The sequence below is a fragment of the Microplitis demolitor genome, chromosome 4 (assembly GCF_026212275.2).
Source record: "Microplitis demolitor isolate Queensland-Clemson2020A chromosome 4, iyMicDemo2.1a, whole genome shotgun sequence".
Taxonomy (NCBI): domain Eukaryota; kingdom Metazoa; phylum Arthropoda; class Insecta; order Hymenoptera; family Braconidae; genus Microplitis; species Microplitis demolitor.
The window spans coordinates 9,251,339-9,323,427 of record NC_068548.1 but is presented as its reverse complement, the minus strand read 5'-3'; the positions used below and the strand labels follow the sequence as shown (position 1 = coordinate 9,323,427).

General features: G+C 34.4%; 3 protein-coding genes across 4 annotated transcripts in view; 1 reads left to right on the top strand and 2 right to left on the bottom strand.

Moving 5' to 3' along the window:
* Nucleotides 1-585, top strand: part of LOC128667675 (uncharacterized) — a 684-nt gene extending 99 nt beyond the window's left edge. Inside the window, exon 1 of the mRNA XM_053738785.1 lies at nt 1-585. This exon is cut by the window's left edge and continues 99 nt beyond it. Coding sequence (XP_053594760.1) covers nt 1-585 — 585 coding nt within the window.
* Nucleotides 586-1,343: 758 nt separating this feature from the next.
* Nucleotides 1,344-2,220, bottom strand: LOC128667674 (uncharacterized). The gene is made up of 2 exons (XM_053738784.1): nt 2,053-2,220; nt 1,344-1,823 (listed from the first exon to the last, which is right to left on the bottom strand). The coding sequence occupies exons 1-2, from the start codon at nt 2,218-2,220 to the stop codon at nt 1,344-1,346; spliced, it is 648 nt and encodes a 215-aa protein (XP_053594759.1).
* A 34,215-nt stretch (nt 2,221-36,435) lies between these two features.
* LOC103574312 (uncharacterized) lies at nt 36,436-63,594 on the bottom strand. Of its 2 annotated transcripts, XR_549229.3 has the most exons (4): nt 54,467-54,678; nt 41,037-41,637; nt 37,029-38,985; nt 36,436-36,918 (listed from the first exon to the last, which is right to left on the bottom strand). XR_549229.3 is itself a non-coding variant. In XM_008553724.3 (3 exons), the coding sequence occupies exons 2-3, from the start codon at nt 41,457-41,459 to the stop codon at nt 37,915-37,917; spliced, it is 1,494 nt and encodes a 497-aa protein (XP_008551946.1). In that variant the 5' UTR covers nt 41,460-41,637; nt 63,453-63,594; the 3' UTR covers nt 36,436-37,914. The 2 variants fall into 2 exon arrangements, 1 of the variants encoding a protein (XP_008551946.1); XM_008553724.3 differs by lacking the exon at nt 54,467-54,678 and adding an exon at nt 63,453-63,594 and having other exon boundaries at nt 36,436-38,985.
* Nucleotides 63,595-72,089: the final 8,495 nt, after the last annotated feature.

The window sequence follows — 72,089 nt, the reverse complement described above, 5'->3', positions numbered from 1 at the left end:
CTTACTATCTTCGACAAAGACATGGTTATAATGGAAATGAAAACAACCCAGGTATATTTCGATAAACCTATTTACACTGGGTTCACGATTCTAGATTTATCAAAGACATTTATCTATGATTTCCACTATAACTATGTCAAACAGAACTTGACAAACCAACAATCTAAGTTGATGTACACAGACATTGACAGTTTAATTAACCATTTTACAGTACCAGACATCTACGAAATCATGAAACGTGATATTTCAAAATTTGATACGTCGGACTACCCCTCACAAAATTCGTACAATATCCCGCTTGCCAACCAAAAGGTCCCAGGTCTGATGAAAGATGAGAATAATGGGAAAATTATGACTCATTTCATCGGACTTAGGGCCAAATTATATGCATACAAAATTATGAATGATAACAACACTAAAAAACGAGCAAAGAGAATCAAAGCTCCGACGTTGCGAACTATCGCGTTTGATGATATCGAGAGATGTCTTCACGATCACATTAACTTGACGAAAAAACAGTACTTAATCAAAAGTTCAAAACATGACGTGACGACAGTAGCACAGCACAAAATAGCCTTAAGCTGAATAGATGACAAACGACAACTTTTGGACAACTCAACTGACACATTGCCATGGGGATTCACATCAAATGATGATGAAAATGTTATAGAAATTAAAAAAAGAAAATTTTTGTAAAAAAAAAAAAAAAAAAAAATGAAAAATTTTGTAAAAAATTAGTTTTTTAAGTATGTAAAAAAAGTATTTAAAAATTAGTTTTAAGGATATGTGTGTAAATAAAAATGAATAAAACATTTGTATACAAATGAAAAAAATTGTTTCTTTATTTTATACATATGAGTGTATTTTAGAAGTTTATTTACAAATCAGATTTTTCAATCCAGCTGTTGTAGGAGCTATCGAAGCCGAGCCACTTTACATACAATTTATTTTCGCGTTTTTTTAAAATTTTCTCTACTAGATATACATCTGGATATTTGACTTTGCTGAGTTCTTCTGTAAAAATTCACCTTCAATTGGCTTATCCTGATAGTCTACGAGCTCATACGTTGTTGGATTTGTTTTCTGCACAGTCTTAATTGTACAAATTTCAGTCGTCCAGTTGGTTGTGTAACCTTCCTAAAACACATGTTTGTACTCGCTGATTCAAACTTTATATCCGACTTTGAATTTATTTTTTTGTGCTTGTTGCTGAGCTTGACGAGGTTGTATATTTTTTCCAGCAGTTCTTTTTTTATAGCAGCAGTTACATCAGCAGGTTTTATTTTAATTGTCCGATGTTTGGTATTATTGTAAGTATTCAATGAGTCTTCTAGTATATCAATTCATTTATAGGTACCACGTGCAGAGAATTCACGCCACAATTTATTTTTAAGTGTCCTGTTAAATCGTTCACATATGGATGCCTTCAAGTTGCTGAATGTCGAGTACATGTTGATGTTTTTACGTTGCATAAGTTCTTGAAATTCTTTATTATAAAATTCTTTGCCTTGGTCAACGTGCAAATTTTTTGGAGCACGTCCTAGTTGAAATATAGATTTCATTGCACTAGTGACATCACTGCCACTTTTACTTTTAATCGGTGCAGCCCAAGCATACTTTGAAAAAATATCTATGACAGTTAGCAGATATTTGTTTCCTTTGTTTACTGTTGCATAAGGAATTATTTCAACTAAGTCAGCTTGCCAAGTTTCATCAAGTGCTCGTATGTCAACATGACGACGTTGATAATTTCTGCGTGCTGGTCTGTGCAACTCATACGCTATTACTGATTTCTTGTCCTCCATTGTCGACAAAAACTCTAGCTTCCAATTCTTTTATTTGCTGTGTATTTCTACTGATTAAGTATTTTTGTAACTTTATACGTTTTATTTTATTTTTTAGTTCTTGAATTTCTTTTTTTAATAACATCACAGCAGAGTCGAGTGTTACCACTTGAGAGTGTAAATGTGAAATGATCTCAGACTGATCATTCCTTATCCTATCATACATTAAAGACAGCTCGTGATATACAAGATCACGTGTAAATTTTACAGTTGCTGCATCGCTATTTTCAGCAGGTTTGCCAATGTGACACAGTCTCTTGCTCTCAACATCATACTGTCTGTCAACAGTTACTCGAAATCCTCGTCCGGGTGGTCCTGGTGGTCCACTGATTACAGCACCAGTTGGTAGTGAACGTCCAAATATATCGATACTCATTTTTTTTGCTCTTTTCACTTCGACAGTCAGCAAGTAATTGGCATAGATTTGACACAGCAAATGCTAATAAATAACCCCCGCTTCTCGTAGCTCTTCGATAATTGATATGATTTCATTGGTGTGACTTGGATTTCCAGCTGCTTGAGATGCCATGAGTAAACGCAGACGGCCAACTAGTTCATTTAGATCATCCCAGTAGACATACTTCATACGTGATTTTTTTTTTGCAACCATAAACTTCGGTAATCCTTTACCTCTTGATAAGTTTGCATTTTTATCGAGAAAATCAGCAATATAATTATTATACTTGATTTTCGAGTCTTCATAAAAACTACCATCTAGTTTATAATATTTTCTATGAGTATTTGTCATTTTAATAATTTCGAGATATTTATTTTTATCATTCTGCGTGACTTTTGAATCATCCGGCGATTTTTTAAATAATAATTCCAATAAACCAGGAGTCACAGAGTAATTTTCATTTTTTATGCTAATCTCATTATCGTCAAAAGTTATTTCAGAATCACCAATATGAAAATCATTAAAACGTCGACGAATACCATATCTCATATCAATATCTTTACTTCTTCTTGTTATGTCCAAATAATTTTTTTTTATTTTTTATTCTAATAATTATTTAAAAATAATTATTACAGAGCTCTTCTTTTCAAAAGCGCGCGAAAACGCAGCGTCAGCTTTTTCCACCTTTTTATGCGACAAAAAATAGTGGGAGGATAACTGCAATAAGGCGAACAAACAATTAATAAACTGTCGTCACCTTCCACCAATAACAATAATTAAAAATTCCCCATCAATCGCTAAATCAAAGTTTATAAAAAGCCTGAGCACCCATAGCTCATGGCTAGTCGGTTCTTCTAACTTACGGTCCGCGAATATTCGAACGTCGAACTTTCGTGCACTCTTATTGCAGGATTCCGCCCCAGGCGTTGAAAAGTCAATAAGAGGATCTTTAATATTTTTCTATTTAAACCTTATTGCAGGAATCCGCTTCGGCGTTGAATAATCAATAAGGCATTCTAAAATTGACATCTTTTTGCAGTCAATTATTGCAGGATTCCGCTTAGGCGTTGAAAAAGCAATAATCGACTTCTTATCTATTAAAAATCCTCACAGATTAATAGAAACTTCCGGTCCGATTGAAATAGTGACGCAAATCACGTGTATTTGCGATTCCATCTCGGTCTGAGTTATTTTGCGCATAAAATCACCTCTCGGGTGTGTAAAAAGGACGCATTAAATATAAAATACAAATCTTATAAAATATCCGAGAATAATCAATATTCTTAAAATATCAAATGTTAAAAATTTGTGTAAAGGATTCAGTGTACAAGTGAATTGTAGCTAAATCAGAAATAAAAAGCAGAAAAACCATAAGTTCAGCCTTCCGAGTTTCATTCGAGAGTAGCACATAAGTTTACATCCTACAACCCCAGCCGCGCCCATCCAACCAAATCCTACAGGAGGAAGCTGAGTGAGCTGCAACGTTCTGGAGGGATCTAACCTGCCGTGACTAGAAAGAAAGAAACATCGAAAGGTAGGTAAAAGATTTACATTCTATCCTTTCATGAGATAACTGGTTCAACACAAGATCACCGGTCTCTTCGGAGACGTTTGGGTTCTTACTTCGAAGTAAAAGATCCACCATAAATAATAAATTATAGGAAGATACCTCTTCCTCGTATTCTTTAATGTTGTCCGCAACCTCCAAATCGCTCGTCTAAATTTTTCTATCGCTACCAAAGGGAGAAATCCCGGATAATTAATTTAAATTTAAGCGGCGGACATAACATAAAGAACACTGGTGGCAGCGGTGGGATTCGAAGTAAAAATCCTTCTTGTTGAGCCACAGTTATAATTTCTCTACCATTTTTTTTGAGAAAAGGTAGATTTTTGTGGTTATTTTTCTCTTCTCGAAATTTTCACACCTTAAAATTTCGAGTTTCGTGGCATTTTCTTGAGAGTGCCACACCCTGCTTTCGTGGACTTGCCACACCTTAACAGGTAGCAATTCCACGTATTGGAAATTCAGCATTTTTCGCCTTCAATTCGAGTTGCGAAACGCCTGAGTTCACCGTCCGCGACTTCGCGACCAAATCGCAAAGTCAGCAATAAGTCGCACATCGACCTTACTGTACAGCTTTGAGCTGTTGAAAAATTTTTTTTATTAATTCTTTCTTTCTCTTTTTGACCAACTCAGCAATTTTGCTCAGAGTTCAGAGACGTCTAACATCCTTGTCTTACGCTTTACCTTAGGGTGTGGTCACCACCATTCCTCGTACCAGCGAAAACAGGAGGCGAAGAAATTTGACGCCTCCTCCAGCCGGTGGTCTAAGAGGCGAAATGGTCAATAATGATGAAAGACCCGTTATCCGGCTAGATGCCACTTTGCACGATGCAAACACTCCACCCTCTCAGTATGACATGGCCAAGGAGCTCTATCGAGAGCTCCCTAAATTTAACGGAGAAGGTCCAAATTGCGAACAAGATTTTAAGGAATTTGACGCAATTGTACGGAGTTGGTTACCTTGCATCATCCCGGAACATCAGGACATGTTCGTGGCAAAAATCGTAAAGAGAATTTCTGGTCGTGCTAGAGATCAAATCGAATACACTCCGATTCATAGCGTTGTGGAACTTCTCGAGATACTGGGAGAAAGGTATCGAGACGGCGATCCAGCTCTTGTTTGGCACAAACGTTTAGCTTCAGCTAGCCCGAGAGAAGGCGAAACCATCGAAGATTTCTTTTTCAGGTTGCGCAAAATGATCAGAGGCCTGGAGGCTGCGTTACCAGAGGAGAATCGGGAAGCTATTATGTCGCAACAAGAAAAGGTTGCATTCGATACCCTCTATTCCGCTTTGCCTGACCTCCCAAAATGTCTTGCGAGTTTAAAAGATCCAAAGACGCTCGAAGATCTTTATAAAACGGTAAAAGAGGAAAGAACTCGCGAATGTATACGACCAAGGCGTAAACGCGAATCTAACGACTATCAACGTCAGTTTCAGAGAGACAGAGGCTACGACCGAGACTATAACAGACGTTACTCGAAAGACGACTATCAGAGACCTCGCAAAGATTACGACGATTACGACGACCGTAGGGAAACCAGAGGACGAACGTTCTCTTACTCTAAAAAGCATTACAGACCGAGTAAATACGCTACAGACAGCGAAGACAGTGTGGACTCTGACGATAGCTCAGCGTCAGCTGACTACCGAACGTACACCTACACCTCAAGTAAAGGGGGACGTGGACGGACCTACGATGACGACTTGACGTCACGGACATTAAAGAAAAGTTCATCACGTTCGCGAACTGAAGAACCCTCTTCAGCGAAGAAAAAGGTTGTGACCTTCGACTCTGCAGACATTGACACAGAAATACTCGAACATCTAAAACTAGAGGCTCCTTGCTGTAATTGTCCTTTCTTTCCTCATCGCGAGGCAATTAAATCTGCCTCCTCAAAACACAACGATGAGCATTTAAACTCAACGGGCGCTCGACAGACCGAGGCGACTGCGAGTATGCCCCGAGAGTCTCGCCGACCCACGAACCCTCATCAGAAAACTCAGACGGTGAAGGAGTTCAGAATTCTTCAACGTCAGAAACCCTTACACTAGTCATCGGCAAGGGTCCACGAATCTGGATCACATCCCCAGACCTCTTTCAGGACGGATGCGAAGTTTTGTTGGATACAGGTTCTGACCTGAATCTCCTTTGCATCGATGCTCTGGAGGATGATACCATCTTTTACCCTGAAGATGGCGGTGTGGTGGGCGGCATAGCAACCAGTAGTATGCCAATAATTGGAACTGTAACCCTCAAGATCTTTGACGTAGATGTTTGCTTCCAGGTTGTACCTAGACCACCAGGTGGTTATCTGGGCATCCTTGGAAATGAATTTTTCATCAAAGAGCGAGCTTGCATTTCCTTTTATTGGAATACGCTGGTCCTCAAAAATCGACCTACTCGTTCCATCCCTTTTTCAATGGATAACGACCTTGATGTGAGATATATCCTGTCCCTAGGGACAGGGCCAAAAATTTTCGACTCATGTAATTCGCTTCATGGAGAATCACAATGCTTTCTTATAGATACAGGGGGGGATGTGTGTTTGATAAATTCTTCCGCTCTTAAACCCGAAATTAGAGTGGATCGTGGTAATACGATGCTACTCCGTGGTTTGAATGGACAGTCCATGGAAACAATTGGTACTGTAGAATTAAAGGTTTTGGGTTCAAAAATCCGATTTCATGTTTGTGATGGGAATTTACCCTTCCATGGTGTCGGAATTTTGGGCAACAACTTCCTGAAAAATGAACAAGCGGAGATTTCATACCATCATCAATCTCTGAACCTATCATCTCGACCTTCCCGACCTTTGCCTTTCAGTCTCGGAATAAAACCATCCCGTTCATACGTAATTCCACCCCGTATGCGGATGTCCGTGTCAGTACCTGTTGTAAATCCTGAGATCAAACAAGGCTACCTCCGTAAGATTCCTCTTAAAGAGGGACTCTTAATGGGCGAAGCCGTTGTCTCAGTTGATGACGATCAAGCGATGTGTATGGTCATCAATACCACATCAGATCCAGCAGAAATCGAAATTGAACCTCAAGTACTTGAAGAATTTGAATTTGATCATCCTGATCCATCTGACGAATTTTCCGACATAGCGGAAATTCCATCTGGAACAAATTCACTTTCTAAGCGAGATCGTATCCAAGCAATCTTTGATAAGATTCCTACCAAGCATCTCAGTTGCACGGAACGGAAACAAATTTTCCGACTTATTCAGAAAAATCATGACATATTTCACCTCCCTGGTGATCGCCTGGGACGTTCTAAAAAGTTCACCTGCAAAATCGAAACCACGAGTGACAAACCGGTCAGAATCAAGCAATATCGGTTTCCGCAAGAACACCGCGACGAGATCAAAAAGCAAGTGGATAACCTACTTAAGCAAGGAATTATTCGAAAATCAAAATCTCCGTATAATTCTCCTTTATGGATTGTCCCTAAGAAATCTGACGCACAAGGTAATAAAAAGTGGAGAATGGTTATCGATTTTCGAAATCTGAATAAGATAACCATTGGGGATGCTTACCCCCTCCCACTCATAATCGATATTTTAGACCAACTCGGCGGGGCCAAGTACTTCAGTGTATTTGACCTTGCCAGCGGGTTCCACCAAGTACCAATGGACCCCAGAGACGCTGAAAAAACGGCGTTTTCCACCCCTGACGGTCATTGGGAATATTGCTGTATGCCTTTTGGGCTTGAGTGTGCTCCAGCAATTTTTCAACGTATGATGGACTCCACATTGAGTGGTTTAAAAGGTACTGAACTATTTATCTATCTCGACGACTTCGTAAGTTATGCATCTTCGCTTGAAGAACATGAGGTACGAGTCCAAAGACTTTTCAACCGCCTCCGAGAGGCTGGGCTAACTCTTCAGCCCGAGAAATGCAAATTTCTCTGCCCCGAGGTGGAATATTTAGGTCACATTATCACTAAAGATGGTGTGAAACCTGACCCAAAGAAAATTTCGTCCCTTAAAAACGCTTCGCACCCCCGTAATCATACAGAAGCGCGAAAATTCATGGGATTAGCAAATTACTACCGACGATTCATTGAAAACTTCGCCGAGAAAGCCAAACCGATCACTGACCTTACCAGGAAAACTAAACCGTTCGTTTGGTCGGTTGATTCGCAAAGGGCTTTCGATGATATTAAAAACGCATTGTGCGAAAATTCATTCCTTGCCTATCCGAACTTCAATCGACCTTTTATATTGGCAACCAGCTCTTCTAATGTCGGTATTTCAGGCATCTTGAGCCAGGAACTGGAGAACGAAGATCGTACGCCTGGAAAATCCGACGAAAATATTGAGAAAATTGTCTCCTGTACGTCCCGAGTCTTGCAGGAAACCGAGACAAGATACACACACAACGAAAAAGAGTGTTTGGCAGTCTTGTACGCGGTGCAACAATTTCGGCCTTACCTCTATGGTAAGCCTTTCACCTTGTATACAAGCAGCCCTTGTATGTCTTGGTTGAAAGACAGCCAAACTGTCACCGAACGACAAATTAAATGGAGATCCAAACTAAGTGAATATAAATTTTCGGTTATAGTTCGACATAAAATCTCAGAACAATATGCCGAAGGGTTGTCCTACAATCCTGAAGGTAGATCTCCAGAGGAAATGGCTCCAACCCAAAATTCTGTCGAGGAAGCAGTGATGCTCCCACTCAGGAAAACTTCTTGTCCCGACGAAGAGGCCATAGCAGCTGTAAAACGAGGAAGAAAACCTGGAAGTAAAAACAAACCTCGGGTTAACGGTGCTCCACAACCTCGTGATACAATTGCATCCCGATTACGAATGAGACGGGCTACAGAACTGTCGCAAAACCGGAAAAAAGTAAACTATTGTGAAATAAGTACGACCGAACCTGACGTCTCAGAGAGTATCGAAGATGACGTTTTCGAGACAAACCAACCAGGACCATCTTCAGCACCTCAGGCTCCAGTCAACCCGGAAGTGGAGATTGGGCCAGAGCCCGGGCTAGAACTGGAAGAAACGGACGAAGAAGAAGAAGCAGTCCGACTCATGAATGAAGAATATCTGCTCAACGAATCGAAAAAAAATTCCAGCGATCAGGGGGATGAAAACACACCCGAAGCGATAAATCGACAGCAAATACGCGAAGATTTGAGAAAATCATTTGAACGCTTCAATAAGGCCCTGGAAAAACGAGGAATTAACGTTTCAGATGAAGAAGCGGATCGTACTGTTCGTCCAGAAGATTATTACAATCCACTGCCTGTAGTCAGCCCTCAAGTGGCCAAGGAAGTTAGAAAATATCTTGAACAGGGCTACCTATCAGACGAACACGGCGAATCTGAAGACTTGAATGAGTCTGACGAAGAAGGAGAAGAGGAATTCCTTCGTGAAAATCAAGATATAGAAGAAAATGAAGATTCCAGTGAAGTCAGCTGCTCTGAACCTGAATTTCAAGTAGAAATAACCCCTGCAACTCCGCAGACACCGCGAGCCAACGAAATTCGAGAGAAATACCTCACCGCAGGTAGAAGCCCGTCGACCCCTATGTGGAAGAACACGGTACTGAAAGCTGCGCAGGCAAATTGCAAGGAACTTGACTATGACGATCATACAAAAAGCTTTTATTGGAAGGACACCGGAAGTTCTAATGACAATACATCTCCAGTCATCGCGAGGCCTTCAACCTGCCAAACTCTGAACGTCGAAGATGTTCCTGCAGCCTCATCCAGTATGGCTCACGTGGAAACACCCAAACGCAAAATGACATCTACTAGTAAAAATCTAAGACAAGAAAACACCTTGTTGAACGAAAACCAGCACCTAAATTCACCAAATCGAAATTCTGCAAATGATCGAATAATCATAGCGGAGACATCTCCTCAATCAGGCCAATCAGATGCCAGCCAATCTGACGGAACCACAATGATTCAAGTGGAAGTACATCGAGAACAAGACGACGGAAATGCTCAGGTAAATGAATCTGACCCTCTCCACACGACTCCACCGAAAGTTGTTGACGAACAACTGGGGGTTGAGCCGGAGATGAATGTAGATTTACCTCCTAAACTTCCGAATCAAGCTCCGTGGTACGTATTTGATCCCCCTTCCTCCGATATCGCGGAGGATCTGAGTGATCAACGCTACTCACCACCGGAAGTTTCGTCTTCCTCGAGCTCTGAGTCTGATAGACCTCGGAAACTGCCGGTATATCGAATCAAGTTTAAGGACAGTCGAGATGGAATTACTTATGTGAGAGATCACATGGTACATTTCCTGTCCCTGGATTGTGAATTGGTGAAGCCAGTTTCTCGATTGTTAAGAGATCTCACTTTCATCAATCAAGAAGATCTGAAGACAGCCAAACCAAAGATGGGTGGTGTATTAATCACAAAATTGGGTCAGTGCTTTATCTTCACGGTCTTTGTCAAGAAAAATCATTTCGAGAAAATCGATTTAAATAATTTAATTGAAGGATTACGAAATTTAAGAGTGTCCATGTTCAAACATGAAATCTACACATTCCGCATGGCGAAACAGGGGGATGAATTCGATGATATAAACATTAAGCCTTATCTCATACAAGAATTAGGCGACTGTCCTATCGAGGTAACACTTTGCGATGGAAATATAGAAGTTCCTACTGAAGAGTTACGCGATAAAATCATTGAAGAGAATCACTGCAGCCCTATTGCGGGCCACAAAGGTGTCGTGAAAACTTATTGGCGAATTCGAGAGAGATTCTACTGGCCAGGCATGAAGGAAAGAATCTATAGGTTCATCCGGAAATGCGAGATCTGCCAGAAGAATAAACTCACCCGAATCAAAACAAAACAACCCATGATGATAACCGATACTCCCTTCGAACCCTTCGAGAAAATTTCTATTGACACCGTGGGACCACTTCCTATGACTAGGAGTGGGAATGTCCACATATTGACTATTCAGGATAATTTTTCGAAAGCCGTAACAGCAATTCCGATACCTGATATCCGATCGACAACAGTGGCAGAAGCCCTTGTAGATCGTTATATATGCTATTATGGTTGTCCTAAAAAAGCCCTAAAAATCCAAAGATTAACGACTTCGGGTTATTATCCCCAATCAAATGGTTCTCTAGAAAGGAGCCATCAGCCACTGATAGATTTCCTAAGAGTAATCTCTGATAAGTATCCGAACTGGGATCGATATGTAAGTCTCGCGGCGCTGAGTTACAATACCAATGTGCATACTTCAACCAAATTCACTCCATTCGAGCTGATGTTTGGTCGAATAGCTCGGGTACCAACCCAGTTCCCCGATTATTCCAGAATCGAAACTTATTCCGACTATCTCGCCGATCTTATGAGTAGACTGTCAGAAGTCAGAGAAATTGCTGCTGATTGTCTCAATAAGGCAAAAGAAGATTCCAAAATTCGTTACGATCGACACATACACGCCCAAACCTTCAAGGTAGGCGACTTTATTTATGTTCTAAAGGAACCACGGAAAAATAAACTCGATGTTTATTATACCGGGCCCTATGAAATTGTCGAAATTAACGAATTTGGGAGTCTGATCTACCTGAACGACAAAGGGAACCGCAAATTGGTAAACCCTAATAAAGCTAAACCTGCTTTTGACCATAAGGCTAAACCTTTATAAAGTTCTCCGTTTCAGATCCTCAAATCTCTCACTATCATGAGACAATTATTGATAATCCTGGTTATCATCATCCAAGGGGGACAATCCAAGGACGACTTGATCATCCAGCCAATGGCAGACAACCCGGGTCTACTGTATGACCCGTTTAATAAGATTCACCTGGTAGAAGAAAACTGGTGCATCATTTCTTCCATTAACGTCCGAGGATTGGTCGAGATGTATCCCTTTGAGTGGGACCATCTCCACTCGACCATGCTAGGTTGTACCAAAATTATCGACTCTGGGACCTGCATGTACTATCTGAAGATGGACCTGATAACGGAAATACAAACCTCCATAAACCAAGCTAAAAGCCGTTTGAACCAGCTCCTTGAGGAAACAACATTCAAAACTCCGCCGCTCGACCGTAATCAACGAGCTCCATGGTTTGGGTTTGTTGGCACAATTGCCCGAGAACTGTTTGGAACCATGGACTATGAAGACAAGGAACATATCACCAAGGAGATCAACAAATTATATCAGGATAATGCAGAAATGGTGCACCTAGTACAGAACGCCACTCACCTTGTCAAGAGTGAGATCAATACTATTCTCCAAAGCGAGGCGCAAATGCAGTCTAATCTAAATAATCTCGCAGATGCTACCACGAACTTTATGAATGCTACCAATAATTCCTTGGGTAAACTCGCATATTTGACGAAAGTCATGATGCTGGGGGACGAACGGAAGGAGATCGCCAGTAACCATCTTCGAGTTCTGAAGGAAGCTGAAACCATCATAGAGGAAGCCAAGGCCGGCCGACTTTCCCCACAAGCTATATCACCAAGTCAACTCTACCGAGCAACCGTCGACATCATGAGGAAGCATCCGGATTTGAATCCACCTCAACCAATTGACCGAATGGATATTTCAACCTTGTCAGCTGTGTCTACAGTAAAGGTAGCAAGGGCGAAAGGTTATTTACTTATCATAGTAACCCTACCGCTGTTCCATAAAATTCCGTTATTATCATACGAAATGAGACCACTGCCTAAGCCAGAAAATCTGAATGGAAAAATTCAAACACTGACGATACTACCATCGAAAAGGTTCCTAGTTACTGATCCAGGCTTGAGGAGATTCTACCTAGCAGATTTTGAATATATCGACAATTGCAAATCTCTCGGGGACGATTTGTCTTGTCGTCCCGAAATACCATTCCAGTCTGCGGAAGTCCAAGAAGAAGTAGACTGCGAAATGAAGCTGCTTCTGAAGTCAACCGAAGATATCTCCAGAACGTGCAATGTCCGCATCATCCCAGGATGTAAAACCACTTGGATCAAGCTCAATCAACCAAATTCTTGGGCGTATTCTACTTGTAAGGAAGAAAAATTAATTCTCAAGTGTTTAAGTCCAGTTGAGAAAGAATATCACATCAACGGAACAGGAATGGTCCATGTTAACGGTAGATGCGAAATAAGAAGCGGAAAATATATAATCAAAAGCATAGATGAAGAGATCACTCAGCTGAACATCACCCTGTTAAGGTTAAACTTAACCTTGGAAACGCTATCAACGAACTTAACAGCTGAACCCAAAATATCTGGATTTCTCTTCAAGAAAAACGTCGACCCGTTAAAAACAATAGACAAATTCCAACCCTGGGGAGCAGGATTGGAAGAAACGGAAAATAAAATGTCCGAAATAGCGTTACACCATCAAGAAGACGATATCCATCGAACGATGACGGTGGGAAACATGTCCATCCTAGTTGTCCTGGGTGTTATACTCGTCGTTCCAGTACTCTTCAAATGCTGTGTATGCTCAAGCAAGAAGCGCTGCTTCACCTACAAGAAAAACAAGCAGCCAGGCGAGGTACATCCCAAGAAAGTAAAAGAAACCAGACGTACCTCAGACTCCCAAGTAAAGTCTGTCCAAATCAGGGACCAACCGGAAGTCATCGAGCTCCAGGAAACTCCATCAGCTCCTTCAAGTCGTGTCGTCTTCTCTGCAAGTAAATCAGCGACTCCAACTCGTACCACAAGAGGCCTTCGCCTCTCAGATTTCAATGCTCCGATATAATCATCCTAAACAAGATAAGAATAATGTATAAGTCAAATCAAAATTTCACGGAAAAATAGAAATCCTCTTTCTTTTTAAGTACTTAAAATCCGGACTCCAAAATAATTTTCGAGCCTTTCTGTAACTTCACAAATTCTTATGAATTTACCGACACTTTACGTCGTTTAAAAAGAGGATTCCTATTTTACCGGCACAACGTTTCAAGGAAAAATTATATTACTATATTCTAATTAAGAAAATGTCTAGAATATAAACTTATAAGATTAAGTTTCAAAGGAAAAATTTCATATATCTAAATTCAAAATTCATTCAAAGTTAACAAATATTTAAGTCACCTGGACATTTGAGAAAACAGAAGAATTGGTAATTCCTGGTAAAACTAAAGAAATTATTTTTTTTTTTAAAAAAAAAAAAAAAAAAAAGGAATTCTAACTAAGAGACAAGTGCTTACCTCTCACAGCGCATGCGCAACTCTGAACATTATTAACAACTGCCTCTTACATCCGTTGACATAACTCCTGAGGAAACACCATTCTCCACAAAAATTCGCCTTTAAAATTCAGCCTCAAGAAAACCTCCTATTACTCCTATTTCACCTCCTATAATAACAGAAAATGGAAGCAATAAATGGAAAAGATATTTTCTCTTAAAAACAAACATCAGGATGTTACTCACCTCATAATGGTCACATGTTCCAAAAAAAAAAAAAAAATTTTTTTTAATTAACTTACCTGACGAATTGCGCCATTTAATAATAATAATAATAAATTTAAAGGAAAAGAGAAAAAGAAAATAAAAACCGCTTTTTCTCTCCGGTTACACTCGCATATTATTTATATCCGAGATCGTATACGGTTATTAGAAAGGATGGGTAGGTTCTGAGTTAAAATGAAGGAACAAACGATCTTCAAGCTCATTTCCTCTTTATTGAAAAGAGAAAATTGACAGCTAAAAATGACTCAAAAGTGATAACATCTCCTGAGTCACCCAGCAAACGCTGGTGATGACCAAATTGCACCATTTTCGTCCTCGAATTCTCCTCCCTCTGGCTCATCTTCCCCGTCCTCATCAAAGAGCCAAGAAATTGGTACCCAATCTTCCATCCAATCATCTAAATCCTCGTCCTGTCCCCTCCAAAGATGTTTACTCCAGGCCAGGAAAAGCTCACGCTTTAATCGGTCAGGGCAGTAGGGCAGAGAACCACAGCTTAAATAATACTGGACGAACGAATAGAATGATGACGTTATAAAAACAATTCACCTCGAAGTAACACTTAAACACTTACGTGTAACAGATTGTTGCGTATACCACACGAGTAATAGCACTCACAAATATGAATTTTGGGGTCCCAGATTGCAAAAATTCTTCTAATATACGCAAATTCTGCGTAAGTTCTTACAAAATAATAAATGGGATCCCCAAGGTCGTACTTGTGACCAAAAGACACACACATTATGCTAGCTTCAAACCAAGTGACTGAATGACTGACTTAGCGCATAAATAGCTAGTCAGCAGTAACAAGACGCGCCAGCCGTGAGAGAGTTATAGCAGTAAAAGAAATAAAGTTAAAGAATATAAAAAAAAATTAAATATATTATTGGAAACTCTTTAGGAATAAATAAATAAATTTTAAACCTTTGCAAATCCTTTCAAAACCTCCTTTTATTTCAAAAAGAAAAAAGGGGAAAAAGGAGAAAAATTTTTACAACCATTAACGCCTTTCAAATAACCAGGCGATAGAAGAACCCCTTAAACTAGAGTTCAGCAACCGCAAATTATTTCGGTTTTCTCGAATGTCCCGGAAACTTCTCAAAGCTTCCAATAAATAACTGTCACGAACCTCGGCATTGTCAGTAAAATGCAAGTGCAAATTGACCACCAGATACTGAAATCCATAAGTCAACAAATTAAAATAAAAAAAAAAAAAAAAAAAAAAAAAAACACAAGATGAATCCGTTCACCTCTAATAGGGTAAGAACACGACCATTGGCATCCAGTGGGGGTGATGGTGGTGCCACAGAATGGATCCAATCGATCTCACACTGGTTGGTCGTGAATAAAAAAATCGGGTCCGAATCCAAGTACCATCGAGCTTGTACCTCGATGAGAACCTCTTCCAGTGGGACCGGTAAAGGATCCAATTCTGGATCGATGATCTCAAAAGGTGGGCGGTTAAAACACATTTTTACTAACAAATCCTAGAATTATCGAAATTCAGATCACGAATTGAACCAGACACTACAAAAAATTTCGTATTTTTTTTTGAAAATGGGTTTTAATAAAAACTAGCCAACTTACCTCTTATTGCAATGAATGTCCGCTAGCTATAAGAACAACTCAACTAAAGCACTATATTCAAATATTATCTTTTCCTTCAAAAGAATAAATCATATATAAAATTAACCACGACTTTGCTAAATCAGCACAAAAGTTCATGATAATCTGACAAAATCAACTATAATTTATACCCAGTTGAACATGAATCTGTAATAAGTTTTAAACCAAAGATATTGCCAGGAAGCATGGAAAGGCAATTTTGCGCCTATATTATAAAAAAAAAAAAAACTGTAAAAATCTCTCTCCATGCATTCCGTATTCATACATGACCATTATTCTCTATTTTGGCATAATTTCATCCCTATTATTCTTAAAATCCATCGGGTAGCAGGATTATAAAAAAGAAAAAATCGGGTAATCTATGTTGTCAACGAAATAAGCTGTTTGAGAGAATGGTTCCTTTAGCTGCCGTAAGATGGCGCCACTTGCCGGTGAGGATCTACTAAGGTGAGATCAATACTGCGGTCGATAATCAACATCCCATTGACGCTATGCTACCGCGAGAGCTGCGAACGCGGGCAAAGAAGAGACCGATTAACAAGCCCCTCCACATACCAAGTGCGCGCTCTCTCTCTCTCTGTCATCTCACGCGCTCACTCCCACGCACACAAGCTAACCGCCTTAGCGTGACCATATCTATATTACATAAATTATTAAATAAAAAAAAAAAAAAAAAAAAAAAAGGGGCGGAAATTATAATAAAGGGAAAGGCTACTAGGAAAAAAAAATCAATATAACCATCAAGTTTATTTTTTTTTGTTGTTTTATTCAAGAAAAAAAAAAAATTTATAAAATTTTTTTTTTTTATATCTACATAAAAATTATAAAGTTTTGAATTATTTATATATTATATTATTTATAATATATTATTTATATATTATTTATATTTTTCTTTTTATGTTCCTCTTCTCTTTCCTCAACCCGCTATGGGGAAAGGTTGGAACTCCAGGGGCTCGTCAGGGGCTCCGGGCAGGTCGGCTCTGAGAAAAAAAAAAAAAAACGGAATTCCATTAAATAACCAAAACACCTTCCAATTAAATATAAATCAGCTTCTTACCTTATAAGGTCCTCTGCCGTCTCGAGGAGGTTGGTGGCCAGAACCCGAATCTCCTCAATATTGGGGGCCACCAACTGCACCCTCGGAGGAGTGATGGCCCACGAGGCCCGGAAATAATTGGTTACCTCCTCCAGTTCGGGAGGTAAGACCCCTACAAGCTCCTTAATATCGAGGAGCAGTCGCATCCCCACCAGGGGGTTGATGGGCCTGGTGAATACGTCCACCCTCATACCTATCTCGCACAACGCCTATAAAAAAAAAAAAAAAAAAAAAAAAAGGAATTAATTTTAATTTTCTATCCTTTTCCGTAAATAAAAATTTTTTTTTTTCTCTTTTTCTTTTTTTTTCTCTTTTTGGTAAAACGATAAATTACTACTTACAAAATAGTGGAACCGGTGCCTCACCAGCTGGAACCACGTAGAGAACCCTTTATAATGCTCACCGGTCACGTACATTTTGGATTTGTTCAGTTTTTTTTTCCTCTTCAATTACACTTGTACACGAAGTACTCAGCTTTGCCGTCAATTTCACACTGAGTACTCCTATTCATAAATCGCAAGGGGCGTCAGCGGAATGCGTCTTGAGATAAGACGTTAGCCGGAGATCAAATTCTTCATGCAGACGCGGCAAACCTATTCGCAATTCAACATCGCTAGATGTCGGCTAAATGCAGATTCGCACAACGTAAGGGAATTATTCTCCCCAGCTTATTTCGGTACCTTTTTAGTCTCAAGGTCAGCCATACACATATGCAAAGGGGTACGCATCATATGCATGTAGAGAGATACATCCTATGTAATCCTTATATTTAAAATAGCTATTATTATGGTGATGGGAAAATAATAGATTTTAGAGGAAAACTATATAAAATAATATAATAATATATAAAATCATATCATAAATATTTGCTATATATATATATATTTATAGAGATATATTTAGAAAGATCTAAAAACAAAAAAAAAAAAAAAAAAAAATAATCTTCTATATTTTATATAATTATATAATCTCCTAGTTGTGAGACTTTTTAGAATTGTAAGCGTTATCGCAAGCTTTTGTAAAAGAGAGGACATATGTTTAGGAAAGCAAGCGAGTTTTGCAACCCTCTTACTTTCCGGGGGATTGTTATGTCCAAATAATTTTTTTTTATTTTTTATTCTAATAATTATTTAAAAATAATTATTACAGAGCTCTTCTTTTCAAAAGCGCGCGAAAACGCAGCGTCAGCTTTTTCCACCTTTTTATGCGACAAAAAATAGTGGGAGGATAACTGCAATAAGGCGAACAAACAATTAATAAACTGTCGTCACCTTCCACCAATAACAATAATTAAAAATTCCCCATCAATCGCTAAATCAAAGTTTATAAAAAGCCTGAGCACCCATAGCTCATGGCTAGTCGGTTCTTCTAACTTACGGTCCGCGAATATTCGAACGTCGAACTTTCGTGCACTCTTATTGCAGGATTCCGCCCCAGGCGTTGAAAAGTCAATAAGAGGATCTTTAATATTTTTCTATTTAAACCTTATTGCAGGAATCCGCTTCGGCGTTGAATAATCAATAAGGCATTCTAAAATTGACATCTTTTTGCAGTCAATTATTGCAGGATTCCGCTTAGGCGTTGAAAAAGCAATAATCGACTTCTTATCTATTAAAAATCCTCACAGATTAATAGAAACTTCCGGTCCGATTGAAATAGTGACGCAAATCACGTGTATTTGCGATTCCATCTCGGTCTGAGTTATTTTGCGCATAAAATCACCTCTCGGGTGTGTAAAAAGGACGCATTAAATATAAAATACAAATCTTATAAAATATCCGAGAATAATCAATATTCTTAAAATATCAAATGTTAAAAATTTGTGTAAAGGATTCAGTGTACAAGTGAATTGTAGCTAAATCAGAAATAAAAAGCAGAAAAACCATAAGTTCAGCCTTCCGAGTTTCATTCGAGAGTAGCACATAAGTTTACATCCTACAACCCCAGCCGCGCCCATCCAACCAAATCCTACAGGAGGAAGCTGAGTGAGCTGCAACGTTCTGGAGGGATCTAACCTGCCGTGACTAGAAAGAAAGAAACATCGAAAGGTAGGTAAAAGATTTACATTCTATCCTTTCATGAGATAACTGGTTCAACACAAGATCACCGGTCTCTTCGGAGACGTTTGGGTTCTTACTTCGAAGTAAAAGATCCACCATAAATAATAAATTATAGGAAGATACCTCTTCCTCGTATTCTTTAATGTTGTCCGCAACCTCCAAATCGCTCGTCTAAATTTTTCTATCGCTACCAAAGGGAGAAATCCCGGATAATTAATTTAAATTTAAGCGGCGGACATAACATTCTGTACACTTTAGCTAAATATGATTTAATTTCACCGCTCACTGACTTAGCGGGGGTACTCGATGCAGCAGGAAATACTTGTGTTTCTTCCAGAGTCCCACTTCTATCTTCAGATATAATACTATCATAATTACTGGCATCATCAAATTCTGTATTATTATTCACCTTTGAATTATCATCTTTAAATTCTTCTTTGACTTCTTGCTTGATTTCTTGTTTGATTTTATGCTTTGACGACTCGACTAGACTCTGCAGAGGTGTAACAATAGGCTTGAATATTTCACCCATTGCCTTCTCAGCTGTGTCTTTACACAACTTGAGCATTCTGTGCTTTCGTCGGATAGTATCACTAGCCTGAGATATCTGATTTAAGACATCTCTCTGCTTTGAAAGCTCCTCGGTCTTCATGTTGATGGGTTAAAGTTCACTTAATCTCTGATGACTATTTATCAAGTACAACTTAATTTATACTAATAAAACAGTCAAATCCTTTTCTATATCTGCCACTATTTAGCTCACTGTCTTTGTCAATCACTACAAAACCATATTTACCATCATCATTCCAGCATGCCGAACACAAGTCTTTAAATAAATTGTATGACATGTCAGTATTCACATGATCATCATACACATGCTTCAAGTTCATTTCATCTTGACGAAAGAGAACTATAAAATTTGCATTGTCGCGTATCAAATGTTTAGGGATACGTGTATAAGTCTGACAGAGATAAAAACTGTCAACATCTTTATTTCGACCCATACAAAAGTATGCTCTGATATGATCTTGTTTTTCACACGCAACGTTATCAAATATTATCAGTGACTTTGGTTTTGCATCTTCAGGTTTCAGTACTTCTTCGTGCTCGTTGAATGTAAAAAATCCAATACCTTCTATTGGTTTAAGTAGTGATTCTAAAAATTTGTATTTCGGTTGGTTCAGAGATTTTGAGTAGAGATAAATATTATCAAATCTCAAGCCGTTGGGGTGTATGATGAGTGAGAGCAGAGCATTTGTTTTTCCGCAATTTGATGGACCACAAAATATAGCGCGTACACTGTTAGGCAATAAAGCGCCGTGTCTCTTAATTCTTTTCACTCCGGTACCTTGAACAATTTGATCAAAATTTATTACTGGTAACTTGACCGCTTGACTTTTAAACTCCATGTTGCCAGTTTGCGATCACAGCAACAACTCACTCAGCGAGCTATAAGTACCAGGTTTTATATCATTTTAAGTCAGTTATGATGCTGCTACTATGGACAGCACATGTGTAAAGACCAGTGGTAAAGGTTTTATAAACAGTCTAATTAATGAGCTACCAGTTGAACTACACATACCTGGATACCAGTACTGTGGACCAGGTACAAAGCTAGCCAAAAGATTAGCTCGTGGTGATCCCGGAATTAATCCTCTGGACGTTGCGTGTAAAGAACATGACATCGTATACTCGTATAATCGCGAAAATTTGGCGGCACGTCACGAGGCTGATCAAATACTTGCTGAGAAGGCGTGGCAACGTTATCAAGCCAAAGACGCTAGTATTGGTGAAAAAGCTGCTGTGTGGAGTGTAAATAAAATCATAAAGATGAAAAAAAGATTTGGAATGGGGTTGAAGAAGAGAACAGCTGGCAAGAAAAAGTCTACTAAGAAAAAGCCTACTAAGAAAAAAACTGGCAAGAGGAAGACTAGTAAGAGAAAGACTAGCAAGAGAAAGAGTAGCAAAAGAAAGACTAGTGTAAAGAAACAAGTAGCATTAAGACAAGTTGTCACAGCTGCCGAAAATTCCATTACTCCTGGAGGTGATCCAATTAAAACAGCGTTGAAAGGAGCTCGTCAGGCTGTTAAAAAATCTAGTGGGAAAAAAAAATATTCGGCTGCCACGAATTCTACCGGTTCCATCCAAATTTGGTGGTGTACTACCATTTTTAATACCACTTTTTGCCGGCCTGAGTGCAGCAGGAGCTTTGGCTGGGGGTGCTGCTAGCATAGCGAAAGCTGTAAATGATGCAAGTGCTGCTAAAAACCGATTGGAAGAGAGCAAACGTCATAATTTGAAAAAGGAGCAAATATCTATGCGTAAAGGTATATACTTGAGACTTTACAGACGTGATATGGGTTTATTTTTGAGACCATATTCAGTAGGCAGAGGATGCAAGTCAAAAAACAAGTAGAGCTACCACATCGACCAGTTACAAACATCGACTTACTGAAATACGCTAAAGCTCTAAAAATTCCAAACTTTCGCGGTGTTTTTATGAGAAATGATCTACCTAAAACTGGTCCGAAAAAAAACGAATCAGCTATTATTAATCTTGATGATAAATTCGGACCTGGTACTCATTGGGTCGCATACAAGAAAAATAATCATAAATTTATTTATTTTGACAGTTTTTGTAATTTACAACCACCGCAAGATCTTATGGAGTATCTCGATGTTGGTAGCGTGAAATATAATCACAGAAGATATTAGGATTTTGATACAATTATATGCGGACATTTATGTCTCAAATTTCTCACTGGACAACTATAAATTGATGTGACTTTGTGTAGAGCACATCAGTCATGACTGAGTCATTCACATTAACACTGACAGGATCCACATCCGTGTTGGAGGCCCATTACTTCCCTCCAATTGAATTATCACCAAATAAAAATTATGTCCTGGGACTTGTAGAGTTATTAACATTTAATTCAATACCTAATATTGATGATAGTGCTAATAAATTCTATGTCTCTTATCCTGTGGATAATATTGATATCGAAAAAGTTGATACAAATGATAAAAATAATGTTGATGAGAAAAAAATAGTCAAACAAAAAGAGCTAGAAGAAATGTAGCAATAATTACAAAGTTTGATAACAATGTCTCAGTAACTGAAGATAATAATAATAATACAATGAGTGAAAATATAGAAGCTGGAAAATATGAAACTGTTGAAGAGAGAGTCTTGACAATACCAACAAGAAGTTACGAAATCACTGACATTGAAAAATACATTCAAAAGAAATTACAAAGACTCAGCATCAGCATAAGAGCCATTAATAATGAATTGAGAAGTGAAATTAAATGTGATCAATTTGTTAATTTTACACCCCAAGATTCTATTGGTACACTAATGGGGTTTACAAACCAAAAGCTGACACCACATAAAACTCACTCATCAGAGTTACCAGTAAAGATATTAAAACTCAATGCTCTGAGAGTTAAGAGCAACATTAAATCAGGCGCTTAGATAAATGAGCACAGAGTTTACACTATTCATGAATTTTTTCCAAGTTTACCACCAGGATATAAGATTGTTGAATTACCATCTCACGTCATTTATCTACCAATCGCCGTACAAGCAATAGAAAATCTCAGACTAAGAATTGTCGATCAAGACGGAAAACTGGCTTCTTTCGGAGGAGAGACGATAACTATAAGACTGCATATAAAGTCTATAAAATAATTGGTATCGTGTATGAGACAAAAAGTGGTGCTGGCTATAGGAAGATAGCAACATGGTCGAGCAACATCAGTCGCCGAGTACCTCACAAGATGTTAACACATCAGAACGCTCAGTTTTTACAGAGCCTAGGACTAAAATTACGTGGAAAATTAAGAAAATAAAAATTTATTTTTGTTGTTTGACGTGTACACGACCATGGCGGCGGTTGAAATCTTAAATATTCAACGACAAATTATTTTTGGTGAGCCAATTGCGTACTATGAAGCGCATGCTCATCTCCCATATGCTTCATCAATATTCAACAACAGCGATGAAATAAGAATTGCCGTTCAACATCAAGATTTGTGTCTACTTCCAAGTAAGAGTACACTACTTGTGTACGGAAAATTTACGAAGTCTGATGGTACAGCTGTAAGTGCAACTACTCACATGGTCAACATGACAGTCTGTCATATGTTTGAAGAAATACGCTACGAACTCAATGGTATCGAGATTGATTGTAATAAAAATGTCGGTATCGCAAGTCTCATGAAAGGATACACATCACTGAGTCCTGCTCAACAAAATACACTCGAGAACTCAGGCTGGATTATGGATGAAGCTGTCAACAAATTACACAATGACAATGGCTACTTTGATGTATCTATACCACTGAGTTTTTTGCTTGGATTTGCTGAAAATTACCATAAAGTTGTAATCAATGCAAAGCATGAAGTAATATTAATAAGATTAAATGCTGATTTGAATGCCTAAGCTGTGGCCACACTTGCTGCTGGAGCTCATGCTGAAGCTGTTAAAATTACGCTGCAAAAAATCGAGTGGATTGTACCATATGTGACTATGGCTGATAAACAAAAAATTGAAGCTTTGAATTATATCACAAGTGATCCAGCTATCCCAATCAGTTTCCGTGCTTAGGAGCTGTACGAGTATCCTCTATTACCAAATACTTCGAAGCACATTTGGGCAGTTACAACTTCTACGCAGCTGAGAAACCACGTTTTGTGATACTTGGATTTTGAACAGCAAGAAAAAATGACGCAACTAAAAATGCCAGCGTATTTGATCATTGCAACATCAGAGATATAAATTTATTTTTAAACTCTCAGAGTTATCCTTATGGGAATTTAAACCTCAACATCGCAAACAATCAATATGCTCTGTCTTACGACATGTATATAAATTTCCAAATTTCATACTACAACAAAGAACCTGAGCCACTGCTAACGAAGAAGAAATTTTTGGAACAAGCGCCGCTGTACGTTATCGATTGCTCGAAACAAAACGAATTAATAAAATCTGGACCAATGGACATTCGTCTGGAATTTGAATCCGCAAATAAATTTCCTGCGCAGACATCAGCTTATTGTCTCATAATACATGATCGCATAGTCGAGTATAATCCTATAAGCAGCATCGTACGAAAACTAATATGAAGACTGTTAAATGTAATCCAACGTCAACCATACATCACATGTATGTATGAAGATTTGCACACGAGCAAGCAAGAAGAGGCGAATGGGAACAAGCAGTAAGAGATCGAGAACGATTTAAACAAAAAATTAATGAACTAAATATAATTATTGAACCAGTATTAATTAATAAACTTACATTTATAAATGAATAAACATTTTTTATATTGATATATAGTGTTTTTTATTACTTATACATTTAAGTCTTACATAACCTTGAATACATAATAAACTATAGATATTTTTCTCGACCTAAAATATACATTTTAGTCTTACATAAACTATAGTCTTTATTCTTAACCTAAAACTATACATTTCAGTCGTACATAACCTCAAATACATCATAAACTATAGTATTTTTTTATTAACCTAAAAAAATATACATTCTAGTCGTACATAACCTCAAACACATAATAAACTATAGATATTTTTCTTAAACTAAAAAAATGTAGTATAGTTAGAGCAATCTTTTCTAAATGGATATGCAAAGCAATCGGGGATATCATCGTTGAATATACAATGATCCCGAGACCTTTGATAGCCCATTAATTTTTCAGTATTTTTTAATTCTTCTGGTAGTTTGTGCCAGGCGAAATCGATTTGCTGGGCTGCATTTTTAAGGATAAATGTATCATCGAGACATGCGATATCTCGATCATCCATACACAGTAAATTCCTCAATTGATTGAAGATCCGAACTGACTTCTCGTAGTTTGGTTGAATTCGATAAAAATGCCAGAACCATCTCTTGAACTCTTGGACATTTTGAAATGCGCATCAAGTATCCAATTTCTTCAAATGATCAGCATAATATGGACATTGATGTTTCAAAAAATAATTCTTTTGATAGAGTGAGAAAGATCTCATTTTTTCTAAGTCAATAATTGGTACAGCAGTGTCCATTAGATCTTCAAGCCATTTTTCTTCCATTCACCTTGTACTTAAAAGTATCATGCATGTTTGACCATAATTTAAAGAATTTCTTTCAATAATTCATATGGTAGCAAATCAGCTATCCATGATATTGAATGTTGATGTCCACAGTGATCAACACTTTTCTGCATTACAGCAACGTCAACTTGATCCAAAGGTGGTTCAAACAACCAACGTTCACATCGTACAAGTCCATATGTACCCACTTTATCATAAATACCAGTAGCGCACAGTTCTTTCACCACAAATTTGCCATCAGGCATCTCGAAACCCACAAAATCAATTATTAGGTCCATGCTGTTTGTTAGCATTAAACAATAGCTTGGTTAACATGAACGTAGCTTTATGGCGAGCCTGTTCGTATTCACGGCGATCTTTGAAGTTGGGTAATAATTTCTTTCAATGCTTCACTTGTAAAAGGATTTCGTTCTTTTGTTCAGCCAATTTTTTTAATTTCTCTCGTTCTTCGTTATGACGATCAAAGTCATTAACGTTGTCGTCGTCCATTACATCCCCGAAGTCGATCTGCGCATCATGAAAGCATACATCCGTACACACATGGGGTCTGAAAAAGAAGTTTAATTAATTAGTTATTATAATTAAACGACTATAAAGCAGGTTATTAAAAAAAATGATTACTACATACCTTGACGAACGACTCATCGTGATTATTTATTTGCCATACGCTTTTCTAGTTTCACCAATTTTTCAGTAGTTTTTATTAATCTTCTGGACAAAATTCTCTTATCGTGGCAGCTTACACACGATGCTTCTAATCGAACACTGTAAATTATTTCCGTGTTTTTCGCGAACGCAATTATATCATCAATAAATTTACCGATAGACTCAGGAGGAGGTACGTCGCCAAAAAACCCTTCAATGAGATCTTCAAAACTTTCCGCAAAAGGGTAATTATTACGAAAAAAAATCATTACACTTTCAGTTAATTTAGCCATAAATACAAGGTCTGGCACGCAAATTGTTCACTTCAACTCTTCTCAGCGTAGACTGACTGGATGCGAGCTCTCGAGCTCAGCGCTTAGACCAGTATCCCCCACCCTAAACCATAAAACAAGTTCAAACTTGTCGAATAACGTCACAAACAAAAGAAAACGAGTTCAAGCCTGTTAGATGACGCAATATTCAAGAAAAGCGTGGGGGAACTAAACCAATAGATGGCGTACACTTCGCAAGCTTCTCGCATGTACCTTCACACACCCCAGTTTCAATACATAAAACCGCATGGAGATGTAGATGTACCTCAAGGCAGAGCTATATTATAAGCTCAAAATGGTTGCCATAAGCTCAAAAAGTAACTGAAAATGAGCTCAAGAACGATTTACAGTCGGTAAACAGAGCTTACCGACTGCTAATACGAGCGCGGTCGGTAAAACAGGCCCACCCCGCCAATATACCTAACAACCGTCGGCCGATTACCCTCCGTCGGTAACTTAGCACGGGCTAGAACCCACAATCTGTTTTATCGGGGGGGGGGGGGTGAAGACCCCCTGCTCAACTACTACTATGATGATTGTATATAGTTGAAGAGCAGCAGGATCAGTCAGTTGATCGCAAGATCTCAAAGAGCACGAAACTCTGTACAATTTACTGGCTGATTCGCATGTCTCCATCGGTTTTACAGGAATAAAACCTAAAATTAAGTTATATATAAATCTTTTGTCTAAGAACTTTAACGGGGCGAGCGCTTACTAGCTGTTCCACCCTTCCTTTGCTCACAGCGCTTATCAGCAGTTCGGGCTCCTTCATCACCTATCATAACAACCTTTATGCCACGAGGCCGACAAAGCAGGAGATCATACACGAGGTCGACCAAGAATAAAATCTGAGGGAGTCCTTATCGAGCCAGTAACGCTAGTAATACCGCGGGTGGCCGCCAACGATTCGATTGAGATACCAAAATCCGGTGTTGCTGAGCTTCCGAGCTCGTGTGTTGTTGAGCCTCTGAGCTCGTGTGTGGTTGAGCCTCCGAGCTCGTATGTTATTGAGCCGTCAAGCTCTTGTGATGTTGAGCCATCAGGTTCTGATCGACCAGTGAACTGATCGACCAGTTACAGTCACTTGTCCTCACGGAGGAGTCGAATCTCCAGAGCTCAGCCTGTTTAAACCCAGACGAGGCCCCAAAGGAAAATCCGGCCTTCTGGACCGGCATCAGCCAGAGTTGGCAGTTGGTTCCAGTGGATGTTCCATCCGTCCATCCACCCAGTGAAAGCATCGCTTTTCACGACCCTCGTTACGGGTATTACTTAGAGGTCTATTTCAGGGCCAGCGGTTGGGACGCGTACGCACCGGCGGAGGAGAAGAAACTACGTAAGAAAGGGATTATTTGGGCCGGCTTATGGGGCCTATAATCTCCACAATGGTAAGTCTCTAAGCTTTTTCTTGTATAAAATAAAGGAAGGTCAAGAGCTGACGCACCTGGGGTCTATCGACACTCTAACGACGTCAGTCTGGTAAATTTAAAATCTGTCTAATAAATAGATAAAACCAGAATGTAAAATTATATTTATGTATAGTATTCAATGAAGCAATGGCAGTAGGAACTCGAGAGGGGATAATGTAGATGGTTGGTATGCTCAGTGGTATAGTTAAGGTTGGCTTAACTTAGAGCAGTTGACGCGATATTAGAAGTCCTGGGTTCGATTCCCAGACTTAACCACCATTATTTTTTATCGATTTCATTCCATTGCAACATTGAATACAATTGTAAAAATTAATATTAAATTTGGTTCAAGGATGTTGGTACGAAGTGGCCAATGAATCATTATTAATAAATATTATTAAAAAGTTGGATTGGATTGCCATCAAAATATAAATTAAATTAATTTAAATAATACGCCAATCGAAAGATATATAATTGCAAATGTATATATTAGACTGGTTCAAAAAAAGTAACTACTTTTTTTTCGAAAAAATTCCATTTATACCTTCGAGGAGGTGTAGGTAGATGCCTGTTAAAAGGAGAGCTCTTAATATTAATATTTAGAGGTCGCTTATCGCAGATGCTTATTTCCCATTGATATACCATTGGAAAAAAAAATTTTAAGCTTTGGAACTTTATATTTCGGTCTAGAAGCTGTCATGCAACGATTCAAAATTATTAAAATTTTAATAAGTTGTAAGTTAAATGTTTTGATTATGTGTTCGAATTTGAATCGTTACGCGGGCATTCCGCCGGTTCGCCGGTGAAGACAGTAGTCCGTTTACAGTGCTAGCGCATGTGCGCAGTGTGTGAGAGAGCACATGTATAGAATAATTTTAATTTATAATTTAAAAAAAAGTAAAAAATAGAAACCATTGATTTTTGTTAATTTTAAGTTTTTGTTTATGATTTTGAGGCATTGAGGATGCATAATCTAGCGTGACATTATGCTCCACATATTGTTTAATATATTTTTTTTTTTAAACTTGTCATCCGACTAAGGATGTCAGTTGTGGTTTGGAAAAAAAATATTGACCGCCGGGTAAGGGAAAATTAATACCTAGGCTATATTCTTGACATCAATTTTCTGATTTAAAATGATTATTATTTAATTTATTTTACAAGATAAAAATATGCATATGATATAAATAAATAGTTCATACATTCAAATAATTATCTATGTATCATTCAGGTGTCGCGAAATTATCTTAATAATTTATATCTTTAATTTAAAACTTGGCCCAGGGCTGAAAAAATAATCATAATTGTAAAGAAGGGCGATTTTTGCGCCACGTGGGCGACGACCAACAGGTGGCAGATAAAGTAATTAACTCAGAAAGATACGGACTAGTATTAGGTACGGACGCTGTCCTAGTATAAAGAACAGAAAAATTGTTGATAAGTTTGTGGATTTATTAGTAATGAAGTTATTGTTTTGATCACAATTCACCGGATGAATTAATTCACATTTATTAATATCATTTTGCTGATCTGGAGATTATATACGAGTAAGTACTTTAGATTTCTTTCACCGTACTTATTCTCATGTGATAACCTCCCCCGGTAGTTGTTGGTCGCCGCGGCGAGTGAAATTAATTTATTTATAATGGCGAACTGAATGATACATTTTAAATAACTATTGTTAATTATCATTGCACCTACAGTAATTGAGCAAACTCCTTAAGTAGTGACATCATCGCTTGGGTGAAAAATTCCCAACTTATTAAAATCATTGATTACTTAAAATATCTGTAATATATTATTTATTATTATTTATCTTTTTTTTTTACTTGAAATAACTAAGTGATTTTATTTTCTTGTTATGATTTATTTATCTACCCCAGCGGTCAAAATTATTATTGAATTTTTATTATACATTAATTAAGAGAGATAAATTTATTATTTGGAGTGTCAGTGAGGATAAAATTCCGTATCTTTCTCTCTCTCATAAGTGTTGAGAGATAAAATAAAATAAAAAGTATTGTGATTATTTATGTGTTTGGTAATTATCGATTACCAATCTGAATTTCCCGCGATCCGACGGGAGTTCAGCCGCTAGCGCCCATCCGGTGACGCAGCTAACTCACCCCCGGCAAGCGTTTTTCTCTTTGCTGCTACGACGCTGTCAACAGTGAATTCCTTTCTCAACGTACAAACATTTTTCACCGCAAATTATTTCACCCTGTCAAGGATTAAGAAGTTTCCAGAACGTGCTTAATTCACCAGGTAACCATCTTGCCAATATAATTTATTAGATAGTTCTGATTCAGACGCCATCGGCTCAACATCATTAATTCTAACCTGTTCACGACACGGGGCTTGACCACAGCGTCGTTTTTTTCTAAGTGCTGCTCGGATCAATTGTGTATAATTGTTATTGACAATTAATATTTAACTTAATCAATATTGCTTAATTAATTTATAATTAAATATGACTGTTCAATTGATTTTGTGATCATGTGCTCGGATCAGCGTCTGCTACGCTCGGCCCGGACTGGTATTTCCACCGGGTTCCTATACTCAATTTACCTACAAATAAATTCTGTTCAATTAATTAATAACTAATTAAGTTGTGTAAACAATTGTTACGCTCGGCATGGTGTGATACACACATCCATGTTCAATTACTCGGATCATCTCAGTGTATTCCTACGATTTCTGATCGGATCGATTACATATATAAATCTGTTCAGTAATTAATAATTACTTAAATTATAACATTTGTTACGCTCGGCGTGGTGTGATACACACATCCATGTCCTACTCATCGGATCACTCAATACATTCTTAATTCTTATAATCGGATCAAATTTACTTTTGTTCAAGTTACTGTGCTGTGATATTGTTAATATATTAATTGTTTTTTTTTATACTTGACTATTATTATTTCACGACCTTCTAACACCCAGTTCCGGAAATTAAATAATCAAATTTGTAATTAGATAAAGTTTTTACATTATGATTTAGATTAATTCCACTGAAATAATTATTTATTTTGTTTAATATTAAAAATTCATGTTATCAATCAAATTAAATTATATTATTATTTCTTAAATTGAGTATAAATAATTTTTGAGTTATATTATTATTTCTTGGATTAAGTATGAATACTTTGTTTTCATACTAATATTATTGTGTGATAAATCTATCCCCAGTGGTGAAAGTTTATAACTATTTTAAATTGTATTTTTGATAATCACCAGGTATAATTGTTACTACTTTAACCCAACTAAATATTGTGAAAATTTTTCATTTTTACTATTGTTTATAAAATTAAAACTCGGAAACCAACAGCTGTCGGAGAAAATTTAATATTTATTTTCCTCAGGATCTTTTCCTAGTGTTTTATCTAATTTTTCCTGATCTTATTTGTTACTTATATGTAATTATTTATTATTTATATATCATTTTCCATAATTTATTTTCTATTTATTCGTTCGATTGTTTATCCGCTTTGCCACAAGCTGCTTGCTCGGATCTATCTCTCGTAAGTTTTCCCCCTGGATAATTTTTGTCCGTTTTTATTTTAGTTTAAAAAAATAACGAAGAACGAGGAGCCATAACAATATCTTTTACAAATCGTGCAAGAACATTATCGACGTTTTCCCGATTGCAACAAAAAAACTTGAAAAAAATCTTCCGTACTCTTCGATAAAAATTTATACGCGTTCAATTGGAGAAAATATTGTTTTATAAAGTAATGTTAAACGAAATATTTATATAGGAATAAATTTTTATATATTGATGGATTTTATACAGTATTTCTTTTATGATTAACATTTTTTTATCGACATATTTTTATTTATTCATCTACTTTTTGAAAGAAATCTAAAACGTGAAACGATTAACTTTGCAAATCTAGAATTTTTAACTGGCCCTACTTTTTCCTAGATAATCATTCATTAAGTTTTCATGAATAATTTATGATTTCAAGTGATAAGTTTTAACATTTTGTCAGAAATCAAGAAAAGAAACTTAAATTTACTCTAAATTAATCTTTAACCTTGAATAACTTTTGAAAGAGTGAATTTGTCGAAAACTGATAAGAAACCTTTTTGGTAGAGCAACTAATTTTCTATAAAAATATGTATCGCTCATCTCGGCACTTTGCTTCTAGACCGAAATATAAAATTCTAGAGCTTAAAATTTTTTTTTCCAATGGTATTTCAATAGGAAATAAACATTTGCGATGAGCGAAACAATGACAACTATCTCATTTTTCATTCTGGTCAATAAACTTTGTTTTTGCGATTTTTATACATATGTTATATATCAATTAAAAGCTAATGAATAGTAAATTTAGTCCGTATGAGCATTTTTATGTTATTTATGACGAAAGTATTTTATTTTTCAGTGTCTTACAATACCTGCAGTTATTCGCTTGCATGTACGGTTTTATGAGACACTTTATCAGATGTATCGCGTAACACGGACATGTGTTTCTACCCATAGTCCCGGTTCCATGAGACAGTGAATGTTTATAGCAATAATTATTAGTATTAAATAAAAATTCATAAAAAAACAGTGAGAACATATAATTTAAAACGTTTTTGATACACATAACTCTAAGTTATTGTTTTTAAATAAGTATATCACACTTATTAGAGTAAAATTATAAACCTAACCTACACAATTATGACAGTATGCTGATGCTCCAAACTAAATTTTGACTTGTTTTATTTAGATGAAATTGTTTATTTATATAATATCTGCAACATTTATATAAATATTAATTTGTGTTATATTTCACTATAAGACAACAAAAAATTATTTAAGAATTTTTTATAATTAAAAAGTTATTAAATAAAAATTGTATAATCTTTAATTTGAGATAATACGCCTAAAACACCATTGAAAGAAATGTTAACTCTTGGAGCTCGAAAAATTGTTGTGAATGCATTTTCGAGCTCTAAAATACGATTGTATGCCTTTGCTATCGAAATAAAACGTTTTTTACCATTTTTTCTTCAATTGTATCTCTCGAACGAATTAACCCATTAAAACGGTTAAGGTTGCAATCGACGCGTTTTATTAAGTTCTACAGCCGATCAGATATTAAAATTGATTTATGTAGTCATTTTTAAGAAATTTCGAAAATACTAAAAAAAATTTTTTTCTAATTCTTTCGACAACGGTTTCACTTGAACAAATGAATCGATTTTGATGTTGGAGGTGGCATTCGACGCGGCTTATGAAGCTTCAGAGCCCGGTTGATTTTGAAATTAATCCATCAAGCACATTACAAGTTATGCAAAAAAAAAAAAATATTTTTAAAGAAAGTTTATTTTTGGAAAATCTCTGAATGAACCTATAACGTATACTCGGCTGAAATTTCGCGACGAAGACGCGGAACAGCCCAATATAGCGTATGCGGTCGCCCACGCGTAATAATAAATAATAATAGATAATAATAAACGATATTAAATGATGATAAATATCGAGACCAGATTAAACTAAAATACAAAAATTTAAACAATGATTAAATTATAAATAATAAATACTTGTCGTGCCTGGACCAGCTCCTCAGGCTGGGTTAGTGCACGCAGGCGCCAGACCGTTTATTTAAAACGGACAAAACTTTATTCAGGTGGAAAATTTACGAGGGAAAATCGGAGCAAGCGTCTCGTGACAACGCGGAAAAATACTCGAGAGACACAACAGAAATGAAATAAATAATAGAAAAATTTGTAAATAAATAATAAATAATTACGTATAGGTAATAAATAAGATCCGGAAAAATAAGATTAAAACAGTAGGAAAAGATCCAGGGAAATAAATATTAAACTTTCCGCGACAGCTGTTGGTTTTCACGTTTTAATTTATATAAACAATATAAAAATAATAATAATTTACAATATTCGATTTTGTTAAGTTGATAACAATAATACCTAGTTATTTTGTTAAAAATAATATCGCAATATCACAATATATAACAATATAAACTGAGTTGACCAAAAAAAAATAAATATAATTTAATTTAATTACTAATCCTTTATTCTATCTCTCAATAATCATGAGAGAGAGAAAGACACGGCTTTATCCTCACTCACACTAAAAAAAAATAATAAATTTTTCGGTATTGAAATTAATTGATAACAAAAATTTTAAAATAAAAATGTTAATAATAATTTTAGACCGCTGGGGCAAACAGATAAATCAAAAATAAAAGAATATAAAGTTACTCAATTTTTTTAAATAATAATAAATTCATATAATAATGCTTAATATTTTTCTACAAATATTTCGAGTGAGAATTTTCACCCAAGTGATGATGTCAGTACTCGAGGAATTTACTCAAGTACTGTATGCGCTCTATAGATATATATACTACAATTATATATATATATATGTATACCGGCAACGTTTCCTTACGTTGCGCTCAAGTTATATATACATATATATAGAGACAGAAATATCAGAATATTTTTACCAATAATGTACGAAATATTTAACGATAATTATATACAATGCAAATCATGTATCATCCAGTATCAATTATTAATGAATTAATTTTCCTCGCCGCGGCGACCAACAACTACCGGGGGAGGTTATCACGCGAGAAATATATGCCGTGAAAGAAATTCAAAGTATTTACTCAAAATCCCCACGACTCAACAAAATGAAATTACAGATATTAATTACTTAATTCACCCGGTGAATGGTTACCACAACGAAAGCTTTACTATTAAATATCCACAACTTGAAACAAAATTACAAAATTGTTACTGATACAGCGTCCGTCTGCAGTGATAGTCCGTACCTTTCTAAATTAATAACCTCAACCTCCACCTGTTGGTCGTCGCCCACCTGGCGCCACTGTCGCCCTTAATTACTATTATAATTATTTTTATCAGCCCTGGGCCTAGTTTTAAATTAAAAATATAAAATATAAAGACAATTTCTGAACATCTGAATAATACATGAGTAATTACTTAAATATATGAACTATTTATTTATAACTTATCCAATTTTTATCTTTTTCAATACTGAAATAATAATTATTTAAAATTTATCGAATTGACGTTGGAATTAGAGCTGAGGTACCGATTTACCGTTACCCGGCGGTCAATATTTTCAACCAATCTGACATCCTTAGTCGGATGACAAGTTTAAATAAAATAATACATTAGACAATCGTTGGGGCATAATGTTACGCTGGATTATGCATCCCAACTGTCTCAAAATCATAAACAAAAACTTAAAATTAATATAAACCAATTATGTGTATTTTTAAATTACAAATTAAAATTTATTTACACATGTGCTCTCTCATACTCAGCGCGCATGCGCTAGCACCGTGCACGGACCGCTGTCTCCATCGGCGAAATGGCGGAATGCCTGCACAACGACTCAAATTCAAATGTAAAATTAAAATATTCAACTTACAACTAACTAAAAATTAAATAATTTGAATCATTACGTGACAAACCCTACTAATCAAGCTCAATTTCTCACAGCTTTTAGACATTGACAAGCCGCGTGAAATGCCACCGTGACGATAAAAATCGGTTCATCGATTCAAAAGTTACAGACATTTACATACGTACGTACACTCGGACATCATCTTGAAATAAGTCAGAATAGATTCTTAGAACCTCCAAACCTCAAGATCTCTTAGAAATTCAATTTCCGGAAATCGGACCAAAACCAATAACTGCCCAAATTTTTGAAAATATAAAATTTTCTTAGCGGGAAATAAAAAAAATAAGTTAATGGAAAAGGTAAAGGAACTCTAGAAAATAATGAAAGAAGAAAAATAAATTAATTTATATCTTGTGTCAATTAATCGTTTACTTTGTAGAAAATTTTAATTTGCTGTCTTAAAAACACTTGAATTACTGATTTCATATAACAAATGATCTCATAGTAATAAAAATATAATTTAAAAATCGTTTCGTTTATTTTTCAGCTGTCTCATAAATAGGGACCTCTATCATGAGACAACAGGTCCATACGCCTTTAAACTGTCTCATAAATGAGGTCATAAAGGTTGCTTGCAAAAATTGTTTATTTTAATTTATTTTTTAGTAAAAATTGAGTTTAAATATTAAATAACAGTCTAATAATCATAGAACAGTTGTATAATAGTATTCAAATTGTATTTTTCCCTCAAATACATTCTCAAACAGTAACAATGTTCAACCTACCTTGAAATATATCTCATAATAGGGATTTTTACCTAATATTAGAATTACAAAATTAGAAATTCGACGCGTGTGGTTTAAAATTAAAATATTAAATGAAAGTTTGAAATGTTCAGTTTAATTATATCAAAATTACAAAATTAAAATTCAAACACGCGTAGTTTAAAATTGAAATAATAAATGGGCGCGAGTTGATATTTAAATTCAAACAAAATACAAAATTCTACCCTGTTACGTTTCAAACTTTCATTTAAGGTTGTCTCTTTTCGCTATTGATCAATTTTAAAAGGAAAACAGTCGCATAATTGGCTGATTCCGGTTTAACGATTCTATTGCCATCATCGTGAAATCCACAAACAGTCATTCCCTTCAGCGAAAGTTAACCGTCAATTCATCCATAGTAATACTACAATATCTATCCTTGACATGCAAATGTGCAAAACCTTTTGCCAAGGCCTTAAAAATGACGTCGTTGATACCTGGTTTCAACTATATATTCACAAACGCTCGCTTCAAAGTACTTTCACCCGGTAGTTGAGGCACTGTTGTTGAAAGCGATAGCATTTTATAAAACGATTTTATATACCAACTGTCAATAAAATTTCTTCGTAAGTATAAGGCTCACCTCCTTTCTTCCGATGTGTTGTAATAATAATTAAATAAAGACAGGCCAGGACTGGTTGGTGGTTGGGATGTTGGAAAAATACGCATATTAAAAAATATAACAATAGATATATTCGTCAAAGCACATAATATCACTGGGTTACATAATTAAATCCCTGATTCGATTTATTAATACTCTTAATTGTCTGACCTCATAAATATGAAATGAAGAAATTCATTGAATGCAAATTATAAAATTGAGCTCGAGTAATTGATTTTAATAATTAAAGTAATTAATTTGAATTTAGTTGAACACTGATTTGATTGTAAAAACGTCATGATAAAAAGTAATATAAAATCAGAGCTTAACGAGCGAAGTTTATTATTGAACACTTGAATTACTATTTTTAATAGCACTAATGCATAAATAAATTAGGTTATTGTGTTTATAATAATTATGATCACTTAATTTAGTTAGTTTGAATGAGTTTATAATTAATTGCACTGAATTGATTATTACTTCAGAATAATGCACTTGTAGTGGTTTCCGTCGAAGTAACCTCTTCAGAAACGTGGTCGTTGATCACTTGAATTCCGTGAGTTTTTAACGAATGATTTTCTCGAGTTCTACTAGCTGGATTATATATAAATAATTAATAATATAAAATAATAATTAAATAATTATATAATTCTGGAGCTCGATGCTTAATTAAATTAAATAACTTCTTATTTTTAATTACTTACTCGAGATGAGCACGAAATGAAAAGATTGAATATAACACGTGTTATTTCTTGAATGTATGTAGCGAAAGATAATGGTGGCCGTCTTCTTGACACGAGGCAGGAAAGAGAAGATGCGCATGTCCAAGTTTGAATTTCTAGACTAGGCCCCAATAGGTGCTGCGTTTATTTGCTGGAAGTGCAACTATATTTTAATTTAAATATAGTGCGATTACGCAACACATTGGTTGTTTCGTTCTTCTAGCTGTGACAATAATTGGAACCCAGGGCTTAAATTTCTATTCGGCGACGCAGTATTATTGTTATTAAATTCATAACGGTGGGTCCTGGCTACGTCGTGTCCAGTAGCCACGAATCACAGTTAATGAAATTTCCCGGATAATTTTAATCAATTAATTTTAAATTATTAAATGTAAATATAAATTAAAAATATTTTATTGTTGGTTCGAAAAGACGGGAAATAGATCTCAGGATGAAGGTAAACTCGTTTTAATCAGACACGCGGCTGAAATGTAACTTATTCTTAATGACGTGAAAATTGCAGATGCTCGTCGTCCGAGGATATAGGAACAGCAAGTTGGAACGAATAATCTTTACACGAATTTAGCAAAATAGGGATTATAGTTTATTTCATTTCTATGATGACACCTCTACTTTACAAGTCCACATTCTCATCAGGGTTATTTATGACTAGGTCATCGTCGGAGTTTATCTGTAACTCCAAGACCTTTTCCCTGTCGTCAAAGGCCGGTATCTCCTTTTTACAACCGCAGTCCTCGAAATTAAATCCCCTTCCATAGTAAAGGCGGTTTAGGTCTTCCGGCACTATCCAATCCATCTGGGTCATATGAGGTCCATTGGGTCCCTTCTTCTTCTTACTCTTCTTCTTCTATTTCAGAGGTCTAGTCACCTGAGTTGCAAAACCACCAGCCTGGACAACGGGTCTGGTTTGGACTCGTTGTCCGGCTAGGCCCTGTGCTGCTGCTGGTTGAGTTGTTTTGGCTGATGTTGTTGCCAACGCGGTTGATGGAACAGTTGGTGTTGATTTGCTGCCGCTTGTTGGCAATCGAGCCACTTTAGCTGTTGTTGCTGCTGGCTTAGATGATGGAGATGTTGATGTTGTTGATGATGTTGACGGGGGCAAAGCTCTTGCTTCATCTTGCCATGGTGTAACAATTGGTCTGACAGATGGACTCGTGACAGACAGTGGGTCGATTGTAGTAGGGGCTGGATTTTCCTGGGGTCGTGGAGCTATTGGGTTGGCTGCTGTAGAAAAGGTACTTGGACTACCACCCTCGGCTTTGGGTTGACGGAACGATAATAATAACCCAGGAATATCCACCTTCTCTCTTCTCCATCGGGCCACCTGCCAGACCGGCTCGGCTTGGATTGAGAGTTTCTTCAATCCTTCCGTCACGATTTTCTCCTCAGACGGCTCAAAAATCTTCGCCAACTTAGCCTGCCGCTGATATTTTCGTTTTTGGTCCTTCAGCCTGCGTCTTTTAGCCTCACTCGAAGATGCTGGTGTTTGTGTAGCTACATGGCGAGTGGGTTTGGGAGACCCAGTCGAAGGTCGTTTAACCTCACTCACCGCTGCCGATGGCCGTGAAGTTGCAGCACCTTGATGAGTGGGTTTGTTAGCGCAGATGGGCTCCACAGAGTAGTAGGCCTCGCTTGTAAACTGATTCACCATGGCTTCCACGGGGCGGCTGGAAAAGCTTGGTCGGTCCCCCAACACCACTGGACCTAGTCGCTGGAGTGCAGACTGGCGTGGTGCCCCCGGTGTTGGATCCTCCGGTATCCACAACCTGCCTGGTGGGTTAGCTACCCACCTGCAATGTGGGTTCCTACCTGGAGGACCATAGGGTCTGCCTGCCCACGTGGTCCGACGATAGACTCTCCGGGTTGCTTCCGTCCAACCCCGGACTCCCTCTCGGGATCTTTGTCTTCGATGTTCCACCTGAAATATAAACGGGTTAGTCATACGTTCGGGGTTGGGGTCGTTCTTAAATTATGAAGAATTTTTTTATCAGCTAAACGACCACTGCGACGCGGTATTTTTAAGTCAGGTGAAAATTGAATACCCGGGAAAAAATGTTTTTATAAAATTTTATAAAATAATATAAAATTTTATACAATTTTATAATATTTTGTAAGATTTTAAAAAATCTTGGAGCAAACTTTTATAAAAATTCATACAATTTTATAGAATTTTATAAAATCTTACAAAATTTTATAAAATTCAATAAAATTTTATTAAGTCAGATCTGAGTAAAGAACGTAATAAATAAATGTAATTTTATAAAATTGTATAACATTTTATAAAATTGTATAACATTTTATAAAATTATATAAAATTTTATACAATTGTATAAGATTGTACAGCGAAATTTATAAAATTTTATATCGTAAGATCTTAAAAGGGCGAATAATTAGATAAAATTTTATATAATTGCATGAAATTTTATACAATCTTATACAATTTTATAAAGTAAGATCTTAGTGAGGAAAGTAATAATTAAATGAAATTTGATAAAATCGTACGAAGTTTTATCAAGTTTTATACAATTTCATTAAATTATAGAAAATTTTATACAATCTTATACAATTTTATAAAGTAATTCCTTAAAAGGGAAGTAATATTTAGATAAAATTTTATAAAATTGTATGAAATTTTATAAAATTGTATCAAATTTTATAAAATTGTATCAAATTTTATAACATTCCACAAAACTTTAGAAAATTTGATGTCACTATTGCATCTAGTTGGAGTAGCATTTTGTGAAATTTGATAAAATTTCATACAATTTTATAAAGTTTATAACAAATTATTACACAAGTTGTTAGAAATTCAAAGTACATAGACAAAATTTTCAATGGCCATAAAAAAAAAATTTATTTTTGCGACCAATATGTAGGGGTCCCCCCTGAAAAATGTAAAAAAAAAAGATTCTAAATAGTGAATAAGTTTGATTTTATTGAAATTTTTTGTAAGTTATTTACATTAAAAAAAATTATATTTTACACAAATATTGGATGCAAAAGAAGATAAAAAATTTTAATAGTTTTTAACATAATACAAAAGTCATTAACATTTTTCGACTAATACTCGATTTTTGGAAAAGCTCAAGGAAAAAAATTCAAAATAATGCTCAATTATATGAACAAAAGTAAGTTTGGAATGGTTAAAATACATTTAAAAAATAAATTTTTTTTTTTATAAAATTTGAGAAGTACCTCGTTTTGGCTACCCATGCCTCCCCTTTTCCCTACATATTGATAAATATATATAACATAATGTGACAATTTTAATTTTAACGTTAATAAACTTTTATTTTATCAACCATCAATTAAAATTAAATCCTCATTACTCACGAAAAAGTTCAAAAGTTTCGCCATTAATTCAAAAACATAAATCATTAAAAATCCATCAATTTAATGAATTTTCAAATTTTATGTCCGTTAAACAATCGATCGTTGAATTATTCAAATCGTTTTTTTATATATAATTATAAATGAAGTTATGTACATCTTAACCTGACTGTGTTTGAGAAAAACGTTATATCTGCAATAATGTGTGAATTATTAGATTGTTATAAATTAATTGGATGGGTGACTCATCCCGGAAAAAAAAATGATTTTATAAAATTTTATAAAACATTACAAAATTTCATCAAATTTTATACTGAAAATGGCCTGGTAAAATTTTATGAAATTTTACAAAACTTTATAAATTCTTATAAAACTTTATAAAATTTTACCAGGCCAAATTCAGTATAAAATTTGATAAAATGTTAGTACTAAAATTTTATAAAAACATTTTTTCCCGGGTACCGAAAGATTTTCTGCCTGGTTAAGAATAATGTGGCTAACCTGCCTGCAAAATCTCAGACCGGCTAACCGATTGCAATAAATTGCCTGGAGGAAGGGAAATAATGCGGTGAATCTACCTGCGAAATTTCTGACTGGCTATTTGGTAATAATGATATCCTGTCTGGGATCTTGACATACTTCGAAAGCGTGACCTGAAACTCCACAGTTGAAACATGGTCTATTGTATCTTGGAGCAACTACTGGATTCTGGTTGAAGCCGGATAACCTTTCTGGCTCCTGATTCCAACGAGGTCTATAATGTTGTGATCTATTATTATTTTTATTTTGATAATTTTGCGGTCTGTGATAATTTGTGTTACTTCTCATTTGCACGCCATATTTATTATTGTAGGTTGCTGGTGGTGGTGCAACCATCATATTACATCTGGACGGTTCCAATTCATCTTCTTCGTAGGCTACATCATCAGCCGGAGATTGTATCATATTGAATCTGGGTTTGTCTTGAAACTTCGCAGTTTCATTCACTACCAGTTCAGGGTGTTGAGCCTCCTCTATGCACCTAGAAGCGACTTGTTCTGATACTAGTGGAGGTATCTGCATCGACTGATACTTCTACTGGATTTTGAATACAAATTCTGTGACGTTATCCCCAGGTTTTATCCGCATCTTACTGACTTCCATGATAATTTAGTGGTCTGTAGCCAAGCTGCCAAAAGCTTTTCTAAGCTCCAGTTTGAATTGGTTATAATTTTCTCAGCGTAGGTAGTTAGCGTCGAACCTAAAGAATTGATAATATTGAATTATATTTGGTGTCGTAATAATTTGTTGCGTTTATAAATATATTTTGTTCCGTCGATAACGCACGTCCCATGCTATTTGTCATCATATTAATGTAAAGAATTTGAATATTTAATAGAGTCACCAACTGGCGGTGCTTTAATTAAATTTATCGTCAACTCGGGCCGCACCGTGAACGCGCGCGCTCATTATAGCGTCGATTTCGCTATGCTTCTTCATTGCACTTACGCCTTCAGTATATCTCTGTCACTCGGGTGTCTGAGTTTTCCGTTCAGTTGACCCAGCAAACCAGCGTCACCGCGTCTTTTCGCCAGTTGACCACGAGTCTTACTACTGAGCGCACACACTGTGAGCAGTCTTTATGCATTGTAATTAATTTAGAATTCAATATTCAATTAGGTTACGAAAACTAATTAATTATCTCTTATAATTTCGAGTCATCTCATAAATGTAAGTATTATATCATACGGTCAAATCATTTTTATCAATTATTTCCAGGAATTCAATTCATATTTATTAACTTGAACATCCAAGCGGGAATTGCGTCGCAATTAACCGGTCAGGACTTGTCGCGCGTGGGTACAACCCATTTCATCACCGAGTATCTATTCGTGTTCTCATTAAATCTTCAATTTAATTGTGTTGGAGATTTAATAATAATAATTATTGTTAATATTAAATAATAATAACACCAGTTGGATTAATATTTAATGTTGAGTTGCATCTCTGGATAATTATTCAATTCAACGAATTATTCATCTCTCACTGAACATTCGGTTCGATTACGTTAACACTCCCTTGATCAGTCGCGTTAAAAATTAACAATACTACTACGCGTGATATCGAGATTTCAATTCCGGTCGCATTCTATTGATATCAAATATCCTCAAGTAATCAAATAGATCAACTTTACTTCATTCAATTTAACGGCCTTGACGCCATCCACAATCTATCAACAATAATTAATTAAATTCAAATTAAATCCGTCCTAAATCAACGACTTGTCGTATCATTGCCTTGCATAATCAGACCGAGGTTCACAATATCGGAATCAATCTCCCGATCTTTGCATTCCAACGATTCACATCGTTACCTAACCGGTCGATCGACAATTTCGCTTCTACGCACTTCAGCTACGGCCTAACTATCCATCCGTGGGTATTTGAGGTTAATCGCATATCGATATACAGACGCGTATATCATCTTATAATCGACATTCGTGATCACGATCAAATATATCAATCTCTCGAATAATTATTCACTTACTCGTACGAAATTACGGCCTGAGTATCCACCAGTGGGTACTCAGAGTCTCTATTTCTTATTATATACAGACGTGTTTATCATTCAATCTCTACATACAGACGTGTATATATTTACAATCTTACAATCTTACAGTTCAGTCTCGAGCAACTTACGACGATCTCACATCGCATAATTTCTAACTCTATACGTTCTTACGTAAATAATACCACACACGGATTCATACACACACATACACACATTGAGACAATGTGAATTGTCTTCGTCGTCCTGAGCCTTGCGGTTTCCATTTTTCCCCGCCTTGTTGCCGTCTGAAACTACACAAGTCATAGTGCCGTGGTCACATGACTAATTTTCACGTTGACACATGGCCGTAAGGGTGAAGTGGGGACAGAGTTCAAAGGCGAGTCCCAGGCCCTCAATTATCGGTCAATCACTTCGATCCTGGATCAATTAGCGTACAGACGTTCTTATATTAATTATTCAGTATTAATTCCGGCAATTTACTTGCAAAAACCTAATTGTAATTCGTGCAATTAACTTGCGATATTCTGTACATTATCGGCAATTATCTTGTAATTATATTGTATTGTTTAGTTATTAATTATTATAAATAAAGTTAGTTTAAGTAACTATCACTGTACATACTGGCGAGATACTCGTAATATAAAGTTATACTGTGCTACACATCTCTCTACATTACATCCAGCGCTTGCATTCTCTTGCAAATAATTTTTATTATTATAATTGGCAATAAACTTGCACATATTGTTAATCATTCATTTTATCTACTATTTGTTCATCCTATTCATATTCTATTTTACTGGTAAGATTCTTCAATAGTTTAATAAAAGTATTATTAATTAAGTAAGAATTGATAAGTTCGTCAACAATAAGAAATCTATTGACAAATAATAAGCCGTGAGGTAAGTTGGTAAATTTTACATACGTTGTCGTGTTTGAATAAGTGTGGGTCTTTGCTTTGCAAGAACCCCAGCCCACTGCTCTGTCCAAGCAAAATAAAAATTTGTTAGAGGCCAGCCTAAGCCAGGGTTCAACCCACGAATTCTGGTGGCTGCTGGTTAAAATCTCAAAGAAAAAAAGCGATTTGTCTCAACATATACAGCCTCTTGTGTCAATTGTTCAACGAGTTATTATCATTCTCATTATCTCAACATTCTTGTAACTTCTTTAAAGGGTTTTATGCCGTAGTGCTTTCCCTATTTTTTTTGGGTCAAAATATATTCATCATTTTGTCACACCCAATCATGACTTTCATTGACTACTACCTATCTCATTCAATCCATCCTGATAACCTCTTAATTTAATTCAGAACATTAATTCAATTTAATTTACAGGTAACTTTAGATAATTAATTCCACATAAACAATAATAAAATACACAACAAGACACAAGCGAACATTTCCACAATAACATATTTGAATTGAATAACTTAGTAAAAGGAATCCAGTGATAGCCAATATCTGTTTATTTATTTGCTGTATATCTATTAGTAATAACTATCTCTTATCATTTTCATTCATATATATTTATTCGGTTCTCTTTCCGCTTGGCACATACATTTGTCCCGTGATCTCTCCCCTGAATTGTTATTATTTTTGTCCGTTTTGTAAAAACGGTCTGGCACCCTAACCGTGCACTAACCCAGCCTGAGGAGCTGATTCAGGTACACCTTTATTTTGTTTATAATTATTTATTATTTTGGGTTACATTTATTATTATTACTTTAAATTTGTATTACACGTGGGTGACCACATACGGAGTCCGGGTTTTATTCGCATCTTCGTCGCAAAAATAAAAAAGGTTTACGTTATAACGTGGTCGCCACTATGTGATCAAGGCTCATCAAATAGCGGATCATTCAACTTACTTATTGAAGGTACCAACGATCAGTACGACGTCTTATTTCAAATTGCCTGAACATCCTTTGAAAATCTACATATTCTTTGACATTATTCATTTAGACAAAACTGCTAGAAATAATTTCGATGGCAACTCAGATAACTGACGGAAAAAAAATCCATCTAAACACAAAAGTGAATACCTTAGTAATATTATAAAATTCAAAGGAATAGAAGCTTATTTGAGAGATGTTTTACATTTATTTTTAACTGATCCTGCTTGTCACTTGAAGGATGAACACATTCATCTGACGAACACTTCAAAAATGACAGTTAGCTTGGCATTACCAGTACTCAGACACACAACCACTGAAAAATTAAAATCAATCGGAACTTCAGACCAGACGAAATATCCGTCTGCATATGACACTGGCATTGTTATCGAAGAAATGGACAAGCTTTTTAGTTCGCTTCATGAAAGTAAGATTAGTGGTGAAGATTAAAGAAAATACGTCTCGAGCATAAGTGACTTCAACATTATACCATTTAAATTATTGGACAGAAATCAGAAAAGATTTGGCGGGACTACACTTTGTTCAGTTAGATGGTGAAAAAGAAACAGTGACCACTCCAACCTCCAAATCATTATTAAATAACGTCAAAGCCGCCCAGAGCTTGTGACATTTTCTGCTAAATGAAGCTGGATTAGAGGATAAAAATATGAGACTGATAACTCAAGATGCTCTGGAGAATTTGTTTGGCCAAATTACAAACTTACAAGGCCGCGATCCCAAGTTGACTGCAATGCATTTTACTAGTGCCTTTTAAACAACTTTGGTCACAGTATTTTTCAAGTTTAAAGTTGAAAGAGCAAATTGTAAAGTAGAAGATCGTCAAGCAATAACCCAACTGGAAGATTTATTAATGGAAGTAGAGAAAACGATCAATGAAGAGGAAACTAGCGATTTTAATTCTATTACCGCTACAACTGCTGCTCCAACTCCTGAAGAAGTAGATGCACCACGTGTTCGAATAGCAGACGCTGACGATAATTTTAAATTTGTCATGGATTTATTAGAAGTGGAAATTAAGGGTGATGGTTCAGTAATGGATGGCAATCTCCGAGAAGCGACACTGAATACCATTTCAAAATCCTTGATCAACACTGACTGTATTCATTGCAAAAGTTGTATATTCAAAGATTACTCATCAATATTAACTGATTCGTTGAAAAAAGCAATCCAAACAACAGTTAAACATAAAAATAAATTGCATGACAACTATAAAAATAAATTACATGAGAGAAATATCGTTAGCCAAATTACCGCATTTTTCAACAATTTATTTTCTACTTCATGGAGTTCTTGTATTACGCATTTATCCATTGTCAACAAAGAAATTATTAAAAAATTAGTAACTTCGTTAATACAACATGAGTGCAGTAAATTAAATCGGGAACAACAATTAGCAAATACAGCCAAAATATCTGAATTGAGTACATCATTAATATAAATATGAATAGTGCACTAAAATAATTTTTTTTTATATATTTTCTAACGTTCGCCTTTATTTCACACGTCCCGGAGTGTGGTTGGTGCTCAATAGCCGTTATGGCTCTCTGTTGGTGAAAAATAAACTGAAAGTAAAAATAATAACAACAAAGTCCCACCTGGAAATGTCCCAAATATCCCTGGACACACAGCTCTGCTTAGGCAGGGTTAGAATTTCTAGTTGAGCGCCAGTTCGTGTGCCCCACAAACAAAGTTAACTCAAAATTAAACAACGGAGAATAATGAAAATAAAATTAAAATGAATAACAGGATAGCGATTTCAGATTTTAGGAATTAGGATAGCAAGAAAAGATAGCAGTAATGAAATAATAATATTAAATACCACCGGGTTGATGACCATTTGTTTTTAATTATCCATTAATTAATAAAATAATCAGTCAAATATATATCGCATACTCACATAAATAATATCATAAAATAATAGTAAATCACTTACAAAAAATAATAATAATAGTATGCGCATATAAAATTAATTCAAACAATAATAATAATGCATAAACAATAAATGTATTGTGAAATAAACATATAACTATTATTAATTAATAGCCTCACTCACACGTGAACATAAACCAACTAAATATAATTCACGGAGAACAATCTCAGAATAATACTTCAATAATTGTAACGTATGATATCACTCGCAAGTGAATAGAAATATTAAATAAAATAATCTCGTATAAGAATTTGAAGTATTTCGGTAAAAATTCCCAATAATTTCCAATGGTGAATTTTACGGTATTCACAAAATAATATTATCCTATACTCAAATAATACAGATAAAGAGCACTTATGGATACAATAATTATGAGTGATATTTATACCTTTGTATCACTCTCACGTGATAAGTAAAATAATAAAATAATAATACGCACCAAAATTTAATTATGAAAATAATAACTCAAATTAATAATAAATAATAATGCGAATTAATCAAACATTTATCCCGCTCAACATTTGGTAAAATAATACTGAATGATTTCACTGACTGTATTTGTATTCACTGAGTATAATATTCACGCATTCCATCATATGCTTATGACCAATTATTAATACTCAGAATTCACTATCGCTCTTACGCTTAGGCTATATACAAATGATCACCAACTCGGGAACCAAAATTACACGCCAATGTATTAGCCGAAAAGTACTTACAGTTTACGTATTATTCAACTCCCTTGGTTGCACGCTAATACGGTAAATGTATTTTCCTTTATGCAATTTATCGAAATGCTCAAATAATGCCAATGGGTTTTGTTGGTGTATTACAACGATACTTATACACTTACACTATATACAGACACCCACACAGTTGCACATACACAGCTTCAGAAAAAGTGCGTACCTAGAGAAGGGAAACTTTACAGCCCTTAGGTACTCTCTGTACCTCTTATGTGAATAGAGTCAGTGTCTATCTAATCCTTGTATCGGTCAGTTCGGGTCATACTTACAGTGTACCGTATACATATAGACATTCATAAGGACATTAAATTTTGTCATTATTCCAGTTCGTTTTCTTATTCAGGTGTATTCATTCATTATTAGTTTCTGTATCAATAAAGTGTCAGTATTGTATTTATTATCAACCTTATTTAACAATTCCTGTATACTGTACATCCTCTATATACGCCTATTCCACAGCATCCTTCTCCAATTCCAACAGGTTATGGGCCCAGGCTTATAGAGAACAGTATTATCGGTATAAAGTATAGCATTCGGAAGTGTTGATTAGTGAATATAAAAGTTTAGTGATAAAGACTTCAGTGACTTTAAGTGTGAATACTCTACGGTGTACAAAATGCCAGAATTCTCATCTAGTTATGGAATAAAGAAATTAAATAATGACAATTACGAGAAGTGGAAGTGTAAATTGGAGTTACTTTTCATTAAAGATAAACTCTGGAGAGTTATTACACAAGATCCGCCCAGTCCAATCACCACGGCTTGGACAGAAAAAGACAATGAAGCTCGTGCAACAATTGGTTTGTTGTGCGAAGATGACCAACTTGAGTACATCGAAGGGACGAGCACAGCCAAGGAAGCTTGGGAAGCTCTGAAAACTCAGCATCAGAAGTCATCCTTATCAACTACAGTTAATTTATTAAGAACTATCTTCGGTTCAAGACTTCAAGAAGGCGGTGATGTAGAAAAACATGTTAATAGTATTTTGGAAGCAACAAAAAGGCTAGCTATTTGCGGTAATGGCTTTAAAGATGACATGGTTGCATCAATTATACTAGGAAGCATGCCAGACTCATACGATCCATTGATTATGGGTATCGGAAGTAGAGCAGATGAACTCTCGACCAAGCTCGTAAAATGTAAATTAGTTGACGAATACAAGAGACGAAAGACTAACAGAATTTAAAGTGCATCTAACGATGAGATGGTAATGAAAATAACAGCCCAAACTCACAGGAAGAGTAAAGTAGTGTGTTTCTTCTGCAAAAAGGAGGGACATATGAAGAAAAATTGCCGCAATTATAAATCATGGAAAGAAAAACAGATACCAAGGGCGAATAATGCAAGTTATGAACAATGTCATATGATAAGTGCACGTACCAGCGGGATGTTCCGAAAAATTAAAGATGTGTGTTATAAAGTAAAAGACGCCAATAAAACTCACACATGGCTCTTAGACTCAGGGGCAACTAGCCACATGGCTTGTAAAAAGGATTTATTCATAACCTTAAGTTTTGAAAAAAGGAGATTTGTCAGTTTAGCAGATGAGGAAGTAAGCGTTGAAGTCCAAGGAATTGGGAGTTGTGTCATAAATTGCCTTCTCAACAACGGAGAATTAAAGAAAATCCTCCTCGAAAATGTTTTGTACGTTCCCAGGCTCAGTTCAACCCTAATCTCCATTAAGAAACTAGCCAGAGACGGCTATAAAATCGTGCTTGAAAAAGAAGAATGTAATATTTTCAAAAATATGGAGTTGAGGGCGATCGTAAAACCTTACGGAGATCTGTATGAACTTAACACCGTTGAGAAAGTTTTTATGACAAGAAACTTTGAGTGTAGCCAAGATTGTGCACACGTGTGGCACAGACTTTTTGGACATAGAAACCTCGATGCAATTAAAAGCTTAGCCGAAAGAAATTTAGCCACAGGGATAACCATAAAGGATTGTAAAAATGGGACCGATATTTGTGAGTGTTGTATTAAAGGGAAAATGGCTCGAGTACCTTTCCCACAAGAATCCAGTAATAAAACCCAAGCACTCCTTGACCTGATCCACACAGATGTTTGCGGCCCAATGCAAACTATTACTCCAGGTAATAAGAAATATATTTTAACTGTTATCGACGATTTCAGTAGGTATACGAAGGTATATTTATTGGAAACAAAAGACCAGGCAGCAGCATGTATTAAAAATTACGTAGAGCTTGTTAAGACTGAACATTCGAGAAAACCGAAAATAATTCGTTCAGATCGCGGTAAAGAATATGTAAATAAATATCTCCAAGATTATTTAAACAATGAAGGCATAAAAATACAGCTTACGGCAGCATATTCTCCACAGCAGAACGGGGTTGCCGAAAGGAAAAATAGATCTCTAATGGAGATGTCACGATGCATGCTGATCGATGCAAATCTCGAGAAAAAGTATTGGGGTGAAGCAGTGGTCACAGCAAATTTTTTGCAAAATAGATTACCAACAAAAGCTACCAAGAAGACACATTTCGAGTTGTGGCATTCAAAAGTTCCAGACGTCGGTAATCTCAAGTTATTTGGTTGTAAAGTTTACGCCCATATACCAAAAGAGAAAAGAAGGAAACTGGATGATAAGGCAAAGAAGTTAATCTTCGTTGGTTACTCCGAAGAATCAAAAGCCTTTCGCTTGCTGGATAAATCGACTAACAAAGTAGTTATCAGTCGTGATGTGGTATTCCTGGATAACAAAAATAACACTGCACCGATTCAAGAAATTAAAAATCCAATCCCTCTACCTATTCGGGAGTCAGAGCATAAAGTTAATTGTGATGATGTCAGCAGTGAAGTTTTCCTCAAGCGTACAAAGGAAAATATCGAAAAAATAAGTGAACATCAAGATATGAATGTTACCACGGAAGATCGACAATCAAATGAAGGAAACGTAAGGGGTGCTGACGTGATGCACGATAATACGGTGGTAGTAGACCGGCCAGAACCTAGACGTTCTCAAAGATCGAATAAGGGTGTTCCACCTGATGTGTTCATCGCAAGCGCGAAGTTGACTATTGACGAACCTAGAACCAGAAATCAAGCATTATTAAGTCCTGATAAAGCTAAATGGAAAGATGCGATGGATGAAGAAATAAAATCTTTATTAGATAACGGAACGTGGGAAATAGTACCAGCACCTAAGGACAGAGCTATAGTCAGCAACAAATGGGTCTTCAAGGTAAAAAAAGACGTAAAAGGTCAGGTAGAAAAATATAAGGCAAGACTCGTAGCAAGAGGGTTTTCCCAAAAATATGGTACGGATTACGACCAACTTTTCGCGCCGGTCGTAAGGCAGACAACATTTCGTGCATTTCTTACTATCTCAGGTAAACAAAGTATGATAATCAGACACTAAGATGCTAAAACAGCTTTCTTAAATGGAAAGTTGAATGAAGAAATTTTTATGAGGCAACCTCAAGGGTATGAAGTACCAGGTAAAGAAAATATGGTTTGTCGGTTAATAAAAAGTATCTATGGACTGAAGCAAGCAGCAAGAGTCTGGAATGAACAATTAAATGATATTCTACAAAATCTTGGCTTTAAACAAAGCGAAGCAGATTTATGTTTATACATAAAGATAGAACTTGAAGGTGCGCTTTATATTGTTGTTTACGTTAATGATTTACTCATCGCCGGGAAAACAGTCAAGCAGATTCAATCAATAGCTGAAAATTTAAGTCAGCATTTTAAATTAAAGGATCTGGGTAATTTAAATCATTACCTGGGAATACAGGTAGAACGAGATGGGAATTTTTTCTCTATATCGCAAGAAAATAACATAGATAAAGTTATAAATGATGCCAGGCTTCAAGATGCTAAAGTTTCAAAAGTACCTTTGGACACAGGATACCTGAAGACAAGAAAGGACGACATAATGCCCGACAGTAACAGGTATCAACAGCTCATAGGGGCTTTGTTATACATTACGGTAAACACTCGCCCAGATATTGCAGCTAGCGTGAATGTTTTAAGCCAGTTCAATACGAAACCATCAACATCAGATTGGAATGAGCTAAAGAGAGTTATACGCTATCTTAAGGGAACGAAGTCCAAAAGATTAAAATTAAATAGTGATTCTAAAATGGATCAGCTGCTGGGGTATGCAGATGCGAATTGGGCCGAAAACCCAAGTGACAGAAAATCAAACAGCGGATACGTATTTATGCTATTTGGAGGACCTATAAGTTGGTGTTGCAGAAAGCAAACGTGTGTTTCTTTATCGTCTACGGAGGCAGAATATGTGGCATTAGCTGAAGCGTGCCAAGAAGCAGTGTGCTTGATTCGTCTATTAAAGGATTTCCAGCATAATAATCAGTTACCGATTACAATGTACGAAGACAATCAAAGCTGTCTGAAAATTTTGGAAACCAGACGATTCAGCAACAGAACAAAGCATATTGACGTAAAACATCATTACGTTAACGCTCTATATGAAGATGGGACCATAAAATTCGTGTACTGTCCTACAGAACACATGCTGGCGGACATGATGACGAAACCACTTAAGGAAATTCGGTTAAGAACGCTAACCGAAAAATGCGGTTCGTCAAAATAAGTACATTTATCATAAATAGAGGAAGGTATCGTTGAGGAGGGGTGTTGGTGTATTACAACGATAGATAGATAGATAGATAGATAAATAAGTTTTATTTGATCTTGGAGTCGAGACTCCCTCAAGACCATCAATTTTACATTAATTTAATTTTTAGTATACATTAGATACAGTGCTTAAAGTAGTGAAAATATAACAGTAATCATATTAAATAATAACGATACTTATACACTTACACTATATACAGACACCCACACAGTTGCATATACACAGCTTCAGAAAAAGTGCGTACCTAGAGAAGGGAAACTTTACAGCCCTTAGGTACTCTCTGTACCTCTTATGTGAATAGAGTCAGTGTCTATCTAATCCTTGTATCGGTCAGTTCGGGTCATACTTACAGTGTACCGTATACATATAGACATTCATAAGGACATTAAGTTTTGTCATTATTCCAGTTCGTTTTCTTATTCAGGTGTATTCATTCATTATTAGTTTCTGTATCAATAAAGTGTCAGTATTGTATTTATTATCAACCTTATTTAACAATTCCTGTATACTGTACATCCTCTATATACGCCTATTCCACAGCATCCTTCTCCAATTCCAACAGGTTTATATTATCTACTCGAATACCAAATGGCGACAAATTTATAATTAGTTTAATGTAACAGAGCACACACGCTACTCTTACAGAGACTATCTCACGTCTGACCATGGCAGCACGTGAATCTCACGCCGGCACCTAGGCCGACGCCATTTTGTCGTATATCTCACTTTGACCAATGGAGATATACAACTGTCGCATGTTATTTCTTTTTACAGTACCACCAACGTACTACATAACTGTGGCCGTGTAATTTATCAAGTTCCCGACGCTGAATGACCAATTGTATTTTCCATAATTGATTCTTAATATTATTTACCGATAAATCAACCAATGATTTATTCATAAAACTAGTAGATTTATTTATAATAAATAAATCTACGGATGCCAACTGTTACGTTGGCGCGCATGCGCCAACCAATTCAAAATAATCATAAGCACATAAATGAAATGCGCAACTATTTTCCCCAGCGCTACAAAATCCAAATATATGCTCAAATTTGTCAGTAAAATCTCCTGCTTCAACTACCATTTATACCTAAGAAACCAATAAAGTATAATTAACGCAATAATTAAATAAAATCTTACATGTAAACAAACAATAATTATAATACAATGTCGGATGAGACGTGTGAGCAGCGTGTGCTGCCCTCTGTTGCTCATCGACCTGATGCGAGACTGCCGCGATATTAAAATATCGTGACAAAATACAGGATAGCAGTTTCAGATTTTAGGAAGGGGAAGCAAGAAAAAGATAGCAATAATGTAAATAAATAAAATTTTAATTAATACCGGGTTGATGACCATTTGTTTCAAATATATTGTAAATTATAAATTTAATACTTAGTTGTATCGCATATCAAAAATAACAATATCAAAATAGAATAATAATAATTCACTTGTAAAATAATACTGGTGTGCGTATACAAATAAAAAAATATAATGATGACAAATAAACAATAAGTATCACACGCAAAAGAATTTACCACGTGTACATCATAATTTCACTCGCACGTAAAAATGAAGAAATAAATATGATTAAAGTATAATAATCGCAAATAATAATTTACTAATTTGAAATTATGGTATCACTCACATGTGATAGAAAAATAAAAATATAAAATAAAAATAATCTCAAAATAATTCCTAAATATTTCCAATAAATAATTCTCGGAAAATTTCCAATGTCGAATCCTACGCAGTGTTCACAACACTCGTATAGTTATAACGATAATTATCCAAAATCAATATTATCAGAAAATAATAATAGTAATATCAATAAATATTAGCATCAAAATAATTATAAATGATATTTGCACAGTATTGTATTACTTCCACGTGACCAATAATAGTAAACGCAGGACAACAATTTTAATAATAATAATTTAAATTAATCAAAATAAATTGCATAGAATTTTCAATTGTCAAGAAAAATTCACTAAGTTATAAATGATTATTGAGAATCCAGTCGCATATGATTTGCCACCACAAAATTAATATTCACTAAGTGAAATAACATAAATAATACCCAAATATTTTCCAGAATTAATATTTGATATTAATAACCAATAATAAATATTCTCGATTACTAATTTTAATATCCACTGAGTTCGATAATCACTCATTTCATCATATGCTTGTAACTTTTTTTAATTCTAGAGATTCGCTATCTCTCTCACGCTCACGAGATTGCAAATGGCCACCAACGCGGGAAAGCAAAAGTACACGCCAATGAATTAATCAAAGGTACTTACAGTCGTCATCAATGTATAGAACGCGTACAGGCTCCATTGGTCCAAATGAGAAATAATTAATTAATTAATTAATTAATTAATTAATAATTATTTGCCAATACGCTACTAATTTAACTGGCAAGACAACGTTTATATATTTGTACTGATAAAACCAAATGGCGCCATAAAAAAATGCTTTTTATTATTTCAGATAACAACTAGCACACACACACTGCTTTTACAGCTGATTATCCACGTCTGACCATGGCAGCACGTGAATTTCATGCTGGTATTTCGGCCGGCGCCATTTTATATATGTATCTCACTTCACCCAATGGAGTTGTATACCTGTCGCATGTTAATATTCAACCAGTACCCCCACCAACGTATGGGATGCTAAATGTGTAATTTCACCTGTTCCCAACGTTAAATGTCCATTTGCTTCCCGTATTATTAATTATTATTACCATAAAATGCTAAATCAATCGATGATTTGTGCATAACCACCCTAAATTTATTTATAATTTAATAAATTTATTGATGCCAACTGTTGCGTCGACGCGCATGCGCCGTCCAGCTACAATAATTACAAGCATATAAATAAAATGCATGATTATTTTCCCATTATCTTAAAAATCTGCTTATATGCGTGTATTAATCAGTAAATTTTCCTGATTACCATACAAATTATGCCTAAGAAATTAATTTAGTAAAAGTAAAGTAATAATTAAAATAAAATTGTACATGTAAACAAAATAATCATAATATTAATACGTGGAGAGACGTGTGAGCAGCGTGTGCTGCTATCTGTTGCTCACTGACCTGATGTGAGACTGCCGCGATATTTAAATATCGTGACAATTTTTAATGAGAATCATTGTCACGAGCTATCAAATTTAAATCCAAGGAAAGAAGTGACTGCATAAAAAGATAAGGTAAAAACAAATAATTTATTAATAATAATCGTATGCTTTTTACTAAAATATTTTCTTTTTATAGATATTGCTTGCACCTACCTATATATCAATGCAACTTTCAAACAATTACAAAGAAAAAGAACTCGAAATCTAGTGATAATTGAGTAATACAAAAGAAATGATATCTATTGTTCTTCTTAAAAATTTCTTTTCTAAATTTATTGAATTTTGAGATGTATTAATTTTCTTAATAATTTTTAAAATGTAAACTTACCATATCATATTATTTTACTGGGTCAAGCCTTGCAAAATAAAAAACACTTTTATCATTTATGTACACAGGAGAAAACTTTTGGAAAATAGATTAAGTATTAGACTAAGTATTATGCATGTAAATTATGCCATAAGTGTGAAAGTTATTGAATTAATAAGGTTATTTAATTAGAATAGTTGAATGTATATTTTGTAATGTATATTGTACAGAGAAAAAGATAAACTATCCAAATCCAAAAACAACAAGTAATAAAACCATAAAGTGATCCGTTAATACTATCACTCGAAATAGTAATTTTTGCATTTATTATTAAAACGTGAATGATAGCAAAAGTCAGTATGAGATATTGAACGAATATTAAAGCTTTTATCTGTTTTTCATCAAGTTAGTAAGTAATTATTAATTTTTGATTAATAATGTTTTTTATTATCGTTTAATTTTTTTTCTATTCAAAAGTTTGCCGCTATTATCTTTTAAATTCTTTAGTTAAAAGGCAGCATCACTAGTACCTCATTGCTGATCGAACTGCTATATTAAAATGAAATTACTATAAAACCTAGAAACAATAGATTTCATGCCGTGAAATTGCTACTGATTTAGTCGACAGACTGACAAAATTCGCTTCCACCTAAAAGCATTGAGTGACCGATCCCTGGTTACTATCAATAATTTTAAAAGCACGTAGTCTTGTAACTCGTAGCTTGCATTTGAGAGCAGTTAATTTCATAACAGATAAAGTCAGTAATAACTACACGTTATATTGAATTACATTTAGTAAATTCAGTCTATTATTCAGTGTATTAATTACACTCCCTTGATTAATATAACAATCATTTAGTATTGTACAATTATCGGGTCATAGGCTGTTATTTAGTATATTGATAAAGGTCCTGTACAATTAGTTTCAGGAACATTTTTTCGGTATTGAGAGCGCTTAGTCAATTAATACCAGATATTTGCCAGCAGAGTGCGTGTGTTGTGGCAAATAGAATAACATTAGTTAAATAAATGATTATTTTATTAGCATTAAACCAGTATTTGAGTAAACTCATCTGTGTTTCCTGATCACCTCATACAATTAAGTGTAAGAGAAACCGCTGCTGAGTGTATATATCACGGTTCCAAGAGGGGTATCCATGAAAAACACCACAGAAGCCAGTTCAAGGACATCTAGAATGCTCACCGAACTGTAATTTAGGCTAAGTACTAGTATTAGTTCATAATGTAAGGCCAATCCGAGTAAAAATTCATAAAGAGGAGTCTCAATCTACGCTAGTAGGGTCAGACTCACGAGAAGCTGTTCGTAAACACCTCAAATACGTTTTGTACGCAGCGTTGCCAAATTGACGAGTTTCCCGCTAAATTTGACGGGTTGGTGATGTTGACAACGGGAAAAAATGGTCTTTTCTTCCCTCCGGGCGAAAAGCGTCAACTTTTTTCCCGCTGTGCGAAACGAAGTTGACGCTTTCCGCCTCCGTCGAGGAGAAAAATAGTATTGACACCTTGGGCAGTAAACAAGAAAGCCTCAGATCACATGTTTGTTGACTTCGGCTTCGCCTTGGCCGAAGATCTGAGACATTTCTTACTTTCCTGCCCGAGGTGTAAAATATACTATTAACGACTAACGGATTTTCTAGCGGAACAATCAAATTTTTTATTCTTTGATTAATTTTTCAAGTAATAACAATTTTGACATAATAAAAAAATTGTACTATTCTGTTTAATTTTTAAGATAACGAATGAAAGAAATGAGTATAACCCGTATTGAAATGAGTATAACTCTCGCTTTGCTTATTTAGACACATATTCTGGTCTAACTGCTTATTCGTATGTCATCATATTTACTTCTGTTACTGTAGGTTATTGTCTTTTAGAGTGAATTCTGAAAAATACTATAATATTCTTGATATTTGATCAGTTATATATAAAAAGTTTTGTTTGATGTTTATCAGTTTTTTTTCATTTTAAATGGGGAAAATTGCTGACAATCCCAGTTATAAACGAAAATTCCGCAAGAGTGGCTTCAAGACATTTTATTTAAAGATTGGATTGTTTCAAAAAAAAGTACTCCCGGAGAATTCGTGGCATCGTGCAAATTTTGTATGTGTATTTTTAGTAAAAATAATATATATTCTGATTTAAAAAACCATACGTTAACAAAAAAGCACAAAGAGCGATCAGATGTATTACCAATGAGATAGAAAACTCTGCCACTTATAAAAAAATCTGTAGAAAAAAACTAAGATCTGTGAGGCTTACATGCCACTATTTATTGCTGAACATACCAGCATAGTTACTGTCGACCATCTTGGACAAATGATAAAAAACGCTGTCAGTGATCCTGAAACGGTTCGAGATATTCATTTGCATCGTACTAAGTGTTTCAATATAATAAAAAATGTTTTAAGTCCTCATTTCAAAGAACAATTAACGCAAGATGTTGGAACTGCTAAATTCAGTTTACTTCTCGATGAATCAACAGACACCAGCATTTTAAAATACTTCAGAATTGTAATAATTTATTACAGCTTATCATCACGAAAAATGATCACTACATTCTGAAAATTAGCTGAGTTGAGTAGTTTTGACGTTGATAGAATTTGACTTAGATTATAAAAATATTCTCGATATAGGAACTGACAATGCTAGTGACTGGTGGGAACGATGGAGTTTATAAAAAACTAAAACAAGATATTCCAAGTTTGATTCTTGTTCGATATGTGTATGTCATTCACTCCAACTCCCTACATCTAAAGCTATGGAAGGTAATATGCCGATGAATTTAGATTATATGACATCTGAAACAGATAATTGGTTTTTTCAAATCTCTAGAACGGTGAAGTAATTATAAAAATCTTTATAAATTTATTAATAAAGATCACTAGTCCTTAAAAATAGTCCGAGCCTGCCAAACTCATTGGCTGTCTATCCATTCAGCGGTTGATAGAATTTTGAAGCAGTGGTTAGAACTGAAAACATATTTTGAGTTGAATCAAAGTATATATGTTGCTGAGTTGTTATTTAATATGTATAATGATGAAATAAATATGGCTTTGTTTTAATTCTTGTATCCAATATTAAGTGAATTACAACGGGTGAATAAAGCTTTTGAAGCACAGAATGCTGATCCTTGCAAACTATTCCAAGATTCGACTACATTAATTGAATTTGTAGTACCTAAAGTGGTACTGCAACGTACGCACACTGACTCCTTAACTGTTGATGTTAAAAAATATTTGGATCCAACACCACACCTTGGATCTGGCTTCGAATTGAAAATTGATGAATTACAAAATAATAAATCGATAACGGAATAACAAAAAGATAAAACCTTCGCGAACAATGTGTAGAATTTTTAATTAAACTGATTCATGAATTACGTGCTAGGTATGCAAACTATTTATTTGTTCATAGCTTGAGTGATTGAGATATTCTATCGATGATTTCATATAATTATAATTGTACTAAATTTTGTTTTTACAGACTACCCGACGATATTCAAGTTTTGCAAAATATAAGTTTACTATCTTGTAAAAATGTTTTAAAAGTTCATAAGAAATCTTGCAATCCTTTGTTAGAGCATCTACAGTATTCAACTACAGTTATAGAAACTCAATGGAATGCTATTCATTTTACAAAATGAACTGAAGTTAATGATACAATCAAATTTTGAATTGAAGTGAGAGAATATAAAGATGCAACAGGAACAAATCCGTTTGAAGAACTAAGCGAATTTGCTTTTTCAATTTTATTATTACCGTATTCCAATGCAGAAGTTGAAAGAGTTTTTAGTACAATGAACTTAGTAAAAACAAAACTTCGAAATAAAATGACTGCTGAGATGACAAATTCTATTTTAACTATTCGATCAGAACTAAAACGCTGTGGGAAAGATTGCAACACTTATAAATTTTCGGATGATGTTCTTTGGAAAATTAGTACGATGAAAAGTTACGCTCAACCCGCAATAGCTCGAGTAGAAGTAGCTTCAATGTCTCAAGAAGTAGAAAGTGATGATGTATTTGAGATATCTGATTTAAATATTCAATTCGAAGTCGAACTAAACCAAAAGATATTTTTCAAACTGTTGTCAAGATAATTAACGTATTATATAGATATATTCAATTGTTAACATCGTAATCGTGGACTAGACTTTTATTAGCGTCAATTTTTAAATGTCTTATTTCAAAATTTCCTACATAGATTATATTTTCGTCTATTTAATATCGTAATTTCAACAAAGACTATAGTAAATTTTGGAATAAGACATTTAAAAATTGATGCTAGTAAAAGTCTAGTCCACGATAACGATGTTAACATCGTAAATTTTAGTGGAATTTTCTTTCCGTGTAGCAACCTCATTATTCTACTGTAATGAACTAATAAATGCTGTTTAATACTTTTACGATTTTCAAACAATTTTGAATGTAATTTTAAACATTCAGAAGGAAGAGCATCTTAATAATCAGCAGTATTGACATCACAAACTTTGGCGGTGATAATATCAACGATTTGTTTTGGCAATATAACTAATTCCCAATTTTCATCATCGATTGGAATAAGATCTCCAAGAATCAGGGCAATATTTTTGATAAAACAAAGCATCTTTGAAGATGAGATAATTATTCTATCGTTCCAATGATTACTAATATTTTCAAGTGGTTTATTTTCTTTCTCGTTGTAACCATTACTAAATGCTCAAATACGATTATTCATCTGTTGAAAAGTAAAGTATTTTCTTTAACAGTTCATTCTCTGCACAGTTTGTTTGTTTAGCATTTTCTCTGCACAGTTGATTTCAACTAGTTGACATAACTATGAAAAAAAAATAGTCATCGTAAGTTGAACTTAAACTGTACTGGCAATAATATATTTATAGTTTGCTTTAATAAATTGAAGTAGCGTTAGTTACTATTTTAACTTAGTTGATATTAATTAGTAGACATAATCATAAAAATAAAGTTGTCATGGCATAAATCTTACGAAAAAGGTGTCTTATCATTTTTTGATAAATTCACCTGCTCAAAAGTTATTAGAGCTCGAAGTAAAGTTAAAGATCTTTTTACTTTTCCGGTGAAGCTAGCAGACTTATCACAAAATGTTTTAGGGTATTTTTTGTTGACAATTTTATTCTCTACAAATTATTATTAGTAAAGTTTCTTCAAATTTCGCATTGTTTTATAGTTATTTTCATTTTACGATCGAGCTCTCGAAATCGATCAGAACCGCTTATTTAAGAGCTTGAAATTAAAATAAAAATAACTAGAAAACAATGTGGGACTTGAAAAAACTTTACTGATAATGATTTATAGAAAATAAAATTGTCAATAAAAAAAACCTCACAACATTTTGTAATAAGTTTGATAGTTTCGCCAGAAAAGTAGAAAGATTTCCAACTTTGCTTTGAACTCTAATAACTTTTGAACAAATGGATTTCTCAAGAAATGATAAGAGACCTTTTTTGTAGAACGTTCAATTTCTTACAAAAATATGTACCAGTCTATTTGATCTTTTGATTAGTTAACGAGTTAAAAATACTCAAACAGAGAAAATCGAATTTTTCAATGAGCTAGGTCTGTAATCGACATAAAATCTTTTTTTCTCGCGCGAAAATTTTTTTTTTGTATTGAACTATGATTTTTTCCACATACACTTAAAAAAAAATGTTGCTCCGAAATGACGTACCCTAATAATTATATATCAACATTAGTGAGTGCAATAAAAAGAGAACTAACATTTTTTTTAGTTACCGTAAAAATATTAAATATAAGGAATATGACAAAATAGAGAGCATGAATACTATTTCAAAGTAAATAACTTCTTTCTGCTCATTAAATATTCATGGATAAGGAAGAAATTACCATCTTAATAATGATTTACAGAAAATTAGTATCTACTACTGATTTGATTTACTGTTTAATGAAGAATGCAATGATTGAATAAGTTTTTTTAAGATAATATATGATAATAATGTGACTATAATTATTTATCATGATTCCAAAATATCATTTCACAATAAAACTTTATTAAGGAAGGTCAGCGCCTTGAAAATTTAAAAATGTCGTTTATATTTTTCTATAGGTTTTGGTGACAATTTCAACTCCTACAAAAATGAAAAACATCTTATTAGGTTTCAATAAATAAAAATTATAACTTTAAGTTAGAATCATTGTACCTCATATAATGATTTTTTGTTTATAAATTTTATCAATGGATTTAATCAAGTGATAGTTTTACACGAGTCCGACCTTGACTTTTTCAATTTATAAATAAATTTTTCAACCACAATAACATTAATTGGATTCTTCCGAATATATTCATTCTCTTTCGTTTTCATATCACTTAATATTGCGAGACCGAGTGCGTTGCATTATTCCGAATCGCCAAAATGCCGAATGAAACTCTTATAACGTATACTTAGCTGAAATTTCGCGACGGAGGCGCGAAACAGCCTAATATAGCGTATGCGGTCCTCCACGCGTGATAACTAAATAATAATAAACGATATTAAGTGATGATAAATACCGAGATTAAATTAAAATAAAATAACAAATTTAAATAATTGTTAAATTATAAATAATAGTTAAATGTTGTCGTGCCTGGACCAGATCCTCAGGCTGGGTTAGTGCACGCAGGCGCCAGACCGTTTATCCCAAAACGGACAAAAATTATTCAGGGGGAATTGACGAGGGAAAATCCGAGCAAGTGACTTGTGGCGAAGCGGATAAACACTCGAGAGAAATAAAATAAATAATGAAAAAGAAAAACAATAAATATATGATAAATAATCACATACAAGTAAGAAATAAGAACAGGAAAAATAAAATGAAACAGTAGGAAAAGATCCAAGGGAAAATAAATATTAAATCTTCCCCGACAGCTGTTGGTTTCCGGGTTTTAATTACTAAACAATAGAAGAATAATAATATTTTACAATATTCAATTTTGTTAAATTATTAACCACAATAATACCCGGTGATTGCCAACAATATGATCGCAGTATCACAATAAATTATGTAAACTGAATTGACCAAAAATAAATATAATTTAGCTTAATTAATAATCTTGATTTAATATTAAGTAAAAGAAATAATTAGTTAATTTTTCAATTTTCCAAAATAAGAATAATACATAATATCAATCTTTTTATTTCCTTTTTAATTTATCTCTCAATACTCATGAGAGAGAGAAAGACACGGGATTTATCCTCACTCACACTCAAAATAATAAATTCCTCTGTATTAAAATACTTTATAATTTTAAAATAAAAATTTCAATAATGATCTTGACCGCTGGGGTAAACAAATAAATCAAAAGTGGAAAAAAGTAAAGTTACTTAATTATTTTAAATGATAATAAATATAAATAATAATGCTTAATAATTTTTACAAATATTTCGAGTGAGAACACAAAAATAATTTTTAATACTTTGGGAATTTTTCACCCAAGTGATGATGTCAGTACTTGAGGAATTTGATCAGGTACTGTATGTGCACTATAGATATATATACCTTTATATATATCTATATCTACCGGCTACGTATACCAACGTTGTGTCTGCGTCGTATATATATATATATATATATATATATATATATATATATATATATATATATATGTATATCTAAATATATTTAACAATATAAAAAGAGAATTATCCAACGATAATTATCAATAATTATTTATAATATAAATCATGTATCATTCAGTAGTCAATTATTAACAACCTAATTTCACTCGCCGCGGCGACCAACAACTACCGGGGGAGGTTATCACGTGAAAAATATATGCCGTCAAAGAAATCCAAAGTACTTACTCAAAAATCTCCAATAACTCAGCAAAACTAATAATATCAACACAAGTATTAATTAATTCACCCGGTGAATTATAGCGACTATACTCTTTTTCAGAAAATAATATAAATGCACGGTTGTACCAAGGACAGCGTCTACACACAATGCTAGCCCGTATCTTTCTAATTTAATTACCCTATCCTCCACCTGTTGGTCGTCGCCCACGTGGCGCATCCATCGCTCTTAAATACTATTATGATTATCTTTACTAGCCCTGGACCTAGTTTTAAATTAAAAATATAAATTATAAAGATAATTTCTAGACACCTGAATAATACATGAATAATTAATCTTATGTATGAACTATTTATTCATAACATATGCATGTTTTTATTTTATATAATAAATGAAATAATAATTATTTAAGAATCATAAAATTGACGTCGGGAATATAGCCAAGGTATTAATTTTCCCCTACCCGGCGGTCAATATTTTTTTTCCAAACTACAACTGACATCCTTAATCGGATGTCAAGTTTAAATAAAATAATATGTTAAACAATTGCTGGGGCATAATGTTACGCTGGATTATGCATCCCAACTGTTTCAAAATCATAAACAAATACTTAAAATTAACGAAAATCAATTGCTTGTATTTTTAAATTATAAATTAAAATTATTTTGCACACGTGCTCTCTCATACGCGGCGCGCATGCGCCAGCACTGTGCACGGACTGCCATCTCCATCGGCGAAATGGTGGAATGCTCGCGCTACGATTCAAATATAAACGTAAAATTAAAAATTTAACTTACAACTAACTAAAACTAAATAATTTGAATCGTTGCGTGACACTCTTACCATCAAAAAATGTGGTAAAGAAGTTCTCAAGTTAGACAATAGGTGGCTTCACATACCTTATTGCTGAAAGAAGCGCAATATTGTTTGACGAATTCAAAATGATTACCATGTATAAAAAAAAGGTTAGAGAGTAGTTTAAATAATACGCAAATATTAAATAGAGCTAAAAATTATTCGAATGCTATAATAAACATGTAGAACAAAATTTCAAAAATAAAAAGCAAATAAACAGAGGTTTAAAAAATTACTTTAAATAAGCACAAAAAAACCTAAGTGAGACACTGAGATCAAATTGGTATCTCTGTTGACGCTAATATTCAGTCTGTTTAAACTAAACAGAAGTGTTTGTTTGGACTAAACAGAAGTTTCTATTTGGGCTAACCAGAAGTTTCAGTTCAGATTGAACAGCCTTGTCTGTTTTTAATAAACAGATATATTTGCTTAGGATATACATAAGTATCTGTTTGGATTAAACAGGAGTTTCTGTTTAGATTGAACAGCCCGATGTGTTTTTAATAAACAGATATATCTGCTAGGGATATACATAAGTGTCTGTTTGGATTAACCAGAAGTGTCCGTTTGGACTAAATAGAAGTATCTGTTTGGACTAAACAGAAGTGTCTGTTTGGACTGAACAGAAGTGCCTGTTTAGAATGAACAGACATATCTGTTAAAGATATACAGGAGCGTCTGTTTGAACTAAACAGACGTGTTTGTTTGGACTGAACAGGAGTGTCTGTTTGGACTAAACATAAATTTCTGTTTGGGCTAACCAGAAGTGTCTAACCTAGATAGGATTTTTTTTCTTGTATTAAAGATTTTTCTTTTGTGTTGGACTATGATTTTTTCCACAAGCAATTAAAAAAAATTTTTGCTATGAAATGACGCACTCATGCATATATATATATATATATATATATATATATATATATATATATATATATATATATATATTTAAATCTCGATAATCTGTTTTTTGTCGGGAAATAATAAATCTTTTCTATTTATTCAAATAAGTTGACACGAAATTTTATTCTGAATTTTAATTTATTTATTAAATTTATGTTTCAATAAATGAATGTCGCTCTTCGACAATTGAATGGTGGTCGATTTATATTTTTTTTTTCAGGCTCATCAACGGTACCTACAAACAAATTAAAAATCTCCCATTAAATGAAATAAATATTTCAAAATATCTATGAAATAATAATCGAATTTTAGTAGTTTTCTGAGAGGGCCCATTTCACCCCCAAATTTCATTTTGTAAGCATATTGATTATGAATACGTGACAGAAGACTAGAAAAAGTAAAAAGGGTAAAAAAAAAAATACAAATATTAAAACATTTCTTTTAAGTGTCAATATTCATTATTATATCAAAGAATAACTTATGAAGAAGTAAAAAATCAGTGATGCAAAGATTGAAGTAATATTTATGTAAATATATTATTGTTCTGTATTTTGATTAATTTTTAGCCAGTAAATAAATTTCTAAAGGTACTGGGTAACTTTATCGTTATTAACAAGGATATCCTCATATGGTTCAGGTAAGGAACATGTTAGTTTTACCTGATGAAAAATCAAATTTTGCTGAATAAGGATATCCTAATTTAAGCTAATAGGGAACTCGTCAAGATTGCCCTATTAAGTCAAACATAATAATTTGCGAAAGTCCTCATGATACTTCAGGCAAACCAGGAACAAAATCTAGTCGCGTTTTCAGAATTCCAAAAAAATCTAGTCGGTCGTTAAACTAAATTTAATTATACATTCCCCAATAATTACCAGGGTTGAAATAAGCTCCTGAAGTCAAGGTCGCGGAAGCTGTCGTAGGTATCTTCCTCGCTGGTACAGGTGACTGGGTAATGTTGGAAGACGAAAAAGCTGTAAAAATATCATACCTTCTATGACATACCTAACATAGTTACATCATTTTGTTGAATGATGATAAAATATAGCTTTATTTTTTATGAATAATATTAACGCTCCAAATATATTTACTGTCAACGTTGGCGATCCAAATGCATTAAATTTTATACCATATAACGTGAAAAACAACTTATTGATACGCATTCTTGTAAAAATGTGAATATTCATTGCTATCTGCACAGAGAAAAAAAAAATTTGGCGAATGGAATTTTTATTTACCCTACGAGCATTGTTTACATTACAAAGTGAAAACTGACAGTTTTTGTGAGCTAGGAAAAATTTTTGAACCAAGAATTTTTTTTTAAATTAAGAAAAATTTTGTTTTCGATATCTAATGTAAGAAATTTTTGCGCCAAGAAATCGTATGTTTAGTTAGTAAATACGTTCGTTAAACTGAATCTTATTAAAAATTCTCCAATAATTACCAGGATTCAAAGAAGCTCCTGAGGTCACCGTCGCTGAAGCTTTTGACGATATCTTCCGAGCTGGTGCAGGTGGCTAATGAATATTGGTTGACGAAAAAGCTGTAAAATATCATACCTTCTATAACATAACGTAGCTACACCGCTTTGTTGAATGAGAATATAAATATATCTGTATTTTTTTATGAACAATATTAACGATACGAATATTTGTGCTGTCAACGTTAGCAATCTACCCAGATAGCAAAATGACATCTTGATGAGTTCTGAACGAGTACCTATTTAAAATTTGGACGTCTCATCAACATATAAAAGAAGTTTTTAAGAAGTTTTCAAGATGTCGAATGAGCTACCTAGCAAACTCAGTAAGACGTATTCAAAAAGAGTTCTCAAAGAGTTCTTTTTTTTGACTTCGTAAATATGACTTCATTATCAAATTACCATGATGTCTTAAGGAGCTCCTAATTTTCACTTCATAAAGAAGTTAAAAAAATGTATTTAGACGTCAAAAAACTGACGTCTTATTTATGGAGGCTTCAAGAATTCTCAATTAAGATTTCTTAAAAATGAGACCTTTAAGAAGTCATCATAAGACTTCTTGAGGACACCATCAAAAAGACGTCGTACAGAAGTCATTCCGACTTGAATGCTGTCTGGGTAAATGCCTTGGTCAAAAATAAAACTTGATATAGACTTGGTCGTCTTAAATCATGAAGAAGTAAGACCAGTTAAGTCGAAACCAAGGCGAACTCATACAATTTCGCCTTGGTGTCGACTTAACTGGCCTTACTTAGTCACGATTTAAGACGACCAAGTCTCAAACAAGTTTTATATGCATACAATTATATTAGGTGAATTTAAAAACAATTTATTGATAAGAATTGTTGGACAAATGGGAATATTTATTGATTTATGCACAGAAAAAATAATTTTTTTACGCATGGTATTGTTATTTACCACGAGGCACTTTTTATCTTATGAAGTGAAATCACACAGTTTTGCGAACGAGGGAAAATTTTTAAATAAAGAGTAATTCTTCTAAACTCAGAGAATTTTTGGTTTCGATTCCTAACGTTAGAATTTTCTTGCGCCAAGAAACCGTATTTTTCATGACTAACTACGTTCGTTAAACTGAATCTTATAAAACATTCACCAATAATTTTACCAGTATTGAAATAAGCTCCTGAAGTCACGGTTGCTGAAGCTTTCGAAGATACACGAGCTGGTGCAGGTGTCTGAAGAACGTTGGTTGACGGAAAAGCTGTAAAAATATCATACTGAACATAATATACCCCTGCTTAGAAAATCTCATAAAATTCTATAGATTCTCATAAAGTCCCATAGAGATTTTATAAGAATGAATGAGTTCTATGAGAAGTGATATAATTAAGTATAGGGCCTTATACATACAGCTATAAGAATTAATCGGATTTTTTGAACAGGGACATGACGTAGCTACATTGCTTTGTTGAGTGATGATATAAATATATTTGTGTGAATAATATTAACTTTCCAAATATTTTTACTGCCAACGTTGGCAATCCAAATGCATAAAATTTCACTAGATGAAGTTAAAAACAATTTATTGATACGAATTCTTGGACGAATGTGAATATTCATTGCATTATGTACAGAAAAAATGAATTTTTCGGCGCACGGCATTGTTGTTATTTACCTCAAGGCAATTTTTTATATTATTAAGTGAAAACGGACAGTTTTTATGAACGCCCTATTTAGAAAATCTCATAGAATCCAACAGATTTTCATGAATTCGTAGAGATTTTATAAAAATGACTGAATTCTATGAGAAGTGCTATAGCTAAGTATAGGGTCTTATACGTAGAGCTATAAGAAACTCGGATCTTTTAAGCAAAGCAAGGGAAAATTTTTAATTGAAGAGTTTTTCTTCTAATCTCAGAGAATTTTTGTTTTCGATTCCTAACGTTAGAATTTTCTTGCACCAAGGAACCGTATTTTTCGTGACTAAATACGTTCGTTAAACTAAATCCTATCAAACATTCTCCAATAATTACCAGTATTGAAATAAGCTCCTGAAGTCACGGTTGCTGAAGCTTTCGAACATATCTTCCGCGCTGGTGCAGGTGGCTGAGAAATATTGGTTGACGAAAAAGCTGTAAAATATCATACCTTCTATAGCATATATAACGTAGCTACATCCCTTTGTTGAGTGATGATATGAATATATTTGTATTTTTGTATGAATAGTATTAACTATCCAAATATTTATACTGTCAACGTTGGCAATTCAAATAAATAAAATTTTGCTAGATGAAGTTAAAAACAATATATTGATACGAATTCTCGGCCGAATGTAAACATTCATGGCACTATGCTCACGAGAAAAGAATCTTTTGTTGCGTGGCATTGTTATTTACCTCCCAGCGATTTTTTATATTATGAAATGAAAACGGACAGTTTTTGTGATCGAGGGAAAATTTTAGAATCAAGTATTTCTCTTTTAAACTAAGACAATTTTTGTTTTCTATTTCTAACCTTCGAAATTTTTTGCGCCAAGTAACCGTATTTTTTGAGACTAAGCACGTTTGTTAAAATAAATCTTACTAAACATTAAACAATAATTATCAGGAATGAAATAAGCTCCTGAAGTCAAGGTACTGGAAGCTGTCGAAGATACCTTTCGAGTCGGTGTGGGTGGCTGAAGAAAGTTGGCTGAACAAAGATCTGTAAAATTTTCATACATTCTATTATACACTCTTGTTATGATGTGAGCACATCACTTAGTTTAGAGATGATATCAATACATGATAATCGCTGAAGTATAATTTATATTATTTACGAAATGTAAATTCGCAGATGGGTTTATATATGATCATTTACATTTTTTTACATTGAAATGAGGTAAAATTATGTTTAATTGTACATAACTTTATATATTTATATATAAAATTATGTATCCATACCAAATTATATAGGATGTTATAGTATGACAAGAATTACAGTGATGGCAATGGTATAAAATTATGGGCCATTTTCCTGACTACAAAAAAAATGAATTGAAAATGATCAACAATGTTCACGACCCATAAGACAGGTAATTAAAAAGAATTTAAAGTTTTACAGAAGTATTGAGAAGAATTGAAATTTCATAATTTTTTCTCGCCTCCGGGCGGAAAGCGTCAACTTTCGTCCCGCTGTGCAAAACGAAGTTGCCGCTTTCCGCCTATTCGACGAGAAAAATAGTATACACTCCTCGGGAAGTAAATAAGAAAGCCTCAGATCACATGTTTATTGACCTTTGCTTCGCCTCGGCCAACAACTACATGTGATCTGAGACATTTCTTACTTTACTTTCCTAGGTGTGTAATATACTATTAATACTTTTCAACTTTGTTTTTTCATCTAGATGTATATAATTTTATATATTGAGACAATGTGAATTGTCTTCGTCGTCCTCAGCCTTGCGGTTCCCAATTTTCTCCGTTGCGTTGCCGCCTGAATTTAGTACGTCATAATGCCATGGTCACATGACTTAATTTTCAAATCGACGCATGTCCGTAAGGGTGAGGTGGGGACAGAATCAGAGGCGAGTCCCAGACCCTTAATTATCGGTCAATCACTTCGATCCTGGATCACTTAGTACTTAGACGTACCTTTCTTATCAATTTGCGATATTTATTACTTATATTGAGATATTTCTATTATTACTCTGGCAATTTTACTTGCAATATTATTTCCTTACTTTTTATAAATTGTTATAAATAGTCTAAATCAAGTGTTAATAAAATTTTTAATATTGTACATCACTGGTGATATTAAATATTACAATATTAAACAATAAATTCTGTGTAAAGCTGCGCCATTCTACGTGGAGAAATATTGTATCCGACATCTACGAGGATATTTTATATATTGTTAATTGCGAAGCATTTATTGTAAGTAACTGAATTTTATTATCATTGGCAATAAAACTTGCATCTTTCTAATTATCTCATTTCACTCTATCTTTCACTCATATTATTTATTTTCCTATTTTACTGGTAAGAATTATTAAATCGTCTATTAAGAATATTATTAAGTAAGAATTAATAAATCTATTCATTATAAGAAATCTATTGATAAATAATAAGCCGTGAGGTAAGTTGGTAAATTTTACATACGTTGCCGTGTTTGAATAAGTGCGGGTATTTGCTTTGCAAGAACCCCAGCCCACTGCTCTGTCCAAGTAAAATAAAAATTTGTTAGAGGCCAGCCTAAGCCAGGGTTCAACCCGCGAATTCTGGTGGCTGCTGGTTAAAATCGCCGAGAGAAAAAGCGATTTGTCTCAATATTTATGTGTAAAATTATATAATTATATGGAATTATATATAATTTTATATTTTCATAGCAAATGATATAAAATTATGCATAGCTTAGTATGATTGTATAAAATTTCTTTTTTCGGGACTAAACTTCGGTTTATATAGTATCCTATACTTTGCCGTTATTAAACATAATACAAAAGTCAATGTTACATAATTGGTACATGGAGAGAGGTCAATAGTAACTTCTTGTTGCACGTTTATGAAATTTCACCCTGCTTAAAAAATCCGATAGATTCTTATAGCTGTATGTACACTGATAGAAAAACTATCTTTATTCAAGAAAAATTATTTTTTCCAAATGTGGTTTTTGTTTCTAAATTTTTAATTGTTTTAATTCAAGAAATTAGTCTTTGCACCAAAAAATTGAAATTCTCGGATAGAAAAAAAAATTCTTCGTTCGAGAGTTTTATTCTTCGATGAAGCCTTTTTTGTTTTGAAATGAAATTCTGACATATTTTGCTTAATAATTTCTTGCTCTTGTATTAAGATAGGCGAAGTGTAGGCTTAAGACATTACCGACTTGTTTCGAGAATGGTGCAATTTTTAAATCAAGATATCAATTTACTCAGCGTGAAAAAAAACTTTTTTTTTTATTTTAAAAATAAAAAATTTTAAAGTGATTTTTTAGGACTACATTCATTTACTTCAGATATGTTAAAGTAGAAATTTATTTTTAAAAAAATTTCTTTTTTCATTACTTAAAAATCTTCTATAAAGGAATTATTACTTGAACCAAAAATTTAAAGTTCTTCAAATGATAATACGACATTTTTAGTTGAAGATAAATGCTCTTGCTTGAAGAATTCAATAGTAAATTGATTGAAGATAATATAGTTTCGGGTCAAGACACGAGAGTTATCGATCAAAGAAACAAAATCTTTAGAGCCGAGAAAATCTAAATCACGACAAAAATTTTTTGAAGCAAGACAATTGGTTTTCTTCAGAAATAAAGTCTTGGCTCAAGAAAATATTTCTTGAGTCAGTATAAAATTTCTATCAGTGTATAAGACTTTATACTTAGCTAATAGCACTTCTCATAGAACTCATTCATTCTTATAAAATCTGTGCGAGAATACATGAGAATCTATTGGATTCTATGAGATTTTCTA

What these genes read in the sequence shown, in the direction of transcription:
- LOC103574312 (XM_008553724.3), bottom strand. Translation starts at nt 41,459, where the DNA reads ATGCAGATACCTCCACTAGTATCAGAACAAGTCGCTTCTAGGTGCATA. An exon ending in TTTCAGGTCACGCTTTCGAA is followed by an intron (nt 38,986 to 41,036) that starts GTATGTCAAGAT and finishes TTTATATTTCAG; the next exon opens with GTGGAACATCGAAGACAAAG.
- LOC128667674 (XM_053738784.1), bottom strand. Translation starts at nt 2,220, where the DNA reads ATGAGTATCGATATATTTGGACGTTCACTACCAACTGGTGCTGTAATC. An exon ending in AAAATAGCGATGCAGCAACT is followed by an intron (nt 1,824 to 2,052) that starts GTAAAATTTACA and finishes AAGAATTGGAAG; the next exon opens with CTAGAGTTTTTGTCGACAAT.